The sequence below is a fragment of the Mesoplodon densirostris genome, chromosome 5, assembly GCF_025265405.1.
Source record: "Mesoplodon densirostris isolate mMesDen1 chromosome 5, mMesDen1 primary haplotype, whole genome shotgun sequence".
In the NCBI taxonomy this organism is placed as follows: domain Eukaryota; kingdom Metazoa; phylum Chordata; class Mammalia; order Artiodactyla; family Ziphiidae; genus Mesoplodon; species Mesoplodon densirostris.
In genome coordinates this window covers 18326665-18398753 of record NC_082665.1, presented here as the reverse complement: position 1 = coordinate 18398753, position 72089 = coordinate 18326665, and the positions used below count along the sequence as shown (strand labels likewise).

The following is a 72089-nucleotide window of genomic DNA, read 5'->3' as shown; positions in this document are numbered from 1 at the left end:
AATCATTCTTTCCCAACTTTTCCTTCTCATATTCTTTCTATTTTACTCAGTGTATCTCTGTCTCTCTTTATTTTTACTCATGAGTTGATTTTGTTGGTATATTCAGTTTGCTGTTCATGAAATGTGACTGGAAGTGAAGTTCCATTAGAAGTTTAACACAAACATGACTGGTTTATTTCAGTGTAAGCCCATCAACTAAAGGTGGGAAAAGTTCCAAAAAATTCTATTTGCTGGAAAATTTGCTAATAAACTTTTCGTTATTCAAAGGCTTGCTCACAATGTGGGATTTGAGGGTGGGAGCCTGGGTGGAAAGAAGACAGAATATAATAAACACAACAGAAACTCACTGGCATCAAACTGATTGGAGTGCATTAGGAAAACAGCTTATGAGAGAACTATGAAAACAGGCTTTGTACTTTGTAAAGTGGAGCGTTTCAGAGATGCCGATTATAAAGATTGGAACTAATAGTAGTTCCCCAAAGTGAGGTTTCTGTTTCAGGCCTGTGTACGCACATTTTATTCTTGATTCATAAAGAAATCTTAGTTTGCAAGCAGGATGTATACCAGACCCCTTAAGGATCTAAGAATTTCGTCTACATAGAGAATTAATGTAAACACATGCCTTTCTTTTAGAGTGAGAAAAAGTTAAGCTAAAATGAAAATAATGGCATTTAGCTTATCTGACTTTTTACAATTAGAAGGAAAAAATGTATAAATGGAGAATCAGAATTTTTATTAAAAACATATTTTAGAATGTTTTCTTTTCGGGGGACAGATTTATTTGCTTCCATTTGTTGACTCCACTGTGAATTTAAATAAGTTCTTTGTGTGTTCTTGGTTTATTTGACTTTTGATTTTAAAAGGCAAGGGATAAATTTCAGTCTCTAAATTTGGAAGAATGTCTTTGGAGTGAGGTCCTTCCAGTTTCCTGGAGGAAGTGGCAATTAACTTGGCCCTTAGGGAAAGGGTACAATTTCAATAACAAAAGGATGAGGTAGAGTCGTTCCAGACAGAGAGGATGGTATCTTTGAATGCAAGGATATAGGTAGTGGGCCAAATCATTTTAGATGAGTGAGGTGGACTTATGTTGCAGGACAAAGGCAAAGAGGGAGAAGACGTGTGAAAATTAGACTTATACATGATCTGGAATGCCAGGACTAAGTTTTATTTGGATAATTGGCACTTTGTAGACATAGACAGTTTTAAGTATATAGCTCCATGAAGAGAAATTGGGTAAGCTAGAAAGGAGAAATGAAGAAAGACCAAAAGTTTACAAAACTATTCCTCTGTGCTATATATTATATAGGAATGTCAAGTTTTCCATTGGGCAAAAAAGGGAAATTAGAGCTCAGGGATGTTGGAAACTTGCTGAGATCTGTAGGTTGAGCGTTTGGATCCAGTGTTGTTGAAAGAACAGAGCCTAAGGTTCATCAGTGACAAGATGCAAGAGATGCTTCAGATCCTGTGATCTGGCATAAGGCATAGAAAAGGGGGCAGGGATATGAGATGGGAGCCTCTAGCCTGCAACTAAGTAGATATCATAAATTAAATCTAATGGTACAGAATGGAAGGCAGACACCAGAATTCTAGTTGTATTCTATTTTTTCTGATTATCAAAGTTAATAGGATTTTAGGGTTAGCACTCTAGACATGTTTAATAATATACCTCATCTTAACTTCCCATGAAAATGCCCAGAATGATACCCAGAGTGGCAGTAGCACTATAAATTAAACACAAGAAGAGAACAAGGGCAGAATTTTCTCTAATTGCATCTGTGGTGTGGTGGATTTGAAAAGCTTGGTCTTAGGCTATGTATGCTAGGTTCCAATCTCTGAACTCGGACAAGAAAGAAGCCACCAGAGCAAGTAGGTGCATTAACTTCTGAGTTGTAAGTGTACTCAGATCCAAACTAATTAAATCCAGAGCCCAGTTCTTTTCTCACTTCTTCTATATGCATCTGTTTCTCTCTTGACATTCATTCAGAGATTATTAGCCTCAGCACACAAGAGGCCAGGAAGTAGAGGAAGCTAGATGCAGGCAGAGATGGTAAGTGGAGCACCCTGAAGATTGGAGAAGTGTTGTGAACTGCATCTGATTCTCACATTGTCATAGCAACCTACTCTTAGGGCTGAAGAAGATGAAAACTCACCAGGTGCCCACCAGATAAATCCCTGCCATGTGCCACAAGATGAGCAAGGCATGCTGTTCTTTCTCTTGGCTTTTAGGTTCAGAGAGACAAACTCCAGAAATTCAAATGGTTTATGGAAAGGGCTGGTGCTGGTTGCCCTCTTCATTGCCAAAATCATGTATGGATAGACGTCAAACATGAGTATCTAAAAACAAAACTAACCAAAGCATGCAGCCTATGATAAGAAGATACAGAATTAGGGCTGAGAACACTGCCACAAAGATGTGCAGAAATACTTTGCTTCCCTGGATGCATGATAAATCTCCTGAGGAGATTTTTTAAAAATACCAATACCTGGACCTCAGTCCCAGAGCTTCTGATTTAATTGGTGTGGAGCTAGACCTGAGCATTGGTATTTTTAAAAAGTGCTTCCAGGTGACTGTAGCAGCCGAGATTGAGAACCACCAAGTTAGAGCAAGAACGTCTTTCCACAAATAATTTCCTCTCACTTAGTCTTGGTCTCCTTTTCTGGTAGAAGAGAAATCTTCAATAAGGCAATGAATCATTGTGTTTCTCCTTCCTTCTTGGAAATGCTGTTACTTTCCTGTAATGTTTACATTGTAACATCCTCCAAGGAAATACATATCCTTGTGAGAGCCAAACAGCAAATGAGATAAACCAAAATGGCTTCTAATTGACGATTATTTCTGTCTTTTTTACTTTAGAATGTATTGTCATTCCAAGATTGGTTGAGTTCAGACTGATACAAAGCATTACTAATAAGGACAAGGACTTTGAACTGGGTCCAGTGTACAAGGAAGCCTACTGGACTTTGCTTATATCCACAGATCCCAACAGCTACCTGAAGACCTGGCATTACCACCAGAAAGAGAAGTGAGAGTGTAAGCCTGGACCACTTTTTCCTAAACTCCCTGGCCCTCAGGTGCTTCATCTATATGATGAAGAGGGTGGATGATATGATTTAAAGTTCTCTTAATTCTCTAAACTTTACATTATGTTATTATTATTATTATTCGATATCAGGATTTCATTAACATTGAGGACAATAAATAAAACAAAAACATATTTTACTAACTTTTTAGCAGTTATTTTAGATGTCATGGAGATTCCATCTCAGAACCAGGTTTCTGATGAGGTGAGTGAAGAATATGTCAGCAACCCCAAACTTAAGGAGGGGTTGGGGTGCCATAAAATATTCGGTAATCAAGAAAAAGAATATCTAGTATTACATTTAAAAAATCAGAATGAATGCAAAAAACCCATGAGAACAAAGCTCGACAATCTATATAAAGCCATTGCATTTAAAAATTTAGATTTAGTTTTATAAATGAATGTCTATAGTGTTTGCCCAAACTAATATTCAAATATACGCTCATGCAATCATTCAGACAATAAGCTGGCAGTGATTACAAATATAAGGATTTGAAAACATGGGTTTTGCCTTCAAAGGACTTATAATTCAATGTGGGGTTGTAAAATCAGTGAGGTAGGGAAAGAAGCAAAAATAGAAGAGTATAATAATATAGGGACCCATAATGTGGGCATTTAGAAGACATGGTAAATGATTTTGACTGGGAGTGTGTGTGTGTGTGTGTGTGTGCACACTTGTGTGTGTGTGTGTGTGTAGTAGATCTGTACAGTCTTCATGAAAAATATGAATTTTAACTGCAAAGGGTTTTGTTAGGAGGCATGATGGAAAAGCAACCAGGCAGAAAGAACAACGTGGCAAAAGGACAGAGACTTGGGCACACAAAGAAAATTCAAGAAAAAAGGCAGGTTTTGTGGCAGAATTATAAGTGTGTATGATCAGATATGATAGTTGGACGTGTGGCTGGAAAAATTGGTTGGATTTGGAATGCTATGAGTAGCCATCATCTGCTGGATTCCAGAGTCAGGCCCTCTAGGGTGAAGAACTGAGCTGTAAATACTCTTCAAAGTGCGGAATCCCCACAAATGAGAACCCATGGTGTTACTAAATGTAACAGTGTTTTGGAGGTTTGTAGCTCTGACCTAGTAAATTTAGCCAAGAAGATTTAGTTAGACATCCAGGAAAAACATGCTGCCTCCAGAATTTAGCTTTGAACGGACAAAAAGGAATTATTCACTCTCCGATCTCTGTCACGTGCACAGGGGGTCAGAACCAAGGTAACACATTTTTATTTTTTTAATTAATTTTTTTTTAAATTTAATTTAATTAATTTATTTTTTATACAGAAGGTTCTTATTAATTATTTATTTTATACATATTATTGTATATATGTCAATCCCAATCTCCCAATTCATCCCACACCCCGCCCACTTCCCCCCTTGGTGTCCATACGTTTGTTCTCTACATATGTGTCTCTATTCCTGCCTTGCAAACTGGTTCATCTGTACCATTTTTCTAGATTCCACATATATGCGTTAATATACGATATTTGTTTCTCACTTACTTCAGAGATGGTCCTCAGTTTTGATGGCTTGTGTGTGTTAACATACCAGTCATAGCGTATCACATTTTGCCTTGAGCCAAGACTGACTCTTATGATTGAAAATCATTTCTGTGTGAGAAAAACAAAGCACATCAAAGTGCAATCATTTTTCAAATTGTACACTTGCTTCTAAAGATGGAGTGTCTTTGGCCCTGACTTGAAAGCTGTGGTGTTGAGTCTTTTAGGAGGTGGAAGGTAATGACTTGGAACAGCAGAAATAAACAACAACCTCAGGAATCCTTCTGGTTTGGCAGGATGGGACCCAGGGCAAGTACACTGTATATATCTAAAAATGAATAATAACTTCATGAAAATGTAAGAAGAATTTCATAGAGTGTCCTCCCCTAATCTTTTTTTTTTTTTTTTTTCTTTTTGCGGTATGCGGGCCTCTCACTGTTGTGGCCTCGCCCGTTGCGGAGCACAGGCTCTGGATGCGCAGGCCCAGCGGCCATGGCTCACGGGCCCAGCCGCTCCGCGGCATATGGGATCCTCCCAGACCGGGGCACGAACCCGTATCCCCTGCATCGGCAGGCGGACTCTTAACCACTGCGCCACCAGGGAGGCCCTCCTCCCCTAATCTTACCTGCTCTTAACAACAATGCTTGTGAACTTCCCTCTCTCTCTCTCATTCTTCTAATCTCTCAGATATTGTGCATTGTGGTTCCTTTTTGGTTTTGACCATATTTCTAGCTATTGTGATATTGGTGATTTCCTTTCTAAGTTAGGAAATTGTGGTTGAAAAAAAAGAAATAAAATTTTTAAAAAGAACTTTTTAAAATTTAATTTTTATTTTATATTGGAATATAGTTGATTTACAATATTGTGTTAATTTCAGGTGTACAGCAAAGTGATTCTGTTATACATATACATATATCCATTTTTTCAGATTCTATTCCCATACAGGTTATTACAGAATATTGAGTAGAGTTCCCTGTGCTATACAGAAGGTCCTTGTTGATTATCTATTTTATATATAGTAGTGTGTATATGCTAATCCCAAACTCCTAACTGATCCTTCCCCCCTCACCTATCCCCTTTGGTAACCATTAGTTTGTTTTTGAAGTCTGTGAGTCTGTTTCTGTTTTTTAAATAAGTTGATTTGCATCTTTTTTTTTAGATTCCACAGATAAGTGGTATCATATGATATTTGTCTTTCTCTGTCCAACTTAGTTCACTTAGTATGATTTAAAAAAAAAAAAAAACTATTTTTCCCTCTGTGGTCAATTAGAATATCATTTGGGCTATTTTGAATGCCCAAGTTTGAGAATGTGTATTTTGGCATGAATCTTCATATATAAGCCTTTATCTAATTCTTATTCTTTTTTTTTTTTTTTTTTTTTGCGGTATGCGGGCCTCTCACTGTTGTGGCCTCCCCCGTTGCGGAGCACAGGCTCCGGACACGCAGGCTCCGGACGCGCAGGCTCAGCGGCCATGGCTCACGGGCCCAGCCGCTCCGCGGCATATGGGATCCTCCCAGACCGGGGCACGAACCCGTATCCCCTGCATCGGCAGGCGGACTCTCAACCACTTGTGCCACCAGGGAGGCCCTAATTCTTATTCTTAAACAAAAAAAAAAAAACAATATCTATAGCTAGTGACTCATGGAAAACTGAATTCAGATTGTCTGTTGTACTACCATGGTTTTGTATTTCCTAGAGTTTTTGTATTTCTAAAATTCCCTAGAAACTAAAACATGCTCATTTACAGCAGTTACTATTTAAAATATATGTTATTTGCACCTCAAATAAAACATTGTTTAAAAATGCCCTTGAAGGAACAAAACTTTCATTCTTCTCAATTCTTTTAACTTGGCTATATGGGAAACATTCCACTTAGCTCATTCAGAAAATGTGCAAACCTGGCTTTGGGCACAATACTCATTTTCTAAAATGGATGGACCAGGGCTAGTTTCCTCACATTTCTTACAATTGGTTGCATGTGGCTGGAAGTCAGACTAAGCATGATTTATAGTAATTGCCTGTCATCAGTCTATGCCATGCTTACCTGCATAATCCACCAATTGTCCCGCAAATGCCCAGAGCTCATAACCTACCTAAGGTTATTTGGTTCTTTTATGAAGAAACACACACAAAATGCCAATGTTCCAAAATGAAGCCCTGGCCCCCAGCTGCTGCTGCTCCAGCTTTCATAACACTAGGGAGAAAAGAGTCACAGAGATGTTGACTCACATCTGGTTAGAAAGTAAGAAGTAGTTTCCTGAGAATATGTATCCCACAGGCAAAGTAGGGTGGGAGTCATCTACTATGGTGGTATCTCTCAACCTCAGCACCACTGACATTTTGATGGGATAATTCCTTGTTATGGGGGACTGGTCTGTGCATTGAAACATCTCTTGATTCTACCCATTAGATGCCAGTAGCATCTTGGCCCCTGCACTGTGACAATCAACAATATCCCCAAGCATTGCCAAATAACCCCCTGGGGGAGGGGGGATTTCCCCTGAATGAGAACTACTGTACTAGGGAAAAGTAAAACTAGGCTTTTATAACTGGCCAACATTGTGTCATGTAGAATACAGTAGTCTACAGGATGAAAGGGAATAATAAGATAATATTTATTGAACATACTTACAAGTAATATATATATATATATATATATATATATATATATATATATATATATAAAATTCATATACATATTTATATATCCCCAAAGCATACAACAACAGTTTTAGAAAAAGTCATTGGGGGAGGGGAATCGTAAAAATAAACCTCTACAGTTATGGTACTTTTAGAGCACCTGTGTTTGGAAGAAAAATTAGAGTGTGAAAATGGTAGAAACTTCTGCCTACATTGTTCTTTACTTTGACAAATTCATTGGTTTTAATTCTATCCTTCTTGTTATGTAAAATAATTATAATTTTTCTTCCCCATGATAGCCCATCAACTATTTGAAAACATATACTATTTTGTTCTAAAGTCCCTTTCCAACCTTTTTTTCTAACTATACAAAATAGGACATAGTTTTGTTTTTTTTTAAATAAATTTATTTATTTATTCATTTTTGGCTGTGTTGGGTCTTCATTTCTGTGAGAGAGCTTTCTCTAGTTGTGGCGAGCAGGGGCCACTCTTCATCACGGTGCACGGGCCTCTCACTATGGCGGCCTCTCTTGTTGTGGGGCACAGGCTCCAGACGTGCAGGCTCAGTAGTTGTGGGCTCATGGGCCCAGTTGCTCCGTGGCATGTGGGATCTTCCCAGACCAGGGCTCGAACCCGTGTCCCCTGCACTGGCAGGCAGATTCTCAACCACTGCGCCACCAGGGAATCCCTAGGATATAGTTTTAAGTTCCTTCAATTTTCCAACTTCTTTCCCCTAAAGGAGCTTCAGTCTGTTTATATTATTTTTAAATTAGTATTCCTAGGATTGAAATGGGAACTTGAGTCAACGAGAAATGTTTTTGTCTCAAGAAACAGAAAATTCAGTAAGTATTTAAATCTTCAAAAAAATGTTCTTACAAAACAAGTATTACAAAGATGGTTGATTGCTGGCTTTGGTTCAGCTTCTCAATGACCTAGTCTTGTCTGCCCTACAACTGTTAGCATAGAGCAAGGAGGGAAGGTGGCATATGTTAACATTAACAGTGTCTGCAACATGCAGAATAGGAGGACAATCATTGTTTGTAACTGTATTAACACACTTCAAGAGTCTTAATTGCTCTTCTGCAACTATATTGCACGATTGACACTGTATTTAACTGTATCAGAGAAACTATGACACTGCAATACAATTTCTTTGTCACCTATATGCACCTTGGCTTTAGGTCCTTGAGGAATTGTGAATTATATACTATCGCACCCTGATATCATTACAAGCTATTATTTAAGTGATCAGTAAATATTTTTTAAAACTTATCAATGTATACCAAATATGTTCTAATCTTAAGAGTAAAATTTTCACTTGCGAGAAGTTGTTTATTAGAACATTTCTATTTATGACATATTTATTTTTCTTTCTGTTGCATTGGATTTCTTGTTTAGCTTCAAAAGTCCATGAATTCTCTAGAAATTGTACATAATATTTTGTGTGCACTTGCATTTATGAAGCAAACCATAATTTTAATCAGGGTCTTAAAGTGGTATTTGACTCAAGAAATTTAAACTTCTTATACAATATAGATTTAAAAAAAGATAGGGCTTCCCAGGTGGCACAATGGTTGAGAGTCCACCTGCCGATGCAGGGGACATTGGTTTGTGCCCTGGTCCGGGAAGATCCCACATGCCGCTAAGCGGCTGGGCCTGTGAGCAATGGCCGCTGAGCCTGTGTGTCTGTAGCCTGTGCTACGCAACGGGAGAGGCCACAACGGTGAGAGGCCCTCGTACCGCAAAAAAAAAAAAAAAAAAAAAAAAAAAAGATAAATGGAAGATCAAAAGAAAATTACTCTGAGAGAGGAATTATTTTCAGGAAAATAGAACAACCAGAAAGGGCTTATTTTGGAGAGATCTCTGTCTTCCTATGACCCCAAAGTAAAAAAAAAAAAAAAAAAAAAAAAAAAATTGCATCTGCAATGGTAGTCATAGATTTCATGTCAAACTCTGTCTCTGGGCTCGCATACTGGAGTCTTGTCAATGTCAAAATCCAAAGAAGGTTTAGGACTCTATCTCTTCTGGATTATAAGAATAAAAGTAGTGGGCTCCAGAAATATTCCACCAATATTGAAACAGTTTTGTTCTTTCATTAGGAGAGAGATGCAACATACAAACTGTGCTTTCTATAAACTCCTGACCCACTTTCAGCAGTAGATGCCCTTTAAAGTCTGTGTTGATGGGTTCATATTGATTCATCCATAGTCTCTGACTAGCCTTCTGTAGAACCAATGGCAGAGGAACTGATAGGATTAGGAGTGAGGTCTATCACTTTAAAGGAACTAGAACTTGATGGTGGCTGCATTAAATAGAGCCAAATTAAGGTGTTATACACATTTCCTAAACAGCACATTTCCTAAGTCTTCATCCTCCTAATTAGAAGGATTTTACTTCCTTATGAAATGACCTGTAGATGATTGAACAATTTATTATTCTGTTGTATACATCCGGCTTAATATATTTTAGAAACTAAAGATTTATTTATTACTTATTTAATCCCACATGTACAACTGATATCCAAAACTTTCTTTGAAATATTAAATTTGAGACCTCCTTAAGTCAGACACTCGTGGTCTACACAATGACAACTTTTTAGACACATTGAAATGTTTTTTCAGGGAAAAGCAAGCAGAGTGGGAAAACAGCAATAACAAAAACAAAGCAGAACAAAACAAAACAAAACAATAAAAATAAATTCATCTTCCCCAACCAACCAGAAAGATTCCCCAGAGTTAAGGCTGATACACCAAGTTAATTACAAGACTGTATGACTTATTGTCTGTAACTCGCTGATTTTGTACTCAAATGAATATAAAGGGTAATGATTTCCACTTAATTGTTAACTATTATGCTTTTGTAATTCTAAACATTGTTGTTTCTGAAATGAAAACTTCCATATATTTGTGTGTAGAAATGACATGGTTGCACAGAAGAATTAACTTTAAAATGTTGATAACTACAAAGAACAGCATATCATATAATCTTTCAACTTTGGATGAATCAAGGAAGGATCTATGAATGTTGCTGAATCATGCATTGTGAAATTTTTAATTAGTTGTGTTAAAAAAGAATGTTCTGGGGCTTCAAAGTCTTTGCCTTAAGAAACCTTGTAGATTCCACTTGGTTCTCTGTAAACGCCTACTCTTGGACCCCTGAGCCACCTTGTAAGGAGACTGACAACAACCTGCTGAAAAGACCATGGGGAAAGGCCTGAGACTACAAAAAAAAGGAGGGTCCGAGCTGAGCCTGACCTTCTCATTGTCCTTGCCAAGATACCAGGCATGTGAGTGAACCTATCTCGGACCCTCCAGTCCAGTCCAGCTACCAGATGAATCTCATCACATGACCCCAGTTGAGGTGTATCTCCCAACTGAGCCCTGAATCACAAGATCATGAGGTTCAAAAAACTGTTGTCTTAAACCACAAAATTTGGGGATGGTTTGTTAATAGCAATACTAAATCAGAACATCCTTATTAAAATTTTAACTTATTTGATCAAAACCTTTATTTATTTATTGCCAACAAAAGATTTCTTAGCTGCATTTTGGAAAACATTTTTCCAGACAATAGATTTCTTTACTCCATGAACTCCTATCACTTTTGTTCCTGTTTTTAACCTGCTTTTGTTTGTTCTTATCACTGTGGCTACAGGTTCTCATTTCCCAACAAGCTTTTAGCTAATCCTGTCCTTGAGTCAGGGTGTATATATGGGTCACTGTCCAGCAGCCCAAGTGACTCCATATCAAATTTAGTTTAGATGAGGGTCTGACCTCAAGCCTTTGTGCCCGTTCTAGCAGGTTGGATTCTGTGCTTTTCTTGTGTTCCCCTTTCTCATAATGTAGTCCCAAGAACTGGTTCTTAACCTTGTTCATTCTGATTAAGGGTCTAAGTTGGTAGACTTTCTAATACTCCACTCTAGATTGGGATCTTTCCTTGTTTTCATTTTCTGTAAGTGCTGTGTCAAGTTGCCAGATATTTGGTAGCCTAAAATAACACTAATTTATTATCTCACAGTTATCTAGATGTCTAGGCTCAGCATGGCTCTGTTGGGTCTCTGCTTTGGGTATAACCAGATTGGAATCAAGGTGTCAACAGAGCTGCATCCCTTTCTGGAGGCTCTGAGGATGACTCTGATTCCAGGCTCCTTCATACTGTAACCAGAATCCAGTGTCTTGCCGTTGTAAAACTGAGGTCCCTGTTTCCTTGCTGGCTGTCAGCCAGGGGTCATTCTCAGCTTCTAGACACTGTCTACATTCCTTGGCTTCTGGCTCCCTTTCTCCATCTTCAGAGTCAGCCATGGTGCATGGAATCCTTCTTGTGCTTGGAATTTCTCTGGCTTCACCTTCTGCCTTTCTTTTCTCCTTTTAAGAGTTTATGTGATTACTTGAAGACCCCCAGTTAACCCAGGATAATCTTCCTATTTTAAGTTAGGGGGGTTAGTAACATTAATTCCATCTGCAAAATAGTTTTAGAGCAGTACCTGGATTAGTGTTAGACTGAATAATCAAGGGATGGGAATTATGGAGGGAAATCTTTAGAATTCTGTCTTTTCAATATTCCATCCCAGGAACTAAAGATCTGTCTTGGAACCAAGAAGCTGAGTTATTGCTACCACCCATCTACCCTGGCTCCCCTACTTCCCTGGCCTAACCCTGGCTTGCCTTTCGTCTATAATGTCAGTGTTACCTGTTTAAAATATTTCCATTACCATGTTTTTTCCCCACTTGCTAAGGCAACTTTGATCATTTTCTGAACCCCCTTAATGATGATTATCTGCCTGGATTGCTATCCATTCCTTCCTTCCTTCCTTCCTTCATTCGACAAGTACTTATTGAGTACTTATTATATGCCAGGTACCTTCTGAGAAGCTGATGATAAGGTAGTGGAAAAAAACAAAGACTATGTCCTTAAAGTATGTGCATTTGTATAGATAGATAATCAGACATATACAAATGAGTATATAATAAAATTTCAAGTGATAAGTGCCATGAGGAAAAATGAAGGAGGGATGGTCCTCTTTGATGTAGGGTAGTCAGGGATGGCTTCTCTGAGAGACAACATTTAAGTAGAGACTTGAGGGAAGATTAGAAGTAAGTGTATATAAGGGCAAAAATGTTCTATTCAAAGAGTTCTGGTCAGGGTTCCTGCTCAGTACTGAGCGAATCAGATGGGAGGTAAAGCAGCTGGACCAGGGTGAGGAAAATAGGAAAGGAAGTCAGAGGGGAGGCAGGAACCAGAGTTTTGGGGGCTTTAAAGGCCATGGAAAGGACACTGGTTTTTACTTTGAGTAAGGTAGGAAGGTATTGGCGAATTTTCATCCAAGGAGTTAAATTATCTGACTTATGGTTTTGCATGATCAGTCTGGCTGCTGAAGGAAGCAGGAAGCACCATCAGGAAGCATTTGTTAGCATTCAGGGTGGAACATGCTGGTGGTTTGGACTTAGGTGGTCGGAATGGAGGATCTCAGAAGCGGCTCTTAGCATCATCTCGAGGGAAGGGATATCTACTTCTTGTTCCTGTGCACTAATATTCTGTCTGACATACCCACAGTGGTCACAGTTCTGGCCACTTCTTCAGGGTTCCACCTAATAAGCTCTTGTGTCTTTTGTATCTTTTGTTTGATAATATCCAGCTCTAAATGAGCTCCCATATTCAAACTGCCTAAAACAACATAACTAAGATCCAAGGAGCCCAGGACAGGCACAAAGGGTTGTGCCCCTCCCGTGCAGCTCCATTTTATGCGTGTTTCTTTCCGGGATACCCCTGACATTCCAGGCTTGCACGTCTTGGTGGACCAGGGATCCCCCCCTTGCTCCCCTATGGGATTACACTTCAGTGGCTCTCTGTTTAAAAGCTTCCGGGGGGTGGTGCAGTTATTCTTTGGAATATTCTCAGTATTGTAAAAGTTCTTATCTGAGGGCACAGTTGATTTTTGGAAAGAGCCACAAGTAGGTCCAAGTCAAATCTGATGAAGAGGCTGCATCAAGCTGAATGATCGTTTTTTAACCAAAGTAGAATGAATTGTGATTGGCAGGATTCCGAAACCTCATGGAAGCTGTGTGTTCTTGCAAATCCCGAGGTGCTGTACCAGCCACTGCTCCTAGATGTCCTCCCTGCCCTGCCCCTTCATGTGTCACCGTCCTACCTACTTGCTGGCTTATAACAGTTAAATTAAAAAAAAAAAATCTACCCTTTCTAGGTTCTCATCAAATACACTACCAGTGTTCCCACAGGTACCCCAGTGAGTCTTTGAGACATTTTCTATCTGAATCGGGAAGAAAACCAAGGAATGGATGAAGCCCCTTGTCCCATTTCCAGTCTGTCCCCTCCCCCCAAATATAGGTGCAAAATACATGTAAGTTCCTCAGGGCCTCCCTTGTCCTTTCAGGGCTCTTGCAGGACATTACTCTGATAAACCACTTTTTGGTGAAAATGTAGGCTCCTTCATGTGTGCCCACCCCAGACTAGGCTGTGAGTGTTTTTTTTTTTTTTTAACTTTGGTAAAAATAACATAAAATTACCATTTTAACCATTTTAAAGTGTGCAGTTCAGTAGCATTAAGTAGTTTCATTGTTGTGTAATCATCCCCACCATTGTCTTCATTGCAAAACTGAAACTGTACCCATTCAAGGACTCCCCATTCCTCCCTCCCAACAGCCCCTGGTAACCACCATTAATTCAATTCCTGTCTCATATAAGTGGAATGATACAGTATTTGCCCTTCTGTGATTGGCTTAATTTGCTTAACATGATGTCCTCAATGTTCATCTACTTTGTAGCATATGTCAGAATTTCCCTTTTTTAAAAGGCTGAATAATACTCCATTGTATGTATGTATCATATTTTGTTTATCCATTTACCTGTCAATGGACTTTCGGGTTGCTTTCACCTTTTGGCTCTTATGAATAATGCTACTATGAACATAGGTGTACCGAAAAAAAAAATCCATGGAACAAGAAAAAACATCTTTGAATAGGAAAGAGATAGTAAAAATGCTCAAGACTAAAGGAACACTCTGGATAAATTCTTTACAATGTCTTGTAGGTACCAGACTTATTTGGAAGATGAATAGGTTAGTGGTCCCCAACAGTTTTGTAGATGAAAAATTATTTTCACCTAAAACTAGTTCAGTCACTGTTTTTGGGATGAGTCTACTACAAATGATTAAGAATATACTTTCCTGCTTTCCAAGATCTAGATGCTTTTAGTAATAAATAACAACAACAAAAGGTCTGAAACTCCAAGGCAAACTCCAATGAAAGCAGAAATAGGTAGGCAAAGTGCTATGGGCATATAGAAATAAAAACAGAAATCAATATAATGGCAAAATTAATGAAATTCAAGTCAGAGTGAGGTTCTGGGACTGCTTACTATCTTTCTCCATCCCTGGGAACTGCCCCAGTTGGTGAATCATTCTGGAATTTGAATCTCTTTACCTATGAGATGGATATGGAGGAAAATTGGGAAAAACAGAGCTATGCTCCTTTGCTTGTGTCTACATTAAGACATAAATATCTTTCATTCCATGGGAAAATATGTTTAATTGAACAGATACAACAATAATATATTAAGAAAACCCCCACAGAATCTAGGAATTAAAGATGGTTTGGACTTTTCAAACGTCTGTTGCTCTATTTAGAACCATCTTTGTTCATTTTACTCCTAATCTAAAAACTACCCCCAGGACCATTTTTACACTTTTGACCTTGCCTGAACCAGCTCATTATTAGCTGTGAAGGAGTTTGTAAGATTAAATACCAAAGTTTTTTTTTTTTTCCCCCTTCCAGCCATTTTACTAGTTTGCTACATCAAATTCTCTCTCCTTAAACAATAGTTCTTTGTACACTCTAAGCTCTTGTCTGTACTCTCACTGCTTGCCTGATTCTCCAGTTTCCATGCCATTTTAATTGGAATTTTAGGACCACTCTTGCTTTTACTCAAGGGCCCACACATTAGGACATCTAAATACTTCCCCTCATTTCCCCAATCTCACACATTCTTCCATCCACCCTGCAATCTCTCCCTCAGACTCTTGGTCCATATGGATTTAAGACTCCTAGTGCTATGAAAAGCCAATAATTGATAATAATTATCTAAAGTGATTATGACAGTGCCTGGCACTTGGTGACACCTAGATGACCATTGACAGTTACGATGATGTGAGAGCCATCTGCAATATTGGGATCTTAAGACCAATGTCATAGGGGTCATGGAGAGAAACACCTGGGAGAAAGTTTGTGACGTCTTCACCCAGGGCCTGACCCAAAGAGATGTTCAACCAATCTTAACTGAATTATTATATACCATGCTTTTAAATGTTTAAATATTTTAAATTATTTCTTTCAAAAGTATACATCCGGGCTTCCCTGGTGGCGCAGTTGTTGAGAGTCCGCCTGCCGATGCAGGGGACACGGGTTCGTGCCCCGATCCCGGAAGATCCCACATGCCGCGGAGCGGCTGGGCCCGTGAGCCATGGCCACGGAGCCTGTGTGTCCGGAGCCTGTGCTCCGCAACGGGAGAGGCTACAGCAGTGAGAGGCCCGCGTACAGCAAAAAAAAAAAAAAAAAAAAAAAAAAAAAAGTATACATCCTACCAAGAATAAAATTTAATGTACAGTTATGAAATACTATTTGATAAGAGAGAGAAATTCAATGTTTGCAATATACACTAATAGTAATGATTTCAGGTTTAGAAGGAATTCACGTCCTTTGGAATCCTAATACTATAAATTTGATACCAAATATTAATAAATAGGCTTTTGCTAGTGGATATCAATTCTTTTTGAACTTCCATGCATGCATTATTATTTTGGCTCTTTAATTTTATATCTAGAATATGTTCATTTTTAGAAAAGAAAGGATGAAGCAGGTAGATTATATTGCTTGCTGCTTCTAATTTAACACCAGAAGTTTGACACTAGACAGACTTAGCAGGTGGTAGTTGGTAAGAAGAACTTGAAGCAATATAGCTCATTGTATTTTAAGAGAGAGAAAGTATTAATTGTCTGTGCCAATGTGAATGAAGAATGATAGAAATTATAGAGAACCTAGGGCTTCATTAAGACCTGGCTTGGTCCTATTGCTGTTATGAGAAAATTAAAAATAAATGGACAATAGTTTCCACCTCCAAAACATATTATATGCAGTACATACTTTAACCTAGTTTACAATTTACATTTATTATGCCCAGTGAAACCACAAAGCCAATGTTTAATTTTACAGTTTAAAGTCACACATAGGGGAAATGCTTTACAAAATAAGATATTGTTCCTTAATGAAAAATATTACAGTATAGGTCCCCAAAGTCTCAGTTCAAGTGGTTTACCTGAATAACAGAGCTGTTGTGGAATGCAGGCTACAAGACATAGTAATGCTTTCAATAGTCATTTCAGATTTGAAATTTGCCAAAGCTGAAGAGACATTTGAAACAAGACCCGTCTTAGTTTTCCAAGATTGTTTTTGGCTTTCCAACAGCATTATATTTACTGAAAAATGCCAACACTTCTGGAAAATTGAGTGTAAAAAGCAGCTTACATTTTACTGCTTGTATACAGCATGTAAATCTTCAATATTTTACTCTACCTTGAAAGCATCTTTCAAGATTTAAGAATCTCAGTTCTACCTATTTTTGTTTATTACCTCACTTGATTCACAGACTCTAATATAGAAATCAAATATTCGTGCCACTGCCTACATCAAATCGAACATATTCCCGCAAGCTGTTTAGTTATCTGCAGTCTATTTACAAAGCAAGTGCATGATTTGCTCTGATCAATGTGTCATACTAAAATGTAAGCAGTATTTGTCGACTCCTACATTTATGTCATGCCGGAGTGTGTGATGCAAAAATACCATCCAGAGACTTCCTTAATCCAAAGTCTAGTTTCACAAAGTCACACACAGTATGATATTCTATCCTAGATATACTCAGCATGGGGTGAGTGTTTTTCATATGCTGTGAATTGTTACAGAAAAGGTGGAGATATAGTAGCCAAGTGTATGTATGAACATAAAATATTGCAAAGCTTAAAGTCCAGCTAAATATACACAGAAGTTCCTTTGTGTATAAGAAACAAACAAGTTTGTTTGAAAGGAATGCTGATGGCTTAGTATGTGATGGAACATGACATTTAAAAGTGGGCTACACCAACCTGATGCTCTTCAAGTTTGGACGTCACATTAAGCATCCTCAATGTACATATAGCTTATGTCACTAAACACTGCCAATATGAATGACCATTAAATACAATTTCCCAAACTTTGAGTATCAAGTTGTGCCCAAGCTTCACCAACTGCTTAGAGTTCTTTCTTGCAAATTGAAAAATCATGTAGGATAAAATAGTAACTCAGAAATACCACATTTGGCAGTTGGTCACTGAAAATGTTAGCACCTTGATAAAGATTACAATTGGTCATTGGATGTGCCAAAGGAAAAGTAAAAGAAAAAATGCCCTGTTTTATTTATAAATCACAGTTTTCCTCACAGTGTTAGACTTGGGTCACTCTGATGTGGCAGTGCCTTATAGGATGATGGACCATTATTTATTTATTTTTTCATTTGACCAATGGCAGTACACATGGATCAGCTGGTGCAGCTATGAGATAAGGACCACAGACAGCAAACTTACTCTTAGTGCTAGAATTTTAAGAGGGTGCAACTAACAGGGTTAATGAATGTGTATGTTTCAGTCCTACTCCATTTTAAAACCAGCGTTTTCTAACAACATAGTCCTTTACCTTTTCTACAAAATCTGCATTAAAAAGTATGATACAATGGCACCGGAAAAATATTTGCCAGGTTGAATGCTTTTCTGATCTAAACACTACGTATATTCTCATTTTCTGGCTCACTAATGCATGGGTTGGTGTTTCATGGCTTGGTGTTCTCATACATTAACTGGATATAACACAAAATTATGTGGTATAGACTGATGTGTTTCTTGTGTTATAAACTGAGCAGTCATTTCTGTAGTTCATGCTAACAGGGTGTTATTAGAAAGATTGTGTTTTTCAGTGGGCTATTGAGCTAAGTTGATCTACCTGTTTGACAACCTAAAACTACATGTTGTTGACAAATGAGAAAAATAATAGAGAAAACATGTAAATTCCTTTTCTGTGTGTCTATATGATAGATCACCTTGACCCTGTACTTGGTTCTATTATAGCTTTGGATGGCCATTTCTGTCTTCAAGGTCATTCATTTACTTTGTACCTTTGAAATGTTAAAAAATATATATAAGGTGTTTTTATGGATTCAAGTTTAACTACTAATAGATTATTAATAGTCACCAATCATACCAATGCGATTTCATACTCAGCCATAAACTATTAGCAAAATCCAGCCATTATTAAATTCAATCTTATTTCACAAACAGTGAGCTCTAAGTTATAGCACAAGTCCTGAACTTCTTTGACTCTGGCTGCTGTCCTCACCTAAACCATTACAATGACCTTGTCCAATGAGGAAGGAGTAAAGGGGAGAAACATCAGAACCAGAGATTGATCTAGCCAATTGTGTATCCAAAGGTGCTTTGCCTTATTGCTACAACCAGACTGTGAAATCATAGTCAGGAGCAAGCTGGTGTGCTCAGAGGTGTCCCTGCTTGTCCCAAGTCCTATTATCCCTCCAAGAGATTAATTCGTAGTAGTAAAAAGTCATATTGTGTCATTGGAGATCCCACACTTGGTGAAACAGTTATGACTACAAACATTTGAATCATTTAAATCCACATTGTTTACTCTCATCTATAGAATCTTAAAGATACTAGAGACTGAATGATATTAATTTTAAGGAGGGTTTCTAGAGCAGCAAAAGACATTATTTGGTTTTATTATCATTGATATCACTCGGAGGCTGTGATGTATCAACAGCTCCTTGTCCAAGTTCATCAGTGAAGCTCATGGACCTGATTTTGAATTGTGTCTTAGCTTCTATGGGAAGTTTCCAGGCTACCTATATATCCTAGTTTAAAACTTAGACCTTAGTTGCTTGAATAAATGCTTTTCTTATCTGAAGCTTGGATAAATTAGTATTAAATGGAATCCAAAAGACCTATTAAAATAACTACAAGTGATGAACACTACTAGCCATGGAAGATTAAATTTAAAACTTACTTAGAAAGAAAAGGGATAGTATCACAATAAGAATACATGAGGAATATATACATATACAACTGTTTCACACAGAAAGCTTTCTGTAAAAAAAAAAAAAATACAAAAGCAACCAGTGCCGTATATTATGTAAACTCACAAAGTGTACTTTATACACAAACATGAAGCATAAATTAAAAAGTAGGACAACAGCAAAACATCTTAAATATAGAAGAATTTGCACATATTTTTGTTAAATAAGAATAAATAATTTTATCACACAAATTCACATACCAGTTGCAAAAACAATAAGTTACTTTTTTTTTCAGTGCTGCAACTTTTTTTTTTTGTTTGTGATTAATCCCTTCATACTTAATGTGCTAAAACTGTTTCCACAGGAAGGCAGAAGAAGTTGAATTTGTTGAATAAATTAAAACAATGTCCTTAAAGCTCTAAACAACAAGGTAGGGCTTCGTTTGACTTTTTTCTGTTCCAGGAGAAATAAATGCTATTTTCTTCTGGGTTCCCTTAGTATTAATGAAACAACCTGGAGTATTTAGTTTTGTGAGTGAGATTAGATTCTTACCAACCTGAGCATTTTTAGACAAGTTTTTTTTTTTTTTTTTTTTCTTTTTAGGAAGTAGCCCCTAGCATCCTGAATCCTACGCTCTTTATTCAAGATGTAACTATGGAAAGGTAAAAGGCATAACCCAATGTGAAACTGAACTAAATTATCTTCATTATAGAGGATTTTCCCTTTGCTCATCATTCTCTATGTCTACCAAACACTCCATTTCTCTGAATTTCAGTTTCCAGTCTATAAATTTTCTCAGGAGTTTAGACATACATTCCTTAGTCAGTCTATTGATACCCATAACAAACCAAACGAAACCAAACAAAAAACCCTAAAGGAAACTCCTTAAAAGCATGGAATAGTGGTTTATTTGTTCTAAGCTCTCTAGGATTGCTCCCATGAGAAAAGTAAAACTTTAATATTTGGGGAAAAAATGAATCATTGGTAAATCATATTTAAAAATCTATGAATACAGTATGGAGAAGCAGAGTAGGAGAAATCATGTTTGCTCTTCAATTAATTTTTAATGTTGCTGTCAATATAACCACAAAAGATTAAAAAAAAAATTGTCATAGTTTAAGTACTTGATTCAAGTTATTCTGAATACTGGAAAAAGTAAAGTTGGTCCTTCTCTTAGTTCTCTCTGCATAGTCAAGTGGTCGCTGTGATTTTTATTTTTAATTTTTTTTTCTGACTGATATGAATAGCTTTGCTCCCTGTCCCTGATATCTGGTACCTTCATCAAATGGAGGTTACCAGTCTTGTATAGGCCTCCTTTTTCTAACTAACTGGTAATTTATTAAGAAAAAAGGACCACATCTAAAGCAAAGTCAGTCTATGAAAATCCAAAGGATGATTAACAGTTTTGTTAACTGTTACATAATTACATAATCCTTTTATATTAAAAATATCTTATAATAAAAATAAACTCTCATGAACTTAAGGAAACTCAAACAATAGTTTCCTAATATCCTTATATGCAAATCTTTAACAATAGGCACATTTGGTATGATTATTATAAAATTTTATAAAAACAACTAGCTTTGTGATATTTCACAAAGAAAAAGAAAAACCAAATGAAATGAAATATCTTAGATTTTCTGAGCTATGGGGTAGAGTGATGCAGTTTACTCTCTATGAGATTTTTATGCAAATGACTGTAAAAGTTTTCCATTTCTAACTATTCTAACTCACAACCTACCTAGACAGGCTATGGAAATAAGAACAGACTTTGCAAGGACCATCACATTTCATCACTCAAACACTTACTGGTACAACCAAATGCTTTCTAATTGGGAAAAATCTTAAGTACAGTATAAGTATACTTGGATGAAGAAAAAAAAACAATGCAAGGGATTATTGCCTATGGTGTGGAAACAGTATTATTAATATTAACCATTTTTTTTCACTAGCCACATTAATGATAACCATTTCTAGATGTGGCTAACTACCAAGTCAACAAGAAGTACAAAACATTGTAGGTCCTACAGAACCCTTGAACAAAACAAACAAGCAAAAACAAAATGCATTTTAAAGGCTCGCTGGTAAGAGGTATACCAGTGTTGAAGGTGACAGAAAATTCTTTGTTGTGTGTTCTGAATGTATATTACACATTGTGAGATATCAGATGGGAACCATAGAAAGAGAAAGCAGTTGTGAAAATATAACTTGAAAATATGGTGAAGCATGTATGTGTTTTCTTTTTAAATTCTAACAGGAGGAGACTAATTTTTAGACTCGATAACATACACACACACACAAACATTTCTTCTACCTCCTAATTATGCATTAGTTTGGCTGACTGCCTGAAAAAATGCAGGCAGTCAAAGGCTTAAATAAATGGACCCCTGTATGTATTTAAATGACTAGATACATTGAGCTTCTTTTTTCTTTTCAGAATTTCTCAGAAGATTCTTGCTGTCAAAATGGTTTTTGACGAAAATTTTATCTCCTGTAGTCTGAACGTATACTAAATCTTTCTTAAAACAGCAGCAAGTTCTTAATTTCCAGTAAAACATCCACAGCTCTTTCTATAAACTGGAAGGAGTGGAAACAGCTGCAGACCTACTTTGGTCAAACACTTTTTATAGAAATATATATATATATATATATATATATATATATATATATATATATATATATATATATATATATTTAATAGAACCAAGTGATATAAAGTGACATACCAAGGAAGAATGTATTTACAAACAGTAAAAATAAGCTACTGTGTAAATAATATGCACGAAAATGATTACGATGCCTTTGTAGACATTCTGTAAGAGGTAGGTGACAAGGGGGAGACTGCTCTGCCATCTTCAAATGTCCCCTGATTCTACATTCATCAGTGTTTTTGTATTCTTGTAGGCCCAGGGGATGTTCAATAACTCCCAAGTTTTTCTATATTCCAAGGTCACCACTGTAACATGAAGCAGTGAGCATCTTTATTTGGTCGCTGAGAGTAGATTCTGCCCATAATCGGACTCTTGTTGACAATGACCCTGAAGCGTGACTTTCCGTGCTTTCGGTTGACCTCGTGTTCATCACAACTGCATCAGTGATGAATCATCCAGTTGTCTCTGCAGAAGACCATAACCACAGGCTAACATTTCTTTAGCAAACATTGCTTAAATGCAGAAGGCCTCAGAGAGAGAAGACATCCCTTAGCTAACTTCCGGTTTCCATCCTGGCACTGCACCGTCCTGGTGTGCCAACCCGTGTCACAGGTTCTAGAACAGGCGAGCCAAGGGCCCGTCACCCACTGCAGCTGTGGAGTGGGCGATCCCACTTTATTGCTGCTGTCGCTAGTGACAGAGTTTAATTTTGGAGTGGACTTCTTGGGAACAAAAAAACTGTAACGGACATCTAAGGCTTTAGTTGGGTCTGTTGCAAGAATCTGTACGATTAGAATTTCCTTCGTGGCTGAGTAGCCCATCCCATGCAAGAAGTCATCCCTGTGGCTCCAACCACTGTAGTTCATGACTGTTCCATTGATGTCAATGATGGTTTCTGAAGTGGAGATCATGTACTTTCCATTGATAAGGTACTCACCGTTTTTCTTCTTCAGGGCTAAGTAGGCAGTGAATCTAGCCTGGTCTTTGGCTTTGAACTGTCGGACTTTTATGTGAGTCGCGCCTTCTGGGATCCTCACAACGTCAGTGTAACCCTTGCTGGAAGCAGCAATGTCCACAGGGAGAGAGAGAAAAAGAAAGGGGAGGAAAGAAAGATAAGTAAATGCTTAACAAATAGATAAAAAAATAGAAATTCTCTAAAAGCCTCACCTTATCTTAATATAAAGTTTTAATGTATTAAAAAGATTCATTTAAAATTGCTTTCAAAAATTAATTTTCTTAGAACAAATTAAAATTGCAGTCAGACTATCACATTGTATACATTTTTATTATGATGTTCAAAATTAGGATGATGTTAGCAATCTGCCTTGGTTTTAAAAATTTATACTACCTTTAGTTAAAGGTTTACACAAAAATCACACATCCTTATCAAATCTTATCATCTTTACAAAGCTACTTTAGGCTTCTTCTGGCACAAAATGCACGTAAACACAAACCAGTAAAAATCTACCCTCAATTAATCTCATAGAAGTCTTTCAATGAACGTTCCTCAAGCTTGTTTGCATATTAAGATCATGTGAGGATCTTTAAAAAATTCCAAAGCCTACAAATTTAAATCCCCAGACGCCAGAGCAGTTAAACCCCCATCCTTCAGAATGGGTCATAGGCAGCAGTACTTTTAGAGTTCCTCACACTGTTCCAAGGTGCAGACTAGTTGGGAAACCACGGATTTAATTATTTGTTGGGCTATAGACAGGTTAGAGGTTCTGACTCCATTTCTACTAAAACTCTGGATTTCCTGGGGCAGGACAGAAAATAGAACATAAAATTCTTTAACTGTGTAACCGTAGCTTACCAGAACCATCGAAGGATGAAAAAATCCTTAATGCCTTAGCAAATTTCCCTGAAAGCTTAGGGTCTGCAAAGTGTTATGGTCAATTGAGCGAGGCTTTATGGTGAGTGACATATGAGATAGATCTCTAATGGCCCATCATCTGCTCAGGAAAATGGGCAAAGGCATAAATATCTCTGATACTCATAAGGTTGAAGAAAACACAAGGACAGAAAGGTTAAGTAAGCACCAAGGGACTATACCAGTGATGAGGAGTCATCTTTTGCCCAAATCTTTGCCTCTCTAAGTAATTTCACATTAAGGTCCTCATATGTTTTACTTTCCTAGTTATTTAAATAGAAACAAATACTTTACTTGTGCAGTTTGATGGATGTTTGTGAAATTTAATTATTTACTTCTGAATTCTTATTCAAGTTTAGAGGATACAGGATAACGGATTCATATATGTAAAATCCAAATGTGTTTCCCACTCAAACATTTCCTCTGAATTGGAGAGGAGGCTTATCCCCAGGGAAGGCCCCTTTCTATTGGGCATCTGACCTACCATGACGGCCAGACAGGTGTCAGAGCTTCCTACTGTGTTGAAGAGAGAAGATGCAATGCTGATGATGTTGCTTATCTATTCAATTTGATTCATTAGCTTTTTTTTTTTTTTTTTTTTTTTTGGTTGCACCACTTAGCTTGCAGGATCTTAGTTTGCCGACCAGGGATTGAACATGGGCACTCAGCAGTGAAAGCCCGGACTGACCTAACCACTGGACTTCCAGGGAATTCCCTCATTTGATTCATTATCTTAATTTTTTAAATACATTTGGACTAGATTCTGTCACAGGATTTTTTTTTTTTTTTTGAAGTATCTAATATTAAGAGATGAGATGTTTCTACAATGGCTTCAAACAAAGCCAGGAGAAAACATTCCATCTTACCTAAAAAGTCTATAACGTGGAGATGTATTAAAGTATTTGCACAAGTTCACTCCAGAGCTAATGAGTGGCAGTTCTAGGCCTCTCGACTCACAGTTTATGCTCCTTTTACCACGTCCCCATTGCATGAATCCCTTTCCTCCACCAACTGTACTTCATAACAGTTAAAATAAGTTCTGGTGATGTTCAGAGTTTAAATGATACCAAACAGAGTGTCAAGAAGGCGAAGAATATAAGGTAAGGGAATTTGATAGGAGAGCCTTTTTTTAAATCCTGTTCTTAGAGTCTGACTCATATTCACGAGCATCACTGGGAACACTCAGCACTGCGCAGGTCTCAAACTGAGCTTCCCTTGCCACTGGGAAGTATGAGGATTCATGCCCTGATTTCTTTTCTTTTCTTTTTTTTTTTAAACATCTTTATTGGAGTATAATTGCTTTACAATGTACTGTTATTTTCTGCTGTATAACAAAGTGAATCAGCTATACATATACATATATCCCCATATCTCTTCCCTCTTGTGTCTCCCTCCCTCCCACCCTCCCTATACCACCCCTCTAGGTGGTCACAAAGCACCGAGCTCATCTCCCTGTGCTATGTGGCTGCTTCCCACTAGCTATGTATTTTACATTTGATAGTGTATATATGTCCACTCTCTCAACTTCGTCCCAGCTTACCCTTCCCCCTCCCCGTGTCCTCAAGTCCATTCTTTACGTCTGCATCTGTGTCTTCATTCCTGTCCTGCCCCTAGATTCATCAGAACCACTTTTTTTTTGTTTTTTGTTTTTAGAGTCCATATATATGTGTTAGCATACGATATTTGTTTTTCTCTTTCTGACTTACTTTGCTCTGTATGACAGACCCTAGGTCCATCCACTTTACTACAAATAACTCAAGTTATTGTTTCTTTTTATGGCTGAGTAATATTCTGTTGTACATACATGCCACATCTTCTTTAGTGCCACATCTTCTTTATCCATTCATGTGTCGATGGACACTTAGGTTGCTTCCATGTCCTGGCTATTGTAAATAGTCATGCCCTGATTTCTTGATGTTTTAGTAAAATAGGTTTCCCTTTGTACTCCTTATTCATTTTCTTTGCACCCTTCTTGGTATCATTTACACTTTGGACATTAACCAGCTTCCTTGGCTACCATGAATGAATGCAGGTGTTTTCATATAACTATGAAGTATGAAGTGTGGCTGGCAAGGCAGGGAAATCTTCTTTTCTTCAGGGCTATCTCCCTAGTACAAGAACAGTACCTGCCATGAAGGAATACATGCATTCTTACATACTAAGCATGCTGCCATGGAAGGGACATTCTAGTGGGGTGGGGCTTAGACACCCAAACAAAATATATGATGATATCTGTTGATTAAGAGCTGTGAAGAAACAGAGTAAGAAGATAGAGGAATGACGAGGATGGGGGAGAGAACCTCCTATTCACGTATGGAAGCCACCACCTTGTTGGGGGGTGGGTAGTGGTGACATTTAACAGACATCTAAGGGAATTCTAGAGGAAGCACTGCTTATTAATTGTTAAAAATTGTTCCAGGCAGAGGAAATAGTGCACATGCTGCCACTTGCCATGTTTGAGGAGTGTTGGGAAGTCCAGTATGTTAATGCAGAGCAAGGGAAGTGGCCAGTGTAGAAGGGACTCAGAGCAGTGCAGGGACCAAATGTTTTAGCATCTCACAGATTATGAAGAGATCTCGGACAGTGACTCTAAGTGAGAAGGTAGCCATTGGAGGGTTGAGCCCAGGAATGCCACCATCTGACTTAGGTGATAAAGTGATGACTCTCTCTGCTTTGTGAAAAAGAGTCTGTGAGGGGCCAGGGGCCAGAAGACCCATGGGAAGACCACTGGATTGGTCCAGGCAAGAGACAATGACTACCAGATGGCAGTGCTTCTGCTCGTGCGGTAAGGGGCAACCAGATTCTGGACATATGTTGGAAGTAGGACTGAGAGGATGTGCAGATGGATGGATTGTGGGGTGTGAGAGAAAATGAGGTGTGAAAGATGATGCCAAAGTTTGGGTACTAGGCAGGAGAAGGATTGAGTTGCCCTTTACTGACGCGAAGAAAATTGAGGGAGGAGTGAATTAAAATTAGGATCATATTTGTGAAGAGGTTTGAACTTAGTGCAGTGTTTTAATATGCATTATCCCATTTGGTCCTCACAGCGACATTCATTTGCAAGGTAATTACTATTATTTCCATTCTACTCTCAAGGATGCTAATTGTAAAGAAGTTGAGTGACTCTTCAAAGATCACATGGCTAGTGAATTACTGAGCCAGAGCATGATTGCAAATATTCCAGCTACAAGATCAATGTTCTCTTATATCGATCACACTAGGCCAAGATAATTTATATAGGATACTCAAACAGGTCATTTGTACCACATACTATAATCTTGGTCAAAACAATTTGCAAGCAGTTATCTTGCAACCTGCTTGTTGCTATCATGAATGTCTTCCTTCACCTTTTCAGGTGACATCAAATATGCAGATATTTGTTGTAAATATAAAAGCTTAATGCTAAATTTAGCATTATAAAAAGAGGTTTATAAGTTGATGTAGGAAGGATACACAGCATACAGTACATAAGGTAAGGTATTACTTTTTAAAAATAATTTTATCTCTCATTTGGTTCCTGAATTGTTTCCCTTCCTTTTTTTTTGTTTCTTTTTTTCTTTTTTACAAATGGCCTGTGCATCCTATTTTTATGACCTAAGCTATAGCCTCTACTTTGGCATTTATCAGCCAAGTAAAACTGGGTAAGTCTTAAACTTTCAGAGTCCCAATTCCTTCATTTGTAAAGCAAAACGTTAGACTGGATCATTTCTAAGGAGCCTTGCACCTTTGAAATATATTAAAACACAAGATATAATTGGACTTGCAGGGTTTTTGACCTAGATGGCCCAACACAATTAGATGAATAATTATTATATCACTAACAAATAGGATTAGTAATGCATATTTTAATACAGAATAAATTCTTCAGCCATACATTTTTTTATCATATCAAAGGACATTTCTAGTTTTTTACATTACCATGGCATATGATTGTTTTAAGAAATTCTTATTGTTGACTTGGTTTGTATATTCCTCTCCAGTTAAAGACAACAGAGCACATATATCAGGAATACAGGTGAACCTGACTAATACCACTCGGCATAAGAGTGGTCTGGTGAAGAGGAAAAACAATCCTGCATTCCAGCAGACTCTTTAGCTGACTCAGCCATTCTAGCTGATAGTATAATAGTTCATGCCAGAAAGTGGTACTTTCTAAACTTACATATATAAAGCAAGAGTGTAATCAAGGACCATAAGAGGAAGCAGGAAACTGACATTATTCATTACAGAGTAGATATAAACCAGGATAATTGTCTCAAAAACAGGCTTGCCATCTACACTACTGCAGATAACTTACACTTTGCATTGAGAAATGTTTTCTCAAGAAAACTACAGCCTAATTAGAATGTATTTGTAAAACAAAAACAAAAACAAAAACAAAAACGAACAGTAGTTAAGTTGGAAACCAGCCATCCCTTCCTAAATGGTGTTTCAGAAATAACAAATCTGCAAGATATGGTTAAAGTGGAATGTCACAGACCTTTTCTTTGCCTTTTTCACAATCTGCAAAACCTGAACCCACGGCTATTGCAGTTAATCTTCTTGCAGAGGTGACATGGGTTTCCAGTCGGCATGCAGAGCTCATTTCATGTCCTCGCCTCCCCTTCACTTCTCATATTCATAATGTGTAATTAGGTCCTGGCTAGATGTCCTCCCACAGATAGCTTATGATGTAACACGAGACCTCCTTTATCAATTTTGCAAGAGTCTAAAGCTTCGTTCAGATCAGATAAGGGCAATCGTTCTCTCAGGTTACCTTTTTTTATTGAAGGTTCCAATCACCTTTGTGCAGCTGGAGTTGTCTCCTCCACACACTCCACACTTGTCATACTGCAGCTTCGAGCCAATGATGCCGTCACAGCCCGTCCTCACACACTTTCCCCGGACGCAGACGGAATTGCTGTATGGCCTGCATTCCGTTCCATCGGTCACCTGAAGAATGAGAAACTCGTTAGCAGTGGGAAATACTTGGACCTGTGTAGGTGGGTTCTTTGATAAAATTGCAAGTTCTAATTTGGGAGTTTTAAGTTTGATTGGAATAGATAGTACTTTGGAAACTAAACAACCAATCAAAACAAACAAACAAACAAAAAAACCAAAAAAACAAAACCCATAGTCTCCAGGAGTATCCAACTGAAAAATTCTTGACATATTGGCAGAAAGAAGAAGAACTGGGATAGATTAGGGTTATGCCCTTTCTCTCTTCTTTATCTCTTGAGCTTAATTCCGAATGTGTTAGGAGACCCGAGGTCCTAGTCTCTATTTCTGTGTGCATAATACATTCCCATGGTATAGTCTTGCCTTTTTATTGCTAGAAACAATCTTTCACTTAGTGTGTGAGACTGTCTGTCACTTGTGTGGAGAGCAGAATACGAGCAGGCTCACGAATGCAGACAACCTTTTTGTTTGCACAATTGTTTTTTGTTAATTAATTTTTATAGTTGATTTACAATGTTGTGCTAGTTTCTGCTGTGCAGTTAAGTGAATCAGTCATACATATGCATTATATCCACTCTTTTTTAGATTATTTTCCTATATATGTCATTACAGAATATTAAGTACAGTTCCCTGTGTTCTACTATAAGTTCTTGTTAGTTACCTGTTTTATATATAGTAGTGTGTATGTGTCAATCCCAATCCCAATTTATCCCTTCCTCCCTCCCCGCTTGGTAGTTTGTTTTCTATAACCATAACTTTGGTTTCTATATCTGTGACTCTATTTCTGTCTTGTGCATAATTGTTATTACCGTAACAAAATTGAAAATCTACACTGGACAGTCACAACCTTGTAACGGTTGGAAAGCATTCCCTATTGTGTTGAACTGTGAGACACTGAAGTAGAGACAAATTTGTGTAAAAAAGAAGTCTGGGAAGGTCAGAGAAAAGTACTTACTGGAAGAGACTGAATATTTTTAAAGAAAATAATTGGCATATATTTAATAAGCTAGTTACAAAATACTATGTATATGGACTCAGTGGTTTGTGCATATAAGTATGTATAAGTAACACATATAGTCATATGTGTAAACATACATATTTTGTATTTGTGTATATACAAAACTCTTTCATATAAGTGTGTGAGTATATGAGGGTGTATATGTGTATAAAGTGAGGTAGGGTATTCTTCAACAGGTTAACAGTTCTCTAAATGATTATATTTCCAGGTAATATTTTTGCTTTTATTTCTCTATAATATTTTTAAATGAAAATGTATTATTTTTCAATAAAAAGATAAAACATTTTAAATGTTACATAAATTGGACATTAACTTATTTTTCAATAATATGTCATAAATATCTGAAGACCAGAGATGGTTTTAAATATAGCACCTATTTGCAAATTAGATAAACTGTTTTAAACTGCCACATAATGTTGCTTGTGAGAAATGAAACTTCAGTAAGTTAGAAAATGCTCTTCTGTGGAAAACAAGGGATAATTTCACATGCATATATTATAAATGTGTATAACTAGAAGGACATTGATACATTTTAAAGGTACAAGACATTTTAAAGTCTAGGTCAGGGATGATGATCTTGAATCTATCTTCATGAATCGCCAAAGGAATTCTTCAGTAAAAGATGACAGAAAAATAGAAAATTTTCTTGTTTTATAGTCCCCTTTACAAATGTACCTAGGGAATACTATTTTGAAGTTAAGTTTGCAATTCACCTTCTTGACAGAGAGTTACACTTTTTCAAAAATAGCTTTTAAAACATTTACTTGTTCTGTTTACAAAATCCTTTTGATTCATTGTAGCAAGTTTGAAAATATAGAAATTACAGAGGTGAAAATGAAACCTTCCAAAACCTAGCCACCCCCCCGCTCCCAAATAATGACTGTTTACATTTGGTATGTGCAGGCTCCATTCTACCAAATAATTTTCACCAAGGATGCCTACTGTTTCTGGACCGTCTGCATGCAGTTACCTTTGGAGAAAACACTACATAGTAACCGGTGCCCTTAGCTCTGCAGGTCAGTTTGCACACATCTCCTGGCAGGACGCCTGCATATTTGGGAACCCATTCCACAAATGTTTTGACTCCTTTTGCATCAGACTGATATCCATTTTTGGCCTCACACTGCTCATGACGAAAAGATTTACCTAAAAATCAAACATGTCACATTATTACTCTCTCTGTTCTGAAACTTAGATATATTCTCGTTCATTTAAGTACATTTAAGGAGATGATAGATGTTAACTTTTTTTTCCAGAGTCTCTCCACACCAGTGTTGAAGGATTTTTATCTTCAACACAGAGTTGAAAACAACAATTATTTTCTTCCTACTCCCTGAACACTCGGTTGTTTATAATAATAATTTAAAAGTCACTCATATATTTGTTATTGATTTGCATACTGGTGGAACTGTGCAGTACAAGATTGATAGGCTAATTCTCCAGCCTCCACTATTTATTACTGCTAGAATACAAATGACACCCGACATATGATGGTTGCTGACACTTGGGAGCAGTGTACCATTGGCCGGGCAGGGTAGGACACTGCAGGAGCGGTAGATGGCCCTCTTCCCTGTGCAGTAACGGCCATTGTTTCTGGGTGCGGGGTTATTGCAGTGGCGATAGGCAAACTGGACTCCTCCTCCACATGAGCGAGAACACTGGCCCCAGGACCCCCAGGATCCCCAGCTGCCATGGCTCGATGTCTAAAACAGAAAAGAGAAGATATTTTAACTGAAAAGGGAGGAAAACATTCAAAATGTACATTCAGTCACTCGGTGGAAACTTCATCACAGGTACATTTTCACTGAATTCAACATGGTCACAGGTATTGAACACTCTGGAATTACAATGTGATTCCAAATCTTGGCAATCCACCTTTTCTGTCCCCCACCCCCCAACACTAGAGGGTCTGAACACTTCACCCTAAGTACTGAGCACACTGCAAGGGTTGCTCGTGGCTTCTTTATATCTTCTGATACTACTGTGCATTTCTGTTAATAACCACCGAACCACGGTTCACTTTGTGTCCACCCTGATCTTGCATCTTTAAAGAACTGTGTGATGCTAAAGACTTTGTATGATTCCAGGTTGATTATGCTTACATCTTTTCTCACTCTTTAGCACTGAAGTTCTGCAGTCCCTTTGTTGACATCACACGTCCCACCTGTGACAGACCCTCTGCCACATGCATAAATGTATCTGACCTGGGCTTGGCTTCATTACACCCGTAGAAAGGAAATGGGACAGATACTGAAGAGCGCTCAATCACATGCACCCACATCACAGGGAATGAAGAGTCCTGTTATGACATCCCCGGTTTATTGCTATGGAAACACGGCAGGCAGCAGGAAGCTTAGAGACTCCAAAAGGAAGATACTAGAAATGCCTTTGCTGAGGGAATTCCTGAAGAGTTTCCTCTGGTTTTATGTGTCAAGGTATCTGTGTCAAGATATCTGAGGATGCTTGCTTGTGTGTTAGTCTTGAAAGGCACAGGCAACATGCCTATGGCAACACTCTTCTAGAGACTTTGACAGTGAAGGTGGCAGTTGCTGACCTGAAGCTGGACTAGGTGCATAGGGAGGCAGGAGGTGTCTCCCTGGAGCAGGTGTGGCTACTTTAGTTCTTGAAGTTAGATTAACTTGCCACGAGGGGGAAAGCATGACCATTTTGGAGTTCACCAAGTATGCATGAGGACAAGGTGTCAGCTTTGCTGCTATTTCCTTACCGAATTTAAATAAATGTATTCCAATAACTTTATGAGCAGTTTGAAAGTAAACTCCCAAGAGGTAATTTGGGGCCCTATGTGAGGTCTCAATTAGACAGAATCTGGGCTCTCTACTTATTTGCTACAGGATATAACCTGAGATCTGCATTTTCTCCAGTAATTGACAGCTGGGGATGGCTCTTGCAGGTAAAGGAGGGAGCTGTAAATAGATGCCTCAAGGAAAAATATTTTAACTAGGAAATAGAGCCTTCTGTGGCCAGTCTCCGCAGGTGTCACAGGAAGGTACATCAGACCTTGAGTCTCCAGGTCCTGCATGACAAGAAAATCACTTACTGAATAATATTTTTTCCTGGTCTTGTCCACACACTTGCCCTGCAGGCAGATCCTCCCTTTTCCACATGGTGTCCCTTCCACGGCTGGCAGCTTCTTGGTCAGACACACCATCTGGCCCTGGCGCACCACGGCGCACCAGAGGCGGGCACACACATCCATCCCGGGACACACCGAGTACTCGGGCCCGAAGGTCAGGTTGCACTGCTGGCTGGCATCGTAGGTCTGTCCCGGGAGTTCCTCGGGGCCCAGGATCTGCTTGCGTGGCAGGTCTAGCAAACAGTTACCTAAAAGAATAACCAAGATTGACCACTGCTCTATGTTTCTGTTTCAAACCTTGAAAATTATGGATCTGAAAATGCAAGACTCCAGCTGGTGCTGAAACACGATGCGTCTACAGATCTGTAGTGTGATGCCCTGGGGAGGGGACTCCCTATGGACAAGCCTGCGTGCCTCTGTGAGCTCACCAGCACCCACTAGGATTTCCCATGGATGATGTGCTCTGGGGTATACATAATGATGTGCAGTGGTTTGATTACATAAAATTATTTCATATTAATTAGCTGTGAAAATAGTCATTGTGCTGAGGGACTAACAGAAACTGGGATGGACTCAGAGGAAATAAGATAGTGGGTATAATAACAATGACAACAACAGGGCTTCCCTGGTGGTGCAGTGGTTGAGAGTCCGCCTGCTAATGCAGGGGACACGGGTTCGTGTCCCGGTCCGGGAAGATCCCACATGCCATGGAGTGGCTGGGCCCGTGAGCCATGGCTGCTGAGCCTGCGTGTCTGGAGCCTGTGCTCCACAACGGGAGAAGCCACAACAGTGAGAGGCCCGTGTACCGCAAACAACAACAACAACAACAATAATAAATAGGTGTTTACAACTTTGAGAAACAGAGTTTGTCCTTGCACCCTTTCTATATCCCTTTCTCCACTTCCAACTAGTCCATTCTTGCTTCTTCTTCATGCACCCATCCCCCAACCATGTCACCTTTCCATTAATTCCATAAGTAATAAACAAGTGGATGCCTCATTCATTCCTGCACTCACTCAACCAGCATCTGCTTAGCACCTACAATGTTCTAGCAAACATACTAGATATTAGGAATACAGAAAAATGACCCAGATCTGCCCCTAAATGTCTCCCAATAAACTGAAGGAAATAAAGTCTTTCTCTTAGACTGAAAGAATTTAAAAAAAGAGTTTTCAAGCATCACATATCTGGAGCAGTGGGAGAAGAAAAGAAAACATCTTTGATAACTTGGGACTATGCCCATGTTTTTACTCTTTGCATCCTTTTTCTCCCCTTTATATCAGTTATTGAACGCAGTTGGTATTTGTTGGGTCTTTGGAGTGTGTTTGTCACAAACCAGTTGGTGCTCTCTGTACATAGTGATGTGGGGATTATAAAGGGATTGGGGTGGGGCTTCATCAGTAGAAGCTGACATAGACAGTGCAAATTCAGAAGATGAACTGTGCCTCACCTTCCCCAAAAAGTTTCCCTAAGAAATCCCTTCCCAGTGAGTTAACTCCTTCAATTCCTCTCTTCATACAGGAGCTTACATATTGCCCATCAGTTCTGGTATTTTTCTGTTTACTTGATTTTAAGATTTACACACTGATTATTAACAATACTAAAAATAATTAATATTTGTTACACACTTAACACTTATCAGTTCTTTTAATGTATTAGCTTATTCAATCTTTACAAGAACTCTGTGAAGCAGATTCTTTCATTGTTTTATTTTGCAGATAAGGAAACTGAGGAATATAAAGATGGATCAGTTACCCAAGGTCCCATAGCTGTTAGGGTTTTATGCTCAGAGGTCCATCCTGCCTCTGCTGAGCATGTGGATAGATTGCTTATTTTATTGCTAAAGGGCAGGCATGTGTAGGGATCCTTTAAATGGTAGCTAATGGTAGAAACAGTTGGTCTAAAGTTTAATTCTGGCAAAACACTAAATGGCTGAGTGTTCTTGGCCAAATTAGTTAACCACTCCCTAATTTATTTTTAAGATCTGTGAAATGTTTCTCTCCTCCCTGTGACACTGGAAGGGTAAAATTAGCTCACAGAGCTATAAGGGGGGACCAGAAAAATATAAAACAATCATATTGTTACTATCCCCAACATATTTAACAACATTTCAGATGTATTCAAGTCATTCTTTTTATTCAACAAAAGAAAACCATGTTTAAATCCTACTTTCCACTGTGAAATGGAATATCCAGCACATTTTAAGTATACTGCAAATGTTTTTACAACTACACTCAAGTTTCTTCAAAGCGAATACCTTGAAATTTGTTAATCTGTGTTGGAGGCATTATATGAAAATGAATAAAGAGCAAAGTTCCTACTTAACTTCTGAGCCAGAACGTTTGAAGAGGTAAAGCTTCTTAAGGCAAGCCAGAAAAAGCATTAAAAATCAGTATCCAGCCAAAGAGAACTTGGGGAGAAAAACATTAAGTTAAAAGAAAAACATCAACAGCAAGTCAATAGGAAGGAATGATAGTAAAACCTCACTAAGCTTTGTTTAGAAGATAAAGTGAGATGAGGCCCTTTGGAACTCCGGGAAAAGCATTATCTTCCTTGCTACATAAAAAAGAGCCTGTGTAAACCAGGGAATGCTTAGCAGATTGCTGATGGTAGAAGACTGTCAACAGATCTCTGAAGCAGCAAGAATGCTTTCCAGTTCTCCAAAAGTGCTGTTTGAAGAAACTTTTTTTTTTTTTTTTTTTTTTTTTTTTTTACTGAAAAGCACAGACTGTAAGACTGGGTAACTAAATATTAGCTGGGAAGTCTTTAACATGTGTGGGTGCATGTGGCATGGGTCGACCTCGTTTCTCCCAAGCTGAAATAACTCAGCACCTCTCCATGGATATGCGGTCACTGATATCTTCTCTACCTCCCTGATGATGTATGATGTGTGAAAAGAAACGTACAATGCAATTTGGAATCAGCTTATGACAAAGGAGGCTCCAAGATGTGGCCTCTTTTTATGAAGCTCAATACCAAAGTATAAGTTTTAAAAATGTATAACATATTTACTTGGCTATTAAAAAAAGAGAGATATCTTAGCTCTATGGTTTTCCCTTAGAGGTCATTTGGAGATGAACTTTTCTTGCTTAAAATAAAATGATTTATTCAGCTTTGCTATTCATTTATTACTTTAATGCTCTCAACATTAGGATTTGTTGCTGCATTAGTTTCTGTTAACAGTGAAATCTACAGTCTATCCATTTCATCTATATGTTGAATTATGTCCTTTGGCAATAAAATAGGTACAGACAGTGCTACCAAAGGGCAGACTTGTGCCAAGGGACAACCATAAAAAAATCAATATAAAGCCTGATTTCGAATCTCACGATATGAAATATTTAAGATTTGAGTAATAGCGGATCAGATATACACTTTTCATCTAAAAAATATGTACAGTTTGGAGGAGGGGTGAGAGAGGAAATTGATCAGTCTTTTAGTATTTTTTATACTGACCTCTAAAAGTGTCCAATCTATTGTTGACTTTTCCTAATCTGTTTTACTTTTATTCTCAACCATATCTTCACATATTTTAAAATTTATCTTAGCCTGAAATCCGAGCTGGGCTTTGCTGCTGACATTTTGTCTGTTTATTCTGTTCCACAAAATTGCCGAGTTCTTTTTCCTTTTCTCTCCTCCTTTTTCTCTCCCTCCCTCCTTTCCTCCCTTCCTTCCTTTTGTTTTAACATTCTGCATATATAGATGAAGAAAGACAATGGAAATGTGTGCACATCACATGTTTGGTTTCACCATCCATGTTAAGTTAAATGCTAAGTTAACTGTTAGGTTATAAGTAAAGTAGCAAATTTTAAAAGTAAGAGCCAGTGATGTGAGATAGACAAGTAAAGGAAAGAAAGTGGTAGTCTCTCCATGGCCACAAAGTACACTTGGGGTGATGGAAGGTATGCCATGCCTCCAGGAAATGGAGCAGAAAAATCTTTGTTTTTTTATATCTGACTTCTAGCACTGTTTGTCTTTCATATTAATGATTAATGAAACTTATCAGATGAAGGTTGGTTGTTCTTTATTCTTCTCATTCCCCCTCCCCGCCCCATTTCTAGCACTGTAGTTATTTCTGTCTTCTCTTCCTTTTTAATACACACACATTGAAAATAAGAACTGGCCCAAACAGGGAATCCCCTGGTGGTCCAGTGGTTAGGATTCTGCGATTCCACTGCCGGGGGCCGGGTTCGATCCCTGGTCAGGGAACTAAGATCCCGCAAGCTGCATGGCATGGCAAAAAAAAAAAAAAAAAAAAAAAAAAAAAGAAAAAGAACTGGTCCAAATATCCTTGGCCTAGGAAAAATCTTAATATTCTTAATGAAACTCATTCAAAGAAAGCTCACAACATTGCAAAGTTTCTACTTTTATCATTATCTCCCTGGTCTTGAAACTCTTTTCTGAGGTCTTTATTTTCATGTTTAAAAGAGTCACTGATGCATTATGGGTTCAGTGACGAATAAACTAACTTGGGCAATGACAAAGGCACAGACAGTGGTTGCTGACCAAAGTAATTCAAGGGATCTGTTTGTGGTACACTGTTTAGCAGATATCATGCCAAGGAAATTCGATTAAAAATTCTCTGTGTTGAAGCATAGCTTTTTAAACATATGGGTCACTGTGGACTTAAAGTACATGTTTTACTCACAGACCATGTTAAAGAACATATTTATTGTGAAAATAAAGAGACTACCATCATGGGCCTCGAATTTTATGAGTAGGGCCTTAAAAACTGAATGTTAAGATCTTATTACTAGCTTCACTGTCTACACTTAACAAAGGATTCAGAGAATTGGTTTTCTAATACCATTGTCTCTCCAAAGTTCTGTGTTCAGTAAGTGGCTGTAAACTTAGCTCTTTAAATATGAATTTTTCAAAGCTGTCTATAGATTTTCCTTAGCAACCTGTGTCTTGGGTGTTCTTGAGCTGTGTCTGCTTAGGCAGTGGTCCTTCTTATCACCTGGCACTGTGAACTGAGGGATCCAGCAGACAGGGCTATTGTTTTTGGCTTCATGGTTATTAAGCATTTGAGAAAAGAAATTTAATAACCTGTTTTTGCTGAACAGTTTCTCTGCCAGTGCTTACCTTTATTTTTGAGGATCATATTCCTAGCCAGCTTGCCTAGAGCTAACTTGTGTAAACACTGCAGGAAGTCTACAAGTATCTTTGCCAGGCTGGGTTGGAGGAGGTAGTCTCCATAAGACATGGCTTCTTCCTTTCTGAATCACAAATCTGCAGGCCCAGTTATTTTAGAGTATGCACACTGACTTTTCAACCATAACCTAATTGCTGCATATTTCTTTTTGGAACTAAATCGGGAAACACTCAATATTAGGAAATTTGAATTTGGCAGTGGTAGAGTGCTACACGTCTGGCTACTTATGGCTAATAATTTTAAAAACAAATGAAATGATTCAAATTTAATTGTACTCTAAGACATCATTTCTCCAGCATTGCTGGAGGTGGGAACAAGACAGATAAGCTATTACATAAATGGGTTCTCTAGGTAAAGTAGTCTTTAGACACCACCTAAAAATTGTATCAATTTTGTGAGACTATCTACCTAAAAACATCAATAGCTTTGCTGCCTTTTATATGAGTGTCCTAATTTAACCTTCCTAAATAACAGAAAATCACTTCTTTTCTGAGTATCAATTATTGTATCCTGATGAAATCTTGAGGGATTTCAGCAGGATACAATAATGGGGTAAGAGGGTTTCTGACCTTCTGGAACATGGTGCCAGACCACTGTGCTTTTACTGTTTCAGGGCTACATTTTACAGCTCTTCTGGTTTCTCTCTTATTGTCAAATGATTTTACTTCTTTCTCTCAGCTTACCTGTCTTGCATGCCCTATGCACCCAAATGACTATTTTATTTTTTTTGCTCTAAATAGTTATTGGCCTAGAAAATTAGAACAGAAATATAGTAGAACTATTTCTACTACATATGAATGAATGGGCTCTGCTTGCAAATGTGAGTAGCTTCCTACGAGTAAATTGAAAAGGTTTGATGATATGATATCAGCTTAGTCTTCTAACAAAGATGTATGTTTGTTTGCTTTTTTGTTTATTTTTCCATCGTCTTGGGCTTTGACTGTCCCATTGGTTCTCTCCTAAGCTCTGGAGTTGAAATGTCAGAACTGCCACCATCTGAAAATCCTGTTGATTAGTTCCTATTGTCATACTTTGGCTTTAACTGACTTAAGTCAGTTTTTGGTTGCAATCTAAACGTTATTAAATTATTTAAATTCAAGTGTAAATGACAGAGAGTCAGAGAGTATTGTACAGAGAGTATTGTAGCTTCAGTTCTGCATCTGTTTTGAAATGAATATAATTGAACTTTGCCACTGCTACAGTGCTTTTCTTAGATTCTCATCATTCTGAAATTACTTTACTCACTTTAGGCTACTGATAACATTGAAGTTTTTGGTTGGATGGGGCAGTTAAAACACAAGACTGCTTAATCAACGCATTCAAAAGTCAGAGAGCCTAGGCGTGATGAAATGAATGAATGAATGAATATATTATGACAAGTTCCTGTCCAACAAATGTTGGTAACTGAATTTAGTTATTTATTTAACATATAAATGGGGAATTCAGATGTGATTTCCTCAGTGCAAATGAATAAGATCTATTTCTAGCAAAAGTATGGTTTTGGTTGTTATCTACCATGAGATCCTTCGGAGAAGACACAGAAAGATGTTTAAAATTTGTTGTAAAATTTTTAAAAATCTGAGTGTAGATTCTTTTAAATACAGAATTAATGTTTAAAAAATGAAAACAATACTGGGAGCATCTTTACTGCATGGAAAGTAAAATCATGAATTCCACAAACATGAAATAAATGAATCATTCCAGAAATATGGCAATAGGAACAAAATTCTGCACAGCATTGTAATTAGCTGACCTAATACTTACACAGGGAAAAAAAAAGTTGGTCCCATTTTAACCATAAGTATTTGCTGCCTTAGCAACTAAATCTGTTCATTTAGTGATTCAAAGTTTAGCTCAACCTTTTGGAATGAGTAATGTGTGATTTTGAAATGAAATATTAATGTTATTCCATTTTTAGGAAACTTGAAAAAAAAACAGTAAAAGTAATATTAAGAGTGGAAAGAGTGGAAACTAAGATTCCACCCAAGAGGAACGTTATTAGATATGGACTTGATCAATGTAGGTAGGAAGATAATTAGGTAAGCTTTCACTCCAGGACTCTATCAGCATTTAATCAGCATTTTAAACTGGGCTAACTAAACAGAAAATTACCACTTTATTATTAGTCTAGGAAATACCTAATACATTGATTCTTGATATTGTTTCTGAATCGTCAAGATATTAGGCCATGCTTTCAACTAACAAAGAACATTTATTTTGTATTAAGGGAAATTTTAAAGCAAGATGGGTGTGGATTGTTTTCAGGAATAGGAAATGTAAGTAGCTGAGAGTAGCTAAAGCATTACCAGTTCACCATTAACATAACAAAAATGAGGTTATGAACATTTTGGCTACAAGATAGCAAAGAACTGTGTAGTGGAATTTCTTTTTGTCTGAAAAGAACTGAATTTATTAATTGCTGTTTAATCATGTAGCCAAAGCTCAAGATGGCCAACTCACTAACAAATTACAAAAATTTCAAGCCATAAACTTTGTGGAACAAGGAAAAACAGTTATTACAGATTCTGTTTATCTAACTTTGAACCATACATCATGAGATAAATTTGTGAACAATTATCATGATCAAGAATTTCTGTCACATTCACTTCAACCACCAGTTTTAAGAGAGAGAAAAAAAAAAAAAAAAGGAATGAGAAGATGTCCACTTCTGTAATATGAGAAACTTGAACTCTGTGGCCTCTGAAGATCTCTTCCAGCTCTACCTCATCTCTTCTCCTGTGTTTCTAACATTTTAAGGTAACAAGGAATGCTAGGAAATTAGCAATAGCTTGTTTCAAAGATTACTTAAGGGTCAGAATTTATTATTTCTAAAACTGTAGGGCCTCCCTGGTGGCGCAAGTGGTTAGGAGTCCGCCTGCCGATGCAGGGGATACGGGTTCGTGCCCCGGTCTGGGAGGATCCCATATGCCGCGGAGCGGCTGGGCCCGTGAGCCATGGCCGCTGGGCCTGCGCGTCCGGAGCCTGTGCTCCGCAACGGGAGAGGCCACAACAGTGAGAGGCCCACATACCGCAAAAAGAAAAAAAATAAATAAATAAAAAAATAAATAAATAAAACTGTGACTTCCTTAGTATTTTTATATAATTTACAGCACTAATCCTAGATTTACAGAACTTAATAAAATGTGCTGTGCTCTTGAACTGTACTTAGGGGATAAAGCCAAGGATTTTCTTTTGAAGTTCTTAAACTGTTTTCTCACCATTCAGATTGATTTTTCTATTCCTGTTCTGCAGTTTTCACTCTACTTTCAGGAAAACAGGCTGCCAGGATGAAACCAAATTTTTAGTGAATGCAAATCTAAAGAGTTTCCATTCTTGGTTTTATGTCACCATAAAGAGAATCTGACAGAACTGTTACCTACATTTTAACCACACCCCTATAATAAGAATGTAACAAATAATTCTGAGAGTCATATTAATAGCAGGGAAACAAGATTATCTGCCAGTGTTCTCACAGTAAGCTAGTGGTGAAAGAGGGAATAAAAACCAGGCTTTCAGGGCACTTGCTAGGCATTCTGTGTGGTCTCCCACATTGCTTCTCTTTGAACTTTGCAATTCAAAAGCAAAAATACCATAGCTATAATGCCACCGAAGGACGTTGGCATTACACACCAACAGACAGTCCCCTTGTTCCTTTTTCTGACACTTTCTAAGCAACCACTGTCTTAGAGGGTAAGGTGAACATCACGAGGATATAATGAAGTACAGCTTGCAATAATTCCAAGTTTTGTTTCTGAGCCTATGTAACTATACATACCATGGCCATCATCCAGGAATTCTGTGATGGTGGCTGAGGTGCATTTGGACCAGGGCTTGGATGCATCAATGCTGGTTAGGATGGAAGACATTAAGCGCTTATCTTCTGTGGAACCGAAATTTTCTTCACAGAATTTGGAATCATCATGGGAGAGGCCAAGTAGATGTCCTAAGGGACAGAACAAATGAAGTGCAAATAATGAGTGATTTTTGCATTTCTACTTTTCCATGGCAATTATACTAGCACTTGACTTTTTTCCTCCCAATTATATGTGAGTTTATTTTAACTGCCTTTTCACACAAAGACTGGACCCCCAGGTAAATTAAAGCTGCATGTAGTCAGAATGGTCACTTCTGGTGAATATTTAGAGGAAAACTGAAAAATTACATTAGAGTAGATGTTCCTATAATCCATCTGGATCACACATGCTCAAGGATATGTAGAAACAGGGCTTATTTAGAATCTAGAATTGCAAGGCAACTGTGGGATTATGTCATAGCCCTCACTACATATTATTTTGAATGCCTGTCTAATTTTCCATCTTCTCTGACGAACCATAAGCCACAGGAGATCAGAGAGCATCTCCCGGCCTACCCTTGACATCCACTTTTGAAAAATATTCTGTATTTAACTCAATGTTCTGCAAGTTACAAACACTTAATAGATGGTATTTGAATGCCAGTGACTTCTATGTTCTTGGTCAAGTAAATAGGTAGCCATAAAAGAGATGACTAGAGGAGAAAAAAAAAGATTTCAAGTAAATTTGTGTTTCCATGCATATGTAAGCTTGTTTCACTTCCATTTCTTTTAGTTATTTAGTGAGTTGTGAATGTATACTAGTCCCACAAGTAAGTGGTATATTTTGAAGATATACCCACTTACACTTAAGAAATGTCTAAAGCACCAAGATGCCCATTACAGGGTGTTAGCGCTTGGAGAGAAAACAAATACTGAGAAGGTAAATGATTGTCCAAAGCTACTCAGGTGGTGTTTGTGCTTACGTCTCCCAAACACGCTCTGTGCAATCCCACACTGCTGTTCCCATTCTATCAAGCTAGGTATTATTTCACAGAGTACATACCCCATTCTTATAATCTGACTAAATTTTTTTGATTACATAAGATTAATTTTCACATAGTCTAAAGGTATAATGCATTCTCCAATAAATTTAAAATATTGTTGAAAAAAATCCAGGACAACAGTTTGGAGAGACTCTAAAAAGGTAGACAAGTCATCCTAGTAGTGTTTTCTGCAAAGCTTTATAGAATCATACACAAACCACCAAAAAAGAATGTGGAAAATACCACAGAAAAGTGATTACTGCATTCTCCTTGGGTTCCTGAATGCCAATGGCAGGAACTTTGTCCATTCTGCCAAGAAAAAGTCCAGTGAGCAACAGTAAAACCCAACAGAGATGAAATTTTTTATGCCAAATTCCAACTACTGTTGGCCAACTTGTTAAATCACTAACACCTCATTACAAAATTGTCCACTGAGCAACTGGTTGATGTTGTGGTTGAAGTTAAGTGGCCAGGGTTCGGTAACCTTCTAAGGCTCCACATTTTGATGCTATTTATGCAGTTATCTACTTCAGTAGCATTTACTAGGCTAGTCAGTTCTCTGCGGGAAACCATTTCACCACCACTCACTTTCTATTTGGTCAGCAACATAAACGCACATCATAGTCTGTAAAGTATCTTCCAAGTAACATGCAAAAGAAGTCTGCAAACAGCTCGTCCAATTTTTGGGTGGTATGTTGAGTTTTTCACTGCACTCACAGAAGAATAGAACCTTTCATTCATGTCCTATTCAAAACTGCTAGAAGTTACTTAGTACATCAAACACTGTTGAGAATGTAGAATGCTTATCAGCTAACACTGTGGCATTAGTGTGGAAGCTTCATACTTGAGTCTTTTTCTCCCCTGGCATAGAAGAGAAAGGGAAAGTGGCCTAAGGAAACCTCTATAATATGAATCCAGGTTTTGTACTTTAAAAACTGTGAACTTTGCACTCGATTTCATAAGATATTTATATTTATTTAATGGAGTAATAGTCTTTTCCTCCAAATGTATCTAAGTAAATAGCACTTTTTATATGCCTTTGTATTACTGCATCAAGAGAGAGTCCCTTCATTTGGAGGCTAAATTTTAGATTTCTGATTTAAATACAAGCCAGGTGGTAAACACCAAATTCGCTTTGAGGGACCTGGGAGAGTACCTCCATTTTTTCTTTTATACAGAATGGTGAAGCCTATAAAGTTAAATATCAATCATCTAAGCAAAGCAATTTATTTTAAGATATTCTGGTCTCTTTTAATGAATCTTTTGGCATGCTCTCTGGCCCCTAAATTGTTAATTTATCAATGTAATTTACTTGTTGCTGAAGATACATATAAGAAATGCTTAGACGGCCATCAGAAAAGATCGCCATTCTGGGCATGAACACATCTCAGTTCCACTTTAGCAAGACCTGAAACGAGATGTGAATTTTGTTAGATCTCCAAGAGTCAGTCAGAAAGGGACTGCTTGAGGGTCAGTTGAGAGAGACAGACTCCTTGGAGGGAGGATGAATATTCTGTTTTCCGTGAAGAAAGCTTGTCAGCTGGCTGGGAGAGGCATGCTCTCCCAAGGACAATGAGAGTCATGGGCAATGTGAAGAATGTTTAGGCACCCAAAGAAACAGGCAGCCAGTGCCACAGGAGCTGGAACCAAGGCACAGCAAGAGAGACCCATGTGATTTCCCTTCAGAAGCTGAAGAGGAATTGAAATGGAAGAACAATGTGAGGGATGTCTGGAAGCTCTTCTGGAGAGATGTGACAGGCATACTAAAGGCTGTGAGTGGCCAAAGAAATGGCATTTTCAAATGTGATTCCCCCAATCATTAAGCTAGGACACCTAATGTCAGTCTGAAATCTGCCAATATCTTTGAACCCTGAAATGACAAGATACATATAAAAGCATATGCTATTTTCAAGGGACACTTACATTAGAGATCACAAACTATGATATTCAAAGCTTATTAACAGAGAAAAATCTGGAACCTAGGAAATTTCAAATGTAATGTCACAGCTGACAACAACACATTTTAAGGAAATGCTGTGAAGAGCTTAATCAGAATTTATCACAATGTCACTGATTGCCTAGGAGTGACTTTTCCAGTGAGAGACTGTTCCTAAGCATCTGTTTCTTAATGACGTGATGTTTTTATTTTTACTTAATTTTCCAGCTAAGATTATTGAGGTGCAGGAAGGTCTTGCCAGGGGTTGACCACAGAAATGTTTAAAGATTAGAGATTAAGGATTTCTCCCACAAGCAGCCTTGGGCAGGATTAGTGCAGCTGAGATTTAAACCCATGCACCCCAGAGAATAAAACAATGTTGGAGAAAATATTGACAACTCCTAAAATAACATATTGTTTTTTAATCAAAATGTATTTTATGATGAGTTTTTAGAACAATGCAGACCAGAGTTAGTTGAGGGGTGAGGTCTTGGAGGAGTCAGGGTGGTGGGTTCCAGAAAGCCACAGAGAAAGGCGATTCTTTCCCTTGAAAGACAGAGGAGATACTTCTTTCTCTAGTCCAGGTATAGGAAAAGAGTGAGGAGGATTCAAGGCAATTTGGAAGGGTAAAGGAAGAGATCCGAGGAAGTTGAACCAAGCTACCTTAGTAAAATAGGATGTAAAAAATCCTAGTGAGAGGACAGGGCTGATATGGATTAAGGACCACAAGTCAAGGTCTGGGTTTAAAGCATTGGACCCAAAGACTCGCTGCAAGGAAGCATTAGCATTTGCATTTGGAACGATTTGTAATCAAAAGATTGTAATGCAAAAGATTGAAGAGCGGTTTGTTGGCCTTAATGAAGTTAGGCAATCTTATTTACAATACTATCTTAGTGAATCTTTAATTCTTGACTCCTGTTATTGGAAGCCACTTCCCACCTAAAATCCCGACAGAGTTAAGGACCAAACACAGTTATATAGTGCGTGAGTTTGTTAATGGCATTTGTATTCACACACTAAATTTTTTTAAAAAGTATTACAGAAGTCAGAATAAAATTTACAGAGTAATGCAGAGGTCCAATTCAGTATTTTTCCAAGAGATGCAGCCTCCAGAACTGTGTCTTGCTGTTTGAAATCATTAGTAAAACTCAAGGTGTAAATTAAATGGGCTTCTGTATAAAATACTGACCTATTCTCTTTTTTTTTAACATCTTTATTGGAGTATAATTGCTTTACAATGGTGTGCTAGTTTCTGCTTTATAACAAAGTGAATCAGCTATACATATACACATATATTAATAGATATTAAATCATGTCATAAATACAGCAGTCCTGCTGAGTGCCCATCACACAAAATAACCTGAGGAAGGAGTTTATTTGAATTATGCTAAGGAAATGAGTTTCATGGTAAATTATATTAAAGCAAAGTCTGTAGGGTAAGAGTCTGAGTTATAGTGTTAGTTCAGAAATGGCAAACAATTAGTCACCTGATAATTTTTCTAGGACAGTAATAGTCTTTTAAAATTGGTAAATGGGTGATATTTCATTAAATAAATTTCATCTTGGACATTCACAATGTAGATTTAAAAAGCATCTTGTCTCCTTAAATTCACAAGTGAATCTGGTGTTCTAAAATCTGACATAACGGACACCCGGGTAAAGACACATTACTTTAAAGGAAAATGTTGGTTCAGCTTCTTATTCAACTCAGTTATTACTGTACAACTAGGGATGACTTATAACATTAACCTCAGGAGGGAAATTGGGTTGTTTTTCTAAACTTTGTTCTGTAAATTAAACAGAATTTCAAGCTCTTGTCTCCTGACCCCAAACTGACCAATAGACAAGGGGACACAGCACCACATCTTTAAAAAATGTCATAAGAAACTCTGTCATGTGTTTACTTAAGAAAGCACTTCTCAGATGAAGCATCTGTTTCTTAATGATGTGATGTTTTTATTTTTACTTAATTTTCCAGCTAAGATTATTGAGGTGCAGGAAGGTCTTGCCAGGGGTTGAAAAGAGAGTCAAAAGCTCACATGAGATCAGAATCTAGACTCCTTGGTGAAGGAAACCAGGAGCTCCAATAATTGGATCCTACATGTCTATTCAAATGCAAATCCTTATGTAGCGGTGATAAAACTCTTAAAACTTCCATTTCAAAACATTAAACATAAACGCTAAATGTTATATCAATGATGTAATTTAGAAGGAAGAAAACAAATTTTTTTCACCTTATAAATAGCTGTGCCAATAACCTTTTGAATCAAATTCAGGATTATCTCCTTCGAAAGGAACACTAGCAAGCCATTATAGGATAGTGTCCAAATCTTGGGCTCTAGAGCCAGATGAACTGGGTTCAAATTTTCCTCGAGCAGTAAGTATACTAGTTGTTGGCCTTAGACTGGTTTAGAAACTTCTCTGTGTATCAGCGTCCCCTCTTGGGTGACTCATTAATAGTACGTACCTCATGGGATTTTGTGAGGCTTAAAGGATATGAAAGATGCAAAGTGCTTAGAATACGTGCTTGAAAAATATAAATACCCAGTGATTGTTAGTTAACTTCATTGTTTTCACTAATATCTTAGTTTTGTTATAACTTTACTTATGGATATTCTAGTCTTTGGTAGTTTTTGATAAATTTTGATATTACTAGACCCTCCTGATTTGTGAAAGAAGGCAAAATTTTCTATTCATAAGAGGAAAAATCACTCATTAAGTGTGCGATATATTTATTTTATGACACCTTCAACTTGTTGGCTTTCCACACGCATGACAGACAATCTACAGGCCTCCCCTAGAGAAATACGAATTGGGATTTGATCTAAAAACAAACCAACTGATACTAAATGCTAAATCTTTCAATGCTGCCTCCGGACATGGAGCAAAGACCTATTCCCACCTTTCATCTGGGGGCCAAGAAAGACACAGTGTGGCATTGCTCCAAACCGGACAGAAAAAAAACGCTCAGTTAAATGATTAAAGCTATGGGTTTGAGGGTAAATACCAAGTTTAAACCTAGCTTCCTTTTACCTCACATCTCACAGCCAGTCCTGACATCTGATTCTGTGCACTTGGCTTTGGTGTATGGTGTTTCCAGGGCCTCTGCAGCTTTTCAAAACATGGCCTCGTTTAATCTAATCATCAGTGGGAACAGAGTCACATGCGTATCAACATAACCAGAAAACCGCAGAGAATCACTCCAACTGCAGCAAAACATATGCGGCCATACTGTTGTGTCTCGACCACTTCCTCAGCCTCCAGCTGAATATTTTGCCCTGATACTTTGCCTGATTTTAGCTTAGGAAGCATTTTGGAGACTTTCATGGTGGAGAGATTCACTTAGCACATTTTATAATTAACTACTCTAAGGTTAAGCTTCGGTCTGTTTGCAAATTATGGATTTCATTAGTCTAAATAAAATCAGATTGCTCCCCCTAGCCCATTAGAAGCTGGGCTAACATCAGTAAAATTATTATGTTGGAGAACCATGTGTGCAGCAGGTGAAATCTTTATTATTGAAAGCTGATAATAAAAGTTTGACAGGGGCCTCCCTGGTGGCGCAAGTGGTTAAGAGTCCGCCTGCCGATGCAGGGGATACGGGTTCGTGCCCCGGTCTGGGAGGATCCCATATGCCGCGGAGCGGCTGGGCCCGTGAGCCATGGCCGCTGGGCCTGCGCATCCGGAGCCTGTGCTCCGCAACGGGAGAGGCCACAACAGTGAGAGGCCCACATACCGCAAAAAGAAAAGAAAAAAAAAAAAAAAAAAAAAGTTTGACAAGTTAAAAATATAAACTCCAAATGTAAACTTACATTCACATGAAACTTGCTACAGTTCACATTTGGATTGTAAAAATTCTTACCTCCACCCAAGGTCCAGGAATGGGGACTGAGTTCTTGATAGTTTAAAACAACTTTCTTAAACGTCCTAACAATTTACTCAGTGTTGACATGCCCCTCACATAGCAAGATGGCAGGCAATTTGTTACTGTCTAGGCAGAGGCTAGATGCATCAAACTCTATTTTAGAGAAGCCTGTATTGACATCAGTTGACTAGGCATCTCCAGAATCTAGCTCTTTTTTTGGAAAGAACTAGCAGGAAAAGAGAAGTGTTCCCATTTACATGTGGCACATGAAGAGTCACTTTTCAGATCTGTTCATTTAAGTCACTTCATTATGACTTTAACATCATGGACAGAAAAGGTACAAGATAAGGACTTCAGGCTTGCCTCTGTTTATTGACATTTTACATAATTCTCAATGTAGGGACATTTTTTGATGAAGGGAGTAAAAGAACAAAAAACTTTTTATTCAACTATAATGACTTTGTATTTTAAACCACTATGTACAGAAAGAGGAAGCAGTGAGTGGGACATTCCATGTGAAATGCAATTTAAATTGGTTAATAAAAGTATTAATCAGGGGCTTCCCTGGTGGCACAGTGGTTGAGAGTCCGCCTGCCGATGCAGGGGACACGAGTTTGTGCCCCGGTCCAGGAAGATCCCACATGCCGCGGAGCGACTAGGCCCGTGAGCCATGGCCACTGAGCCAGCGCTTCCGGAGCCTGTGCTCCACAACAGGAGAGGCCACAGCAGTGACAGGCCCACGTACCGCAAAAAAAAAAAAAAAAAAAAAAAAAAAAAGTACTAATCAAATATATCATTTCAGAGCTTCCCGGTGGCGCAGTGCTTGAGAGTCCGCCTACCGATGTAGGGGACACGGGTTCGTGCCCCAGTCCGGGAAGATCCCACATGCCGCGGAGCGGCTGGGCCCATGAGCCATGGCCGCTGAGTCTGTGCATCTGGAGCCTGTGCTCCGCAACGAGAGAGGCCATAACAGTGAGGGGCCCGCATACCGAAACAAAACAAAACAAACAAACAAACAACAACTATATATATATATATATATAAGTTCACTTCTTATAGAAGAAATAAAGTAGAAAGATCATGGGAACAGCCTGGAAATTTTCTCCACAGCTTACGTTTTGAGCACAGGAACGTATTTACACCGTATGCATGAAGCAAATTGCTCATTTTGGAAACGACTGAAGCGAATTCAAAACAGTCTGGCAAAAACGAGGTTTCACAACGTCATTTAATCACCATATGTAGCCTGGATATATAACCTCCAAATTTGGAAAGTAGTAAATGTCTAATAGAAGGGAAAGGAGGAAATTACATAAGAAGAACAGAGTAGAATTAGAATCCAGAGCATGGTTAATTCAAGCTGATGGCTTCAAGCAACAATCTAAAAATAAAGCGCTAGAAACAGAATAGCAAGCTGCACTACCCAAGATCACACTGGCTGCAGAAGCAAAGCTCCGTAATTGTATACAGATGATTAGGAAATATTTTGTAAGGTTATCTTCTTTACAATTTTTAAGGCTTATACTTTATGACATGTGTTCGCAATATTTAGGCGAAAAGTGAAATTAAAGAAAAATAAAGCAATTAGAAAACAAAGTGAATGAAAGCCAGATCCCTTTATAAAAGGGAAATTAAATCCATATCCCCCTTTTCCTAGACCTTAAATTTCTCAGATTAGGGCACATGTAATGCAAAAAGGGAAATTAAGTAGGCACTGTTTGATTGGAGAATGAATTACAGAGAATTCTAAAGAAGTAAATAGAAATGATCCAAACAAGAAATTAAAGGGACCACAGAGCATAGTCAGACATCAAAGAGTTAGGTATGATTTTTTTTGCAAAGAAACCCACATTTCTCCCACGTTGTTCTCTTATAAAACTATGTCCACTATTCTTGTATTATTAAGAAAAGTTCTTATTGTACATATACAGTTTTAATAAAATGTTCTCATTAGCACTGGCTTCCTACCTCTCTGACTGCTGCCTGCCTTCATAACCTCTTGGCTTAGGAACTCAGGAGGGCTGGGAAAGATGATGCTGGAAAGTTCTTCATTCCAGTCCAGTTGCCTTGGGGATCAATGCAGCCTCAAAGAAGCTGCATTTACTGCCACAGTGGTTCCTTTACAAAGAAACCAGAGGCTGTTAATGTGTAAAAATGGATCACTAGAGGACTGAAGGAAGAAACAGCCCTTCCTTCATGGAATCTGTTATCTCTTTTTTACAAGGTCAAGATTTAGGGCTCATGATCTTATGGATGGTCGATGCCACAATTCCACTCTGTTGCTTCTTTCTTTCTTCTTCTTCTTTTTTTTTTTTTTTGCGGTACGCTGGCCTCTCACTGTTGTGGCCTCTCCCATTGCGTAGCACAGGATCCGGACGCGCAGGCTCAGCGGCCATGGCTCACGGGCCCAGCCGCTCCGCGGCATGTGGGATCTTCCCGGACCGGGGAACGAACCCGTGTCCCCTGCATCGGCAGGCAGACTCTCAAACACTGCGCCACCAGGGAAGTACCCCCCCTTTTTTTTTAATTGGAGTAAAATTGCTTTACGATGTTGTGTTAGTTTCTGCCGTACAATGAAGTGAATCAGCTCTATGTATACCTATATTCCCTCCCTCTTGGACCTCCCTCCTCCCAAATTCCCTGCCCCCCCATCTAGGTCATCATGGAGCACCGAGCTGAACTCCCTGTGCCATACAGCAGGTTCCCATGAGCTAGCTATTTTACACGTGGTAGTGTATTTATGTCAAACCTAATCTCCCAATTCATCCAACACTCCCCTTCCCCACCTGTGTCCACATGTCTGTTCTCTACGTCTACGTCTCTATTCCTGCCCTGCAAATAGGTTCATCTGTACCATTTTTCTAGATTCTATATATATGTGTTAATATACGATATTTGTTTTTCTCTTTCTGGCTTACTTCACTCTATATGACAGACTCTAGGTCCATCCACATCTCTACAAATGACCCAATTTTGTTTCTTTTTATGGCTGAGTAATATTCCATTGTATATATGTACCACATCTTCTTTATGCATTCATCTATCGTTGGATGCTTAGGTTGTTTCCATGTCCTGGCTATTATAAGTAATGCTGCAATGAACATTGGGGTACATTTATCCTTTTTGACCCACCTCCTAGAGTAATGAAAATAAAAACAAAAATAAACAAATGGGACTTAATTAAACTTAAAAGCTTTTGCACAGCAAAGGAAACCATAAACAAGACAAAAAGACAACACTCAGAATGGGAGAAAATATTTGCAAATGAATCAACGGACAAAGGATTAATCTCCAAAATATACAAACAGTTCATGGAGCTCAATATCAAAAAAACAAACAACCCAATTAAAAAATGAGCAGAAGACCTAAGTAGACATTTCCCCAAAGAAGACATACAGATGGCCAAGAGGCACATGAGAAGATGCTCAACATCACTAATCGTTAGAGAAATGCAAATCAAAACTACAACGAGGTATCACCTCACACAGGTCAGAATGGTCATCACCAGAAAATCTACAAACAGCAAATGCTGGAGAGGGTGTGGAGAAAAAGAAACCCTTTTGTACCGTTGGTGGGAATGTAAATTGATACAGCCACTATGGAGAACAGTATGGAGGTTCCTTAAAAAACTAAAAATAGAACTACCATACGACCCAGCAATCCCACTACTGGGCATATACCCTGAGAAAACTATAACTCAAAAGGACACATGTACCCCAATATTCACTGCAGCACTGTTGCTTATTTCTCATCATTCCTCTACTTAGTGTGAGATGAACAAGCCTCTACCTACCCAGGGCTTAGAACTTTTCTTATGGAACTTCTCTCACTCTGAATAATGGTGATTAATTACTGGTGTACTTTTTAAATCGTCTCTGTGTCACTACAATGCTCTTGAGTATTTGAACTAATTCTTAGCTTTGCTGCAAAATCAGAATATTGCCTTGGGTGGCTCTTGTGTTTCTCCCACTTATTCGTGCACATACAGAGATATGTAATAAATATCAATGAAGGATCAATGTTAAGCTGTATTTCTTATCAGTGAGTTTAATAGGCATGAATGAGAGATAGGTGAAGACATAATCCCAGCCCCAAAGCTCAAATGGCATTTGTGTTTTAAAAACACTTTCAGACATACCAGGTCTTCTATTGCAGCCACCAGAGAGCCATGCCTCATTCATTATTATTAGTTCACTTACTAGGGAAGAAATGAGACTCATTGTCTGAATCTCTTTCGTGAGATAAAAGAGAACATGGAGACAGAGCTGGGATTCCATCTTGAAGCTAAAGATGCTCAATTAATAAAATATTAAATCGTATTGTTATCAGTGATGCTATTGGACAGTTATTTACATTAAGATTTTATTTTTGTGTTTTTTTACTTAGATGGTAAGAAGAGTGTCAGTTAAGAGAATTAAGATCATGATTAATACATACGTACTGGAATTTAAGTACTGATTTCTATTTTACTGCTCCGATATACTGACTTATACAGTTACACTTTTGATATGAAGTTAAGTCCCAAAAGAAAACATAGCATGCAAAAATCAACACATTGTGAAATGTTCTTTGCCTACTAAAATTATGGGAAAAACGTTTTAATTTCTATTTCAAAATTATGTTTTCAGCTTAAGAAAACAATGTGCTTAATAAAATACAGCAAAAAAGTACAATAATTATCAAGCCATACTTTGCCTCCAAAAAGATAATGCTAAAAGGTGACACATTAAAAAGTAAATGAACTAGTTAATTAAAAAGATAAACAGAAGTGTATATGGATATAAATAACTGCTGGTATCTGTAACTAACCCAACTTGGTCCCTGAAATAATTCAGTGAAATAGGCATTATTATGCCTATATTTCAGATATGAAAACTGAAGTTTAGAGAGTTTAAATAATCAGACCAGCGTGACACAGGTAGAAAGTACTTTAGCAAGAACTGAGCCCAGATGCATATAATTCTAACATTTAATTCTAAGTACTAAATTAATTTCTTATGTACCTAGTAGCTAGGTCAATTATTAGGAAACACATATTCCTAATTGCTGGGATATTTTTCATATTTAACTCAGTCTTAAATTTCTAGTTTTAGGATTTAGATGAGTTTCTTACTGTCACCAGGTAAGTGACATTTTAAAACCAACCCTGGTAACTGTTAGGTTTTGTTTCATTTGCTTTGCTATTAAAAACAAGACAGGAATGTTGTCCATAAGCTATTGATTACCTTTTCCAGGAGCTGACTGTTATCACTCACAGTGGAATAAAACCTGATGAATTTCTGTGTAAACTGATTAGCCCTGGATGAACCAACAGAGTAACTTCTATGGCAAACATCTCTGCATTCCGTTGTCAACTGTGACAAATTTTGTCTGAGTCCTTTATGGATGCTTCAAAAGACAGTAGCACTAGAGAATTTCTCTTAAACTTTTAAATGGCACTGACAGAAAGGAAATATCTTCTGTGTATGCCTGACTTTGTTTTCCTTCCCTCTTATTAGTTAACCCTAAAAGTACAAATATAAACAAATATAATCCCCAATGCTGCATCTGAACCAGGAGAAATCTGGAATTAATTTCCAAGTATTTTGGTTCCTGTTGCAGCTGTTACAAGTGTTTGATTTGGCCAGGGAAGAGAAAAGACACTGCATACCAATTTCGTGAGCCACGGTGAAGGCTGCATGGAGACCATCATCTTCAATCACAGCACAGCTGCGTTCGGGAGAACATATGGTTCCAACGTCTGCCATTCCCAGGGTGTCACATGAATGATGCCCACATAAATCCTGCCCAGGAGAAAGAAAGAAATCACTAAAATCAATTTACATCCAGAAGGAGCCACCTTGTAGAGCCACTTGCTCACTCCAAATGTCAACACTGGGATATGTTTATGGTATCACCTGCTCAGCTCTGGAAACCTTCCAAAGACAAACTAATAGCATTGACTCTTCTAAGATTCTCTGAGTCCCAGGAGCACAGAAGGGACTCAATTACATTTTAAAAGATGTCATAAGATTGTGACTTGTCCATTACAATAGCAGTCGCAGCCTTAACAAAGCTGTACTGTGTATATGCAGGCACATATGCCATGGATCACTTTCACATACAGTCATGCTTAGGAAAGCCTTAATATTCTGACCTAAATTCCTGCTAAATTTATCAGAAGCCAAGCCTAATAATTTGTTTTCCATCACAGGGGCAAATTGCAATCACCTATTTATGGCAGAATATAAATTTCTCAGTAATTTGGGTAAGAAACTAAGTTTTAATCTATAAGGGTAATTCCTCAAAAGATCATCTCTTAATTTTCAAACCGAGTTGTAATTTCATAGGTTGTGTCTTCAGAAATGTATACACTCTTTCCCACAGTGTTTAATGTAGTGTTTTTCAACCTGATCAATTCTCAGAAAATATATGTAATATACTGTATTTATATAAATGAGCATACGTGTTCTTCTGGAGAGAAATTGCATAGCTTTTAAGAGATTCTCAAAGAGGAACATGATCACACCTCGCTAATGGTTAATATGATCAAATTAGATGAAAGAGACATTAACAAGACAATTTTAAATTATGAAGCATATAGAGAAAATATAAGCCAAATTTTTTGACATGATAGATTTGTAATGATAAACTTTCCATTAAATTCTATTTGAGTATTAATGGACATTAGACTTTCTTGTATTTTGACTCCTGTTTTCAATGAAAATTAACTGACAGTATATATATTTCTATCCAAAGCAAAAGCCATAAGTGAATAACTGCAGACTAATTTTTTAAAAATATTAATTACTGTGAAAGATGACTATTTACTAGCTGAAATAAGTATTCTCTCTGTGGCAGTTATTATCTTTGTATCTCCAACTACCACAATGCCTGACTTATAATAGGAACTCAACAAACATTTGCTTAATTGAGGTGAATTCTGACATATAGTCAGATGCAATGTAGACCTCACATAATTTTGCTTTTTTATTTTTTACTTATTTTGTTTTTGATGACATGGAGCTAATATTTTTATTCTCCCAGGACAAAGAAAAAAGATGGTTATCCTATACAGATTTTTGCCTTACTGAACATTGTCACATACCTTTAATATGCTGTATGCTAGCAAGACCTCAACAGACTGCAGGAAGCCAGCATGAGATATTACTACTACATAACTAATGATGCCTAGTCAATGTCAACATACTCTTCTAACTTTTCTCTGCATAAAAAGCTGCATAAAAGTCCAGTTAAGGTGAATAATATTTAAAAGGTATACCCTACGATTTCCCTAGTACATTTTCAGGTCCTTATTGTGTTCCGCATATTATGAGATCCCAGCTGTGATGAATTGCACTGTGGCCGCCATATTATTATAGCTGCAGACAGTAGAAATCTCAGCCAAGTAGCCTTGGTGAATCCAGTCACCAAACCAACAATAGCTTCCCAATGTCTCCTGGGTATCCTCATATGTCATCCCATGGGATCTCAAATTACAGCTGTTGAGAACAAATTAGTAGTTTTTAAAATTGAAATTGGAACACACTTTTGCATAACAAACAGTCTTTGAGATAATTATATAGTACAATACATGTTTTAATCAATTTTCCCCCATTCATTTTAGTAGCTTTAAGACCAAAGGCCCAGGTCATGGTGTAAGTGAACTGCTGGACACTGTGGGTTATTTCTGCACATGCATATTTTTTTAAACCGAGTTTTATGTTTATCTTCACAATTTGAGGTTCAAATAACAAAACCGAAGAATTGTTTCCCCTTCTTACTCCTTACTTCATTAATAAGCTCGGATGAACAGCCACAGCTAATGGAAATGGTCCTCTTGTTCTGAATAGAGTTTAATGTGGATTCTTAATCTCTCTCTGTTTACGGCTAATCAGTTGCTCATTAGAGCCCATCAAACCTCCTTGTCATCCTTGAATTGCATTAAATGCATTTGGCCTTTTGCCACGGAAATTTGTACATGTGACAAAATAATGAACAGAAGCAGTTATTTTTTTAATCACACTGATTAAATTCTTGACTGCATAGCCACAGACTATATTTCTGTACCTGTAATTATGTAAACTGGCAACCTTTTCACTTCACTCATGCAATTTCAAACCGTGGCAGCTCAGTTATGGTTTCTTCCTCAAGATATACAACAAATGCCTGTATTTCTTTGGGAGGCCATGTTCACTCCATTGTATTAAAACTCAATTTGTGCATCAAATTGTTAAGAATACAGCACATCACATTCATGTCTATTTTCTGATGGTGATTTATAACAACATTTACAGGTGAAAACCTTATTTGAAGTTTATAGAAATTTTATTTTTTTAATTCAGAGAAAGAGTAAGGACACCATTGGGGTAATAGCATCTATCTAACTGTCTGTCTGTCTCTCCATCTGTCCACCAATCCATCTAGCTTCCAAATCTGGAAGCAGGGGATACTAAAAGAATGTAGAACACATACAGTAGCCACATAAGAGGCAAACAAAATAAAAGTGCTGTCAAGAATTTTTCTGCTTTGTCAGTGTAAATCTGAAGGGAAGTTATATCTCTGCTATGTTAAAGATGGTTCTTTTTATACAGGATTGATATCTTATCATGATATTGATATCGTGTAGACAACAATGCAATGGAAGATTTAATAAAATGTAAGGGTTGCAAGAGCATGCAGAGATTTAACTGGTGGGTTTGTGGTGTCATCCTGGCCAGAAGCCAGGACTGGCACATTGTATCTAAAATAGAGCGGAGATAGTCAGCAAGCCCAACAAAGACTTGACAGGGAGGTCACTGACATGGTGACTAAGGGTGGTCATTTAAAGGATCATGAATATGGCAGTATCTGTAACCTATCATGAAGCTTAGAAGGACTCACAGTACCTCAGACCTATTCTTGTGATGGAGTGGGGTCGGGGAGGGAGCCAGCAAAGTCTGCTACCTTGAGAAGCAGGTGTCCAGAAGCTAATACAACTTGGAAAATCCCAGTGGTCGGTACTGGGTGGGGAAAATGAACTAAGCCGATGTAACTGTGCAAAGTGGAAGGCATAACAGGAGACGCAGGATTTCTAGTCTTGATGGGAGATTGGTCCCTCAGGCAGCATAAATGCGCTGAGGGAAGGAAGGAAATGTGAAGGCTGATAAGGGCAGATATCATCACAGCTGCGGTAACTGCAGCCAAAATGAAGGCGGGGTACCTTGTATGGGGGAATCTAGAGTTAAATAGCAGCATCTTCTATTTCTACAGATATTACCCACTGGTAAGGACAAGCCCAGAGCTCAAGGGAAGGGCAGAGAAGAAGGTTTAACTAGCCTCAGGTATCTACCTATCTGTCTACCAGATTCCTAGTGAAGAGGGATTAGTGACAGGAGAATTGGGTGTGGTATGTATTTTAGCCATCAGTATTACACAGACATATACTTATTCATCATAATTCATATTTGTCCAGTGGATCTGATTCTTAAGATGTCATTTGCCTTTCTGGCTACCTAAATAGCAGCCCCCAATAGGAGAGGTCTTGATTTGGACCTCAGCAGAAACTACATTAATAGGGTCTGTTAGGCCAACCGTGACAATGACACATGTTCTGCAGTCTCTGTCCATGCTTCTGGATACAACTAGGTAACACAAAAAACATGGAGCTCTGCTGGATTAGGGACCAAGGGATCCAGGTACACTTATTCCTAAAACAATTATTGTGTGTCCACAACCTGCCAGACACTGTGTGAAGTGCTGACAGTGTGGTGAATAAATACAATAAGATCTGATCCTGACCCTTAAGAAACATCATGATCTACTGAGCAAAACAAAACATATCGAGAAGGAAACAGATTGAACAGATTGCTGAGGGAGTTCAGAAGAGGAATTGCCAAGCTCTTCTTGGGGGAATCAATAAAGGTGTTTCAAAGGAGATCACTGGATCTTGAGGGATGAAAAGGAGTCTGAGAGTGTTAGAGGAAGGGTATTCAAAAAAGGAAAGACTCATGAATATATCAGGGGTGGGAAAAAGCAGGGTCTGTTTTGGAAATGACAACCTGTTTCTTGTGGCTGGAGTACAGGATAGACCCGGTGGAGGATGAACAGAGGAAGCTGGAAAGGTAGCCTTGGCCCAGAGTTCCAAGATAGGGAACTTATCCTGGTAAATACGAGATAAGAAGAAGAGAAAGGAAAGATGGAGCACATTGGAGATTGAGGGGAATAGATGCTCAGAAGAGTCGTTGTTTTGAAGAATGGAGATGGAAGCTGATTAGAGATAGTGATGCTTTAAATTCAACTCTATTAATTAGAATCATTGCATGTATTACTTATATGCTTTGAGATTACTTTCCTTCATCAATAGCATTAGGAATTTGGACCAGGTGGTTTATGGATTTGTTCCAGCTACACACATGTTGAGATTAAGGGAAAACACTTCAATTTATAGATGGAGAAATTAAAGCTCAGGGGTCATTAGTGTCCAAAATCAGAAGCTTGAGACTGGTGGAGCTGCAATTCAAACCTATATCTAAACACTCCAATTCCTGAACTTACTTCACCAAAGTGCTGTTAAATCATCACCTGTGTTTCCCCCGACATTACTCTTATCTGTTACATTCATAATTTCTACTTGGGCAAGCAAATTCCTTTGTTGTAACAAATAACACAGTCTTTCTCTCTGTGGTATATCTGGTGAAACTCAATAATCTAGAGGCACAGTAAAATACAAAATGCACTGAGAAAGAGATTCCAGAAAGCAAGAAACTGGAAGAGATGTATAAGAAACCTGGTGACATCATTAATTTGCCTGTCTCTCACCTGCCACATCAGATCAGTCACTGTAAGTCACTGACTCCATCTACCAAATGTCTCATGTAAGTGTCCTCTCTTTCTTGTTCCTTCCTGCCTGGACTATCACCTAAGGCTTCTAAATGTTGCTTTCGTCTCCTGTGACTTCCCTACCTATATGCTGCAGTCAATTACCTTTTAGAGCCCAGACCTTATAGGATGCCTCCATTTCTGCAAAACTTAAAAGGCATGCCAACCTCAGCCTGGCATTTAAAACCTTGCACAATGCAACCCAGGCTTCCTTGTTTGCTTTAACTGCACCTTCAAGATCCATTTTGTCCACTATTTCCTGCATATCTCCCCAACTTTTTAGGCCCAAATTTTAGCCCAAATATTCCTCCTGCTAGAAGGGATTAATTTACTCACATCCACTTCTTTTTAACACTTATTGACTCGACCCCTGCCTCTCTATTTCTAATGTCACTGTGTTAGTTTAGACCATCTTGAGTCTCTCCTTGAAGATTACGGAAATAGTCTGTAAAGGCTCCCACAGGCTCTAGCTCAACTACTTAGGCCAGAAGGCTCATTCAAGAACACACCTCTGATCATTGCTCTTTTCCTTCTGATGCTCTTTCCGTAGACTCCCACTGAATTTAATTTACAATTTAAACTCTTTATGCTACCAACTGAATCATGTTCCCTGCCACTGTCTAAATTCATGTATTGAAGCCTTAATCCCCAATGTGATTATATTTGGAGATTGGGTCTATCAGGAGGTAATTAAGGTTAAATTAAATCATAAGGATGGGGCCCTGATCTAATAGGATCAGTGTCCTTTTAAGAAGAGATGCCAGAAAACTCTCTCTTACCCCTGCCCCCTCAAACACACCATGTAAACACAGAGTGAGAAGGTAACAGTCTACACACCAGGAAGAGAGTTCTCACCAGAAAGCAAATAGGCTGAAACCTAGATCTTGAACTTCTCAGCCTCCAGAATTGAGAAAGTAAGTTTCTGTTGTCTATGGAGTTTTGCGATGGTAGCCCAAGAAGACTAATACACATGGCATAGAATTTCTTCTATAAGCTGATTGTTATCATCTTATCTAGACTAATCTATCACCTTTCCACTCTCATACTGTCTGTCCTATCATACCTAAACCCCTATATTTCCCAGAATTACCATGCTGCCTCTGGACCACTGCACTATTAGTTTGGTGTGTCTGCAATGCCTATTTACTCCTTATAGATCTGGTTAATTCTCCTCTTTCTTCCAAATTGAACTCAGATGGGTTAGGCTACCTTCTAATGTATTTCCATGACATTCAATGACCACATTTATTACAAAAGTCATCACACTGTATAACAATTATTCATTTCCTTGTCTGTTTCCTAGAATAGGTTCTTTGGAAAGGGGCTACTTTTCAAACCTCTTCATCCCTCTTTGACTATTAGCAACATATTGAATGTTTGAATAAATTTGCTGTAATATTTTTACTTTAGAGATCACTAGACAGGATGAACTTCCCTCTCAACCATCTGTCAGCTGTTACTCTGAGAAGTTTATCTGTTTCTCTTTGTATGAATGTCTTTATCTGTCAACTTATGATAATGTCACTATGGTTGTAGACCATTGAAAGGATTAATTATAAAATGGTTTATGACTATGGATAGCATCTTATGAAATGCTCAATAAAAGTTGGTTGAATTCAAATCAAGTCTGTCCCTCCTTTGAGGACCAATTCAATTCTACATTTACAATGAAGCCTGTACAAAGATACAGAGGCAGAATTGATTCTTCCTTCCTCTTTCCTTTCTAAGCCTTTTTTTATAGCTTAGTTACAGCATTTATTAGAGTTTCCTAACATTAGACTGACTTATGCATATATCTGCTTCCTCTCCCCTTGTGATAAGCTGGGCTGGGCAGGGACCAGGTATTTTCCATCTCGCTGCTTTCAGCTCCCTAAATGAGTGTCTCACACTTAGGAGATGCCCAGAGGCATTTGCTGAAAGTGAGGAAGACAACAGTGAAATATGTCCTGTGTGCTGTGGTTTACTGTCTCTCATCTAATAGACTTCAGATTTTATGTAATATTCTTCATAATTAATTTAGATATAATTTACTTACAACATTATATTAGTTTCAGGTGTACAACATAATGATTCAATATATGTATATATTGCAACCTGATCACCACAGTAAGTCTAGTTAACATCCATCACACACATAGTTACAATTTATTTTTCTGGTGATGCAAACTTTTAAGACCTACTCTCAGCAATTTTCAATTCACAATTTATTTTTAGAATGTTAACTTGAGCTGCTGAATCTGCTCCCAGTCTTCCTATTTCTTAGACATTTGGCCTTCTATTGGTTAGAATTGACCTATCGGCTATGATTCCTTGATAAGGGTTTGCTTTTGAATTTAAATGGGATTTGAACTCAAATGGGATTTGAGCTCAAATATGTGATTGAATTAGTCGATCCAGTCTACAAGCAAATAAGAAAAAGCACATCCATTTCCTTCTTCCAAGCTTCCAGTCTTCCTCTGTCATAACCTTGCAAGGAGCCAGCTGTTAATTCTGGGTGGAGTTCCCACCACAGCATTATAAGGCAGAATGCAGATTGGGAGTTTGGGACTGACATGTACACACTGCTATATTTAAAATACATAACCAATAGGGACCTATTGTATAGCACAGGGAACTCTGTTCAGTACTCTGTAATGGCCTAAATGGGAAAATAATTTGAAAAACAACAGATGCATGTATATGTATAACTGAATCACTGAATCACTTTGCTATACACCTGAAACTAACACAACACTGTTAATCAACTATACTCCAATATAAAATAAAAATTAAAAACAAATAAGGCAGAATATAGAAGTGAGGTGTTAGCTGACACACAATTGAATATTAACTGGCACACTGATGATTAATGAAGATGAATGAATATTTTCTATTATATAGTCTCGTAGCTGGTTCAGTTTCAATCCAATGCTTCCAAGCCATGAAAAAGTAAAGCTTTCATTAATGTTGTGCAGGGGTGAGGGAATGTTAAACAGACGAGGTCGGGCATGTTCAGGGTGGTATGGTCATAGACAGGGAATGTTAAACAATTTCCCACTTTTTTTCTCAAGCAGGTAGGTGTTTTGTTTTTAAAGGAGAGTGCATCGTCTCCAAAATGGATTTAGGAGTGTGCCTTTAAGGAAACTATCTTAAAAGAAAAGAGGAAGCCAGGAACCAGAAAAGGATTCTGGAAAGCAAACATAAATCCTGGGGAGATCAGATTTCTACTGTTTGATGGTAGAAGTGGTATGAATTCCAGCGTAAGTACCACTCTGGAATGAAAAGGGCTCCTCTTGCAAAAAAGTGACTGGTGCTATATTTCCCTAATTAGGACAGTGCCTTGTGCTGGCGTACAGTCCTGACAGTGAAGCCTGTTAGTTTGATAAATGAATTACTAGCACTATTCTGCTGATTCCTAGACATAACGCTCAAGGTGTCCTCGGCTAGTCAACAGGGGTGGAAAACATATCCTCACACATTTGCTTCATGCCTGAGAAACAAGCAATTTAGGAGAAGACATCTGGATACAGAGTTTGAACAGTGCTCAGAGCCCATCAAAACATGGAGTTCATGGCTTGGCATCTGGCTGCTAAGCAACGTACCTCTTACATTCAAAACAGAGATGTAAAAGTATATCCTGGTGTCAACTCCGGGTATTTCTCATTGAAAAAAAATAGCCATGGAAGTTTTTCTTTAGGTCCTAGATATCTGATTTCCATGAAACTGAAGATCTCAGATCATTTCTCCTCTAGTCCTCTTGGTTTCCACATTCTGAAGTATTAGGCAGAGATTAACATTATATTTTAAAGTACTCTCAAATGAATGCCTCATGAGTCTTGTAATATTTTTCTCAGCCCCCTAATTAATTGCACTTTTAAAATTAGGTGCATACATTCATAATAATATGCTCTTCAAATATTTGGTTCTCATCAAGTTAGATGTATATACCAGAGGGCCAACCACAAACTAAATGAGATTTACTTTACTAAAAGTATGCTTCTGCTTGGCAAGGAGGCCAGGGAGGGCCCATGTAAAATATTTTCCATGTGTAGACTAGTTTGAAAAATGAATGTTCTTATAATACTTATTAAAATTAAGATAGATGTTAACTTATTTCCCCCTTGCTTTATCTATTTAAAGGAACTCATATATTTCAAAGCTTGGAAAATAGGAATTGTTAACTGCCCAAACAAAAAACAAATCCAGAAAAAGCAACAGACAGATCATTTAGAATCCCTGACTAGTTTTCCATTTTTTCTAAGAAGCAATTAGGAAAATTATGGGGCAGGAAATAGGGAGTATTGGGGTCTTCTATTAAAGTTTATGGAATGTGCATTTTTATTCAAAAATGAAAGTGAACCATGAAAATGTTCAAAGTGAACACTTTTCAGTAGTATATCTACAAAAGTATTTTTTCTTCAGTCTTTAGAGAACTTCCTTCCATAAACTCTCTGAAGCCTCCTTCTTGGCAGCCCCTAGTGATGTAGCAAAGCAAGAAATCCAGACACGGAAAGTTGCGAACCAAAAAAAAAAAAAGAGAGACTTGGAAACCAAATAAGAAAGGGATAGTTTTACAGGAGAACTTCACTTCACATGGAAGGCTACAAAAATGAATGTTCTTCCGTTTTAAAGATTAATGTTGTGCAGAAAAATTAAAGGATGGTTTCCAGGAGATCACTTCATGAAGAGAAAGGTTTTCCATTGTGCAAAGCACTGTGCGTTGCCCACTTCTCCCTAAACTGCTGCCCTCAGGCATCTTTATTTACATGTGGTTTACATCTGTGTCCACCCCGTGAACCACAAGTGTTTCTCCACTCCAAATTTATCAACACTTTTCCTTCACACCAGAGGTGCCTTAGTAAAAATAGGAGAATTAGGTGGTGGAGCTATGTGATTCTGAAACCTCCTGCAAGCCATCATTGAATTTCCTGTCCTAGTTCTGGTTGTTCCCTTTGTACCATGATTTTGAATAATATTTCAAAGCTTCTAATCCTTCTCTCTATCCTGGATGGATCTCAAACACTTCAAGAATGAGCTTTCAAAGTCCATTCTTACCAGGCATCTGAAAGCATGACTCAAAACCGCCAATCAGAGTAGAGCTGTGAAAATTGAGGCTCAAAGCTCTGAGCAAAACAAGCTCAAAACCAGTCCAGACTCTGTATCTGAATGTCACACTTTTGTGGCGGTCTACATAGATATTGTGTTCCTCCCAGAACCTCTGGGCCTATAAAGATCAGTATTTTTTCCCTTCCTGTAACCCCCTTCCTTAAAAGAGGGAAATCCTGGGAAAACATTCCTTCATGTCTTGACTTTTTGCCCAGATCTTTCCACACTGGGGCTTCAGAAACATTCATCCAAAACCCAAACATGCAAGCTGGATGTGACCCTTGACTGGCAGCTGTGGAGGATGGAGAAGTTCTTGCCGTGCATTGGAGGACTAGGCAAAGGAGTTGCTAAGGAATCTCACAAGATTGGGTTTCTATATCCTCCTGGCCATCCCCAATCCCTTCCATCCAAGGAAGCAAGATTCCACCAAGCTGGATATGTAAGAACTCCATTAGGAAGCCAGACTGGAAAACAAGTCCTTCCTTTGGAATGTCTTCCCTTGACTTATGTCTTGAAAGGGGTTCAAGTAAGAAGGTATGGACATTTACAAAGGAAGATGGTGGATAAAAGTGACTACAGTGAATGAATCATCAGCCCTTTCCATTAGGTTAGACAAAGTTATATCTTTGGGTTCATTGGAAAGTAGATGATCCCTGATTCCAAAGACAAACTTGCTTTCCTCCTTTTCTCATTTAACGACGCACATTTTCCCAAGCATTCTAGTTCCATTTTACCATATTTATGCATCTATGACTGCGTATCTCAGACTGGAGACATCCTGCCTGTTTGACTGATTGTGTAAGCAGGTCTTGGTCATTTAAGGCTTGAATTGCTCCGGCTCTATCCCGAATATAGGAGCAGAGTTGGAGGCTGGCTGGGTTTCCTGCAAGAAGCAGGGAAGCAAACCCATGGGGGCAGGCGGTTTGTGGGAGAAACAAGGCTGTCAACAAGGCTGTCCCGTTGACCTACCTGCTTACTCCGGGGCTTGAACCACTCCCCCAGGTGGGACCTACCTCCCGAGTAAACAGGATGGCCGCGTCGTAATGTTCCTCGTGGTCATCCCCCAGCTGGTTGTGCTGGTGCTGCCATTTGCAAAAGTTCTTGAGCGTCGCGGCCGCGTTCTTGCTCACTTCCAGGCTCTTGTCTTTGTCTCCCAGCACCACCACCTTCACCACGACCAGACGGATGTGGTTCTCGATGCTGGCGTGACTGTACAGCTTGTTGGCGATGGAGGCCAGGGTCAGGAGGTAATGCTGCAGGCCCTGGCCGTACATCCGCGCCATGGACGCGTCGGCCACCAGGAGCAGCTCCACCTGGCGGGCCCGGGAGATGGAGCGGCGCCGCCGCTGCCGCCACCACGTCTGTGGTCTCTGACTCCCATCGGACGAGGGAGCTGACTGGTCCGGGAGCTGCGGGGACAGCGCCCAGCGTCGGTCCGGGCTGCTGTGCGCCGGGGGGCGCTCACGGGGCCCTGGCGGGGACGTGGGGGTCTCGCAGCTGGTGCGAGGCGGCAGGGCCTCAAAGCTGAAGCCCTCGCGGGTGTAGACATGCAGGATCCGCGCGGACCCGTCCCCGTACACGCGCCCGGCCTCCGCCTCCGCCCAGGGCGCGCGCAGCAGCGGCTTCAGGGTGTAGCGCGCGTGCTTGACCGCGAAGAAGCCGTCGAGACCACCGCAGAGGTCAAAGACAGCCAGCGAGCGAGGGCTGCCGTCCACCGTGCCCCGGTAGAAGCAGTGGCCCCGGTGGCGCCGGGTCGCGTTCGGTCCGCCTCCTGCGGGCACAAAGCCAGAGGCGCCCACCGAACCATCCCGCTCTAGGTCCAGGAGGAACCTCCGGCCGCCCGCGTAGATCAGGTAGCCCACCTTGCCGCCGCCCGAGTAGAGCTGGTCGATGTTCTGCACAAGCCCGTGGCTCCTGCGCTGCGGCGCCAGGGGGTGAGGGTGGCCGGGAGGCTCGGCCGGCTCCTGCGCCACCTCCCCCTGCTGCCGGCTGGGCTGGGCGGCCGCCGCGGCAGCCCGAGGCTGCCCGGCTTTATCCTGGGCAGGTGCCTTGGCGGGGCCGGCCGCGACCGGGGGCAGGCGGAGCGCGCACAGCAGCAGGGACGCCCACCCGAGCAGCATAGTGCGCTGCCCGCGGGGAGGGGCTGCGCGACGGGGACTTTATGGGGATTTGTTATTCGCTCTGGAAGTTACCGGGGCGGGAGGTGGGGACACACATACACTTGCTTGCAAGGTTGAGTCAAGTGTCGGAGGGAGGGGGACCCGGCAGCAGCGCCAGCCTGTCCCGGCCGCGATGCCAGCGTGCGAACTTTTCTTTGTTGGTTTGCAAAATGTTTGGATTCGTGCTCCCGAAAGAGGAGAAAAAAAAAGAAAAAGAAAGAAAGAAAAAAAAAAAAGCCGGGTTATGGAGAAAAGGGGAAAAACCCCAATCCAACCCCAGCCAAGATTGGGGCACCGAGAAAAGTAAGGAAGGTGCCGCGCACCAGGCGGGCAACTGGTGAGTGCTGCCTCCAGCCCCCTTGCTGCTCGGGACCCGCCGGCAGCAGGGGTTCCAAGCTCCGGAGCCCGCTTCCTTTCTTATTTTGTGGGTTTCCTTGACTCTACTGGAACCGGGAGGAAGGGAAGAAAGAGAAGAAAAAAAGCCATAAAAATTAAAACAGAAATGCAAGGGGCGGCCTGCAGTGAGCCAGCGAAGCTGCGCGTCCGTGTCCCTTCGGATGCAGTGTCTTCCTGCCCGCCGTCATCCCCAGTCGGCCGCTGCGAGCGCGGAGAGCAGCGCGAGCGCTGTGAAGATGCGAGGAGGTGGAACAATGAATTTATAGCGGCATGCCATCCTGCAATGGCAATTTCAACAATTCGTCACTGCAAGCTGCCTCTTAAAGGGAGAGCTTCCCCCACCACTCCCACCCTTCCTGATCCGCGCCTAATCAGATGGGGGAGGGCGGGCCTGGGGGGTGATCGAGGAAAGGGCGACCGCGGAGGAGGAAGGGACCCGGTGAGGTGGAAGGAGGGGGGAGGGAGGGAGCAAGGGCGAGGGGGAGAAAAGTATTTGAGTAAGAAAAACAGAAGATTTCTTTGGCCTCATTTAAAGCCACAGCGGCTGGGGTTTGTCTGATATTTCACAACCCATCGGGGTTGGCTAACCTCGGCTTACCTCATCTCCTGACGGGGTGTTTTGGTATGTTTTTAAAGTTACTGAGACGTTTCAAGTCTCTCTCTGCCCCCTTTTCTCCTGCTTTTCTTTCCCTCGGTAGGAAGTTCCTGACGCACGTTTTTGCCCTGTGCACGCCGGTGCGCTCTGGCCTCGTAGACCTTGCAACCGCATCCATCAGCCAAGGGCTTTCAGCTTCCCGTGCGCCCCCTCGCCCCGCTCTCCCGGTACCGGTTTCCTCCCTTCGCATCCCTCGGACTCTTCGTTCTCGTTCTTGGACGCACGCTAGGTTCGGGCTTCGGGTGACTAACTTTTCCCAGCCACCAGCAGAGTGGCCGCGCAGGCGGAGAGCCGCGGGCTCTTCCTGGCGCGTCGCTGCGCCCCGAGGGCTGCGTGTCCCCGGGACAGGGCCGCGGAAGGCCTGGGAACTCCGCGCCTTTGTGTGCGAGCCGCGGGCTCCCCCCTTTCTCAAGCGCGCCTTTCATCCGCGCCCACGATCTGTCACTTAATCCCGGATGACTGGAACTTCCTTTGCTTTGCTTTAAGAAGGCAAGGACGGGGGGGGGGGGGGGGGGGGGAGAGTTAACTCTTGAAGGGAATTGCGCTCATTTTTTTTTTCTCCCCATAATATTAGGGGAAAAAAATGTGCCCACACTTTTCTCTTATTCCTTCGTCTAAAATGATATTTAAATGATAAATACCCATATATGTATTTATTTCTCCTAAAACAACCACCACCACCCTTGGCCCTGACCTACTATCATTCTCAGAAATTCCTTTTAGGTGAAAAAGAAGACTTTTGGGGGGAGGAAGGGCGCAGGTTGGTGTTTATTAGTATCTGAGTGGTATTGTTACTGCTACTTGGTTTCTCTCTCCTCTTTCTTTCCTCACATTATCAACTCTAGTAGAAAAGAAGGAAAATCCGACTTTTTAACCACTACTGATAATGGTTAGAAGGTCTACTGTGGGGACAAGAGCACCTTCCTTCCCCATTATTCCAAGACGAATTAATGAATACACCAGTGAAAAATGAATCTGCTATATAGTTAGCACATTTCTGTCTTTCTACCTTTGTTTAATTCACAGAGATGCATGCCAAGGATAGCAGGGGCACCTCTGTGCACTCCAAGCTGCTGGTGATTTTTTTGTATCTTTGTTAAGAGATCTGATGACTGTTTCAGGGAATCGGGAGGGTCCTGAACTGGCTTGAAGTCCTCCGAGTAGCAGCGATGAGCCCGGGAATCCCAGAGCTGCCCAGCAATGATGCCCATTGCCCTGTGCCTGGAGCACCCTCTCGAAGGAGGGGTGAAGCGTGTTTTGAGAGTTAGTTCTCACTTATAAATGAACTGATCATTGGGGTCCCCGGACCACCCAATAACTTCTAGTGTATTCTGAAATACCTCAAGATCTGGGAGGAAGTTCTATTGCTGAAGGTCATTGCCTTTTAATTCCACGACCCCTCAGTCTCTCAGTGGTCAGCTGTCCAAGGCCAATACTGCCAGTTGAATATTTTGAGGAACCAGAAACATTCAGAATCAGGAAATAAAGGAGAACCTAGTTCCTGAAGTCTTCCTGTTCCCCCAGTAGCCTTCAAGTTTGTGCTGGCCATTCTCTCTTCAGTGGTCATTGCCTGTGCCTTTAGATAGGATTTGTTATTGTTATTATTACCAATTTCAGTAAAAAGTAGCCCAATATTCATCACTAAATACCATCTCTAAAACAACTTGGATTCATTAATTTTAACCCTTTCTTCATTGTTAATCTCAAAGGATCATTTTGATAGAGAAGCAGATGGCAGTGGTGTAAATTAATTAATTATAATTATTTGAATTCACAGATTTCATAGTTAGCATTTAAAGAAATTCCAAATGAATCTTCTTCTTAGTGAATGAACATCTTTCTCCTCTCTCAGAAACACTGCATTACTTACATGAATCATGCCTCTGAATTTTATGCCTTCAATTTTAATTACATAATGATATTTGTACTCAGGTAGATTATTCAAATTTTTAGAAATATGTTGAAGAACAAGATAGATACAGATAAAGCTCCAAACGTGAATATCAAGTACTAAATATAAATATAACCACATAGGCACAAGGACAGGAACTAATACAGCTTATAGATTTAATGAGTAAATTCTTACATATTCAGAACATTTCTAATTGGATATAACCTTTTTCTTTTTCTGTGAAAGTAACTTGGGCACTTTAGGAAGTTCATTTGGTAACACTTTAAAAATATTACCCTTGTGGATTAGGATGAATACTCCACAAATGTTCCCGAAATTTTAAGGACTGTCAGTCCAATAATATACTTTGCACTGGCTAAAAGTAGCCCATGTTTTTATTTTCTTTTTAAAGAAGAAAAAGAACATATATGAGGAATCATGTTTAGGGGGACAATTTGCTACTTCGTTATTTCATTATTCCAAGTGACAGTATTACTTGTGCATATTTAATGAGAAGTTTCCACTGCATTTCTAGAGTATATGACCACACCTGATGTGTAATTTTACATTTCCCCAAAGGAAGAGAGACTTTCTACTCCAGAATGTTACAAGTTGGAAATTATCTTAGAGATTATCTAAGAGTTGAAACCAAAGTGAGTTGCCTGGGAGTCAAAAGTCCACTAGTGGCCAGCTCTCCTGCAACCTAAATTCCTTCCCCCTGATTTGATGGGCAATCCACAGCCTCTCTTAAAATCCACCCAGTGTAACAAATATCTGTCGAGGGCCCACTGCAAAGTGCTCTGGAGGTTCTCTGGAGACATATAAAAATGAATAAGGCATGATTAATGTTCAAAGATGCTGACAGTTCAGAGATGGAGCCAACTGTACCAAGAGATACTTGGAATGCAAACTGGAAAATGCAAATAGAGAGGGGAAAAAAGCAAGAGAACAACTTCTGCAGGTGCTTTGAGCTGTGTATTTCCAGTACAGCTTCACTTCATAAGATGTGTATATCCTTATAAATAGTATTTTCTCAAATTTCCATTTGCTAAAGTGTCATTTTGTCCCCTTCCCCCATCTATGCTTTTAATGCTAAAAGTGAGGAAATAACTGATAATAAAATATTCCTCTCCAGTCAAACACTTGCTCCTTACCTCTCAAGTAGGAGAATGACAGCCTGTCAACTCTGTAATAGTTTTCCTTTCCCACATCAGGATCCCTACCCTAAGTCTTGCTGTATTTTGAAGTCCCTGAGTATCATGTCCCTGAGTGGCAGGATGCTGGATGCTGGGAGTGAAGCAGCTCCACTGCTGCTTGAGGCCTATATGAATATTCTAAAGATTCTAGGTCAGCCTTTTCCTCAAGTGCCACTCAGCTCTGTAAATTCCAGTTCTCAGAAGACTTGCTTCAAAACCAAAGGTTATTTTAGATACCTCATATAAGTGTAATCATGCAGGATTTGTTCTGCTGTGACTGGTCGATTTCATTTCGCATAATGTCCTTCAGGTTCATCCATGCTGTCCACATAAAATAGTCAAACTCATAAAAGCAGAGTGTAGAATGCTGGCTGCCAGGGTCTAGGGGGAGGGGGAAATGGAGCGTTGCTCTTCAAGGGTATAAAGTTTCAGTTATGTGAGATGAATGAAATCTAGAGATCTGCTGTAAAACATCGTGCTGAATACTGTACTGTACGCTTAAAAATTTAGTGAGGGTGGATTTCATGTTAAATATTCTTAACACAAAACCAAAATGAAAACCAAAGGTTACACTTGGGGAATAGAGAAAGGAGTGTATGCTACCTTTGATATGACTCCTAAATTTTTAGAGGGTAAAACTATTACCTAAACTATCCTTCTCTTTTTTTCCTAACCCTTGACTTCCCTCTCCATCTCCTCCTATAATCTACAATGGTGTACACATCAGTGTACATGCACGATCTCGCACATATTAGACACACAACACACAGCAGCATGTGTGCACCTGTGCACACGCTTCGCCCTAACTCGGTTTCCCATCTAGGCTGTACTGATGTGACAAGGGGATAGAACGTCCTGAGAAAATAGGAGAGGGTATTATGCCAGCTCTTCCTTTCCCCTTGCAGAGAAAAATTTCTTGAGACCTTCACTGTAGAGATTTTTTTTTTTTTTTAGGGAAGTATACCACATTTCTGATAAAACTCAAAACCATTTTTTTCTGGTCTCTGCTTAGGACATATTACAGAATGGTCTCTCTCTTGTGACAGATAATATATGCTTCAGAATCAGTGTTATTTAATTTTATAAAGAATAAATTTTGGGCAAAGCTAGATTTTCATTTTTTTATATGCAGAAATTTTATACAGTATAAAAGTCTTC

The 72089-nt window shown here is 39.0% G+C and overlaps 1 protein-coding gene across 2 annotated transcripts; it reads right to left on the bottom strand.

Annotated features, from left to right (window-relative positions):
- Window positions 1-22054: 22054 nt before the first annotated feature.
- On the bottom strand, window positions 22055-68284 carry ADAMTS5 (ADAM metallopeptidase with thrombospondin type 1 motif 5). 2 transcript variants are annotated; one of them, XM_060098590.1, is made up of 9 exons: window positions 67788-68284; window positions 65648-67467; window positions 54361-54493; window positions 41849-42016; window positions 32883-33166; window positions 31344-31527; window positions 30795-30970; window positions 28625-28800; window positions 22055-23054 (listed from the first exon to the last, which is right to left on the bottom strand). In XM_060098590.1, the coding sequence occupies exons 2-9, from the start codon at window positions 66752-66754 to the stop codon at window positions 22487-22489; spliced, it is 2796 nt and encodes a 931-aa protein (XP_059954573.1). In that variant the 5' UTR covers window positions 66755-67467; window positions 67788-68284; the 3' UTR covers window positions 22055-22486. The 2 variants fall into 2 exon arrangements, with proteins under 2 accessions (XP_059954573.1, XP_059954574.1); XM_060098591.1 differs by having other exon boundaries at window positions 65648-67417.
- Window positions 68285-72089: the final 3805 nt, after the last annotated feature.

Coding starts and splice junctions, on each gene's coding strand:
- ADAMTS5 (XM_060098590.1), bottom strand. CDS start 66,754: ATGCTGCTCGGGTGGGCGTCCCTGCTGCTGTGCGCGCTCCGCCTGCCC. Junction 54,494..65,647: donor CCATCCTGTTTACTCGGGAG/GTAGGTCCCACC, acceptor TCTCCTGGGCAG/GATTTATGTGGGCATCATTC. Junction 31,528..32,882: donor CCAGGAAAAAATATTATTCA/GTAAGTGATTTT, acceptor TTTCTGTTTTAG/ACATCGAGCCATGGCAGCTG.